The 63,478-nt window shown below is 43.2% G+C and overlaps 2 protein-coding genes and 2 pseudogenes across 2 annotated transcripts; all 4 read left to right on the top strand.

Annotated features, from left to right (window-relative positions):
• Positions 1–34: 34 nt before the first annotated feature.
• On the top strand, positions 35–160 carry LOC118576969 (annotated as a pseudogene).
• Positions 161–21,331: 21,171 nt separating this feature from the next.
• Positions 21,332–21,529, top strand: LOC118575003 (cAMP-dependent protein kinase inhibitor gamma-like). Its single transcript, XM_036175755.1, has one exon. It carries the CDS (start codon positions 21,332–21,334, stop codon positions 21,527–21,529), a length of 198 nt encoding a protein of 65 aa, XP_036031648.1.
• A 13,473-nt stretch (positions 21,530–35,002) lies between these two features.
• Positions 35,003–44,031, top strand: LOC118590527 (ribonuclease P protein subunit p29). Its single transcript, XM_036198439.1, has 7 exons — positions 35,003–35,230; positions 37,273–37,325; positions 38,962–39,185; positions 40,295–40,372; positions 40,524–40,585; positions 42,100–42,201; positions 43,515–44,031. Exons 1-7 carry the CDS (start codon positions 35,224–35,226, stop codon positions 43,649–43,651), a joined length of 663 nt encoding a protein of 220 aa, XP_036054332.1. The 5' UTR covers positions 35,003–35,223; the 3' UTR covers positions 43,652–44,031.
• A 1,440-nt stretch (positions 44,032–45,471) lies between these two features.
• Positions 45,472–47,552, top strand: LOC118591995 (annotated as a pseudogene).
• Positions 47,553–63,478: the final 15,926 nt, after the last annotated feature.

The raw sequence follows: 63,478 nt of genomic DNA, 5'->3' as shown, positions 1-63,478 counted from the left end.
AAGAGATTTTCCTGCTTTAAATCCTTTCCCCTTCATACTTAGTTTGCAGGGGAGATATCATGACCATGAAGGTGTTCTTCCCAAGGCAAAGGGTATCCATTGAACTTGGGATGTGCTAGCCTCATCAATTTACACAAATGAAGATAATTTGCAGGGAGGCAACATAAAGAAAAAACAAAAATCTTTCCCAACTCAATCATTTCAGAGTCAGATAAATACTCCCTGATTATCATGGTTTCACACACCTAGCCATTTGGTTTTTGGTGTGTATGTGTGTGTGTGTGTGTGTGTGTGTGTGTGTGTGTGTGTGTGTTTTGGTTTTTTATGGTGAAATATGGAACATCCATATCTTACTTAGGGTTTCCATTGCTGGGATGAGACACTAGGACCAAAAACACTTTAGGAGGAACATTACACTTACAATTCCATATCATGGTCCACCATTGAAGGAAATTGCGACAGAAACTCAAAGCAAGACCCAGGAAGCAGAAGCTGATTCAAAGACCATGGAGGAGAACATCTTACTGGCTGGCTCAGTAGGCTTTCTTATAAAACCCAGAGCCTGGGGCCACTGAGGCAGGCAGACAGAGCAGGCCAGGGCCCCAGAGGCAGGCAAGCCCAGTGGCAGGAGCGGTGAGCCTAGATGCAATTGTAATAAAAACTAGAAACTGAGCTACCATCTGCTGAGGAGTTAATGAAAACAAGTTCCTAATCAAGAGCTTGGAACAGGGATGCCTTTAATCCCAGCAAGCCGGGAAGGTGACATCTCCTTGGGATGAGACCAGAATGAATCTGCACACTGTCTGAGGCTAACCCAGGGCCCAGCTGCCAATCAAGCAAAACCCAACAACTTGGAGGTGTTGCTGAGACTGGCCTACTCCGCTGAAATCCATCCAGGAGAGGAATCAGAAACCTACAGTTTGCAGCCTGAGGGAACAAGAACAGCTGAGGAATTGACGAATGAGCAAAAATGTGACCTGAGAACACAAAAGAAGGCACTGCCCAGACACTGAACCAGATCACCAAAATCATAAGTATACACTTCACCAACTGAGAACAGGTAAGCTCCCATCTCCAGACGGGCAGATCAGGTCTCTAACTCCTAAGCCCTACCCATTAGATCCCAGCGACCAGACAGCTACTTTTCCCTACTCTCCACCCCGCAAAAAAAATAAAACCCAAAACACAAAAAACAAACAAAAAACTAACCCCTACAAACCTAACAACCACTGAAACCATAAGCACACCCTACACCAACCGGGAACAACTGCTCCCAAAGACAGAACACACTAACACTGATTTGACTAAGCTGATTCCAAAGAAACAGAGACCAACAGCACCAATTTAGCAAAGAAATCATAGTGAACCAAGACTAACAATTAGAACAAGAAAAGCACCTTCAGACACAGACACTGCCTGCACCCAACAGAGGAAGAGATGAGTAGACACCAGTGCAAATACACAGGCAACAACATGAAGACCTATATGACAACATCACAACCTAGTGATTCTACACCTACAAGAACTGAACATATCAAGGCAGAAGAAACAGAAAAAAATCAACCCTAAAAATGACTTTGAGGAGATGATAGAGGCCATTAAAGAGGAAACAAAAAACTCCCTTAAAGAGGAAATAAAAAATTCCTTTAAAGAGGAAATAAAAAATTGCCTTAAAGAGGAAATGAAAAGCTCCATTAAAGAAGAAATGGAAAAACTCACTTAGAGATGAAATAAAAAATTGCCTTAAAGAAATGAAAGAAAAAAAAACAAACAAAAAATTGGAAGAAATCAAAGAAAGCCAAGAAAAAGTAATTAAACAGATGAAGGAAACAATCCAAGATATGAAAAATGAAATTGAGACAATAAAGAAAACACAAACTGAGAGAATGCAGGAAATGGGAATCCTGACCAAACTAACAGGAACTACAGAAACAAGTATAACCAACCACATGCAAGAGATGGAACAGAGAATCTTAGACAATGATGACACAATAGAGAAAATAGATGTATCAGTCAAAAAAAAAAACACTAAAGACAAAAAAGTAGTAACATAAAACATCCAAGAAATCTGGGACACATGAAAAGACCAAACTTAAGAATAATAGGGATAGAAGGAGAATATCAACTCAAAGGCACAGAAAACATATTCAACAAAATCATAGAAGAAAACTTTCCTAACCTAAAGAAAGAAATACCTAGGAAGATACAAGAAGCTTACAGAACACCAAATAAGCTGGATCCTCCAAAAAAGTCCCCTCACCACATAATAATCAAAACACTAAACATACAGAATTAAGAAAAAAATATTAAGAGCCACAAAGGAAAAAGACCAAGTAACATATAAAGGCAGACCCATCAAAATGACACCAGACTTCTCAATAGAGACTATGAAAGCTAGAAGGTCCTAGACAAATGTTATGCAGACACTAAGAGACTACAGATGCCAAGCCAGACTATTATACCCAGCAAAACTCTCAATCACCATAGACAGAGTAAACAAAATATTCCATGATAAAACCAGATTTAAACAATACCTGTCCACAAATCCAGCCCCTACAGAAAGCACTAGAAGGAAAAGTCCAATCTAAAGAAGCTAAACATACCTATGAAAATTCAGACAATAGATAATCACACACCAACAAACACCAAAGAAGGACAACACAACACAACAACAAAAATAACAGGAACTAACAATCACTGGTCATTAATATCCATCAATATCAATGGTCTCAACTCACCTATAAAAAGACACAGACTAACAGAATGCATAAGAAAACAGGGTCGATCCTTCTGCTGCATACAAGAAACACACCTTAACTTCAAAGACAGACACTACCTCAGAGTAAAGGGCTGGGAAAAGGCTTTCCAAGCAAATGGACCTAAGAAACAAGCTGGTGTAGCTATCCTAATGTCTAAAAAAATAGACTTCAAACTAAAATCAATCAAAAGGGTTCAGAATGGACATTACATATTTATCACAGGGAAAATACACCAAGATGAAGTCTCAATCCTGAACAGTTATGCCCCAAATAAAAAGGCACCCACATTCATAAAGAAACATTACTAAAGCTTAAAATGTACATCAAACCCCACACATTAGTAGTGGGAGATTTCAACACACCACTCTCACCAAAAGACAGATCTACCAGACTGAAACTCAACAAAGAAATAAAGGACCTAACAGATGTTATGACTCAAATGGACTTAATAGATATCTACAAAACATTCCATCCTAACACAAAAGGATATACCTTCTTCTCAGCACCCCATGGAACCTTCTCAAAAATTGACCAGATGCTTGGTCACAAAACAAATCTCAACAGATACAAAAACATTGGAATAACCACCTGTATCTTATCAGACCACCATGCCTTAAAGTTAGACTTCAACAACAACAAAAATTATAGAAAGCCTACAATCTCATGGAAATTGAATTATGCTCACCTGAAACATCAATGGGTCAAGGAAGAAATAAAGAAAGAAATTAAAGACTTCCTAGAAATCAATTAAAATGAAAGTACAACATATCCAAACTTATGGGACACTATGAAAGCAGTACTAAGAGGAAAATTCATGGCTCTGAATGCACACATAAAGAAGATAGAGAAATCTCATACCAATGAATTAACAGCAAAACTGAAAGTGCTAGAACAAAAAGAAGCACACTCACCCAGGAAAAAAAGACACCAGGAAATAATCAAATTGAGGGCTGAAATAAATGAAATAGAAACCAAGAGAACAATACAAAAAAAAAACAATGAAACAAAGAGTTGGTTCTTTGAAAAACTCAACAAGATAGACAAAACCCCTAGCCAAATTAACCAAAAGGCAAAGTTAGAGCACCCAAATTAACAAAATCAGAAATGAAAAGGGAGACATAAAAACAGAAAACGATGACATCCAGAAAGTCATCAGGTCATCCTTCAAAAACTGATGGAATTGAATTGAAGACCCTGACATTAATCCACACACATATGAACACCTGATTTTTGACAGTGAAGCCAAAAATATACAATGGAAAAAAAGAAAATATCTTCAACAAATGATGCCGGCATAACTGGATGTCAATATGTAAAATATTACAAATAGATCCATATATGTAGAGACTACTAGTAGTAAAAAGATAAGAAAGTAATGAATGTAGGAGGAAGAACAAGAGACACGGGAAAGGAAGGAAGAAGTGGAGCTTACAGGTGAGGTCAGGGTGGAAGAGAGAAATAGAAGTAGAGAGGATGAGGAAGGGGTTGTACAGAGGAAAGATTATGAATAGGGGAATGAGCTAGAAAGGAGATGGGAGTTAGAGGAAAAGGGAAGAGGAAGTATCTGGAAGTGGAGGAGAGTGACTAGGATGAGAAAGAGTAGTAGAATAGGGAATGAGAGGAAGATTACAAGAAGACAGAAGAAGAGCAGGAGAGAAAGGAGGTATAGTGAGATATAAAATGGTATAGGGAGAGGAGAAAGCAGAAGGGGAGGAGAAACAAAACAAGTAGAAGGAAGGTGTAATGGAACACAGGGGAAGAGAAGAAAGACAGAGAAGGAAATAGAAGAAATGGAGGAAGACAAAAAGAGGAGATGAAGGAGGATACGGTGGTAGAAGAGAAAATGGAGGAAGAGATAGAAGAGGAGGATAAAGAGGAAGAGGAGTAGATGAAGATAGTGAATGACGGGAGGAAGGAAAGATGGAGGAGATAGAAGAGGAAGATAAAGGGAAGAGGAATAGATAGAGGTAGGGAAAGAGAGGAAGACAAAAGAAGGAGAAGGAGGAAGTAAAAAAGAAAATGGACAAAGAGGAGGAGGAAAAATATGAAGGAAGAAATTTGTAAGTAGGAGGGAAAGGATGAGATAGAGAAGAATGAGGAAGGTAAGGGAGATAGAAGAGGAGCTGGAGGATATAGGAAATGAGAAGGAGAAAGAGAATGAGATGGAGCAGGAGAAAAGGAAGAGAAAGAGGAGAGACAGAATAGGAAGAGGAAGAACAGGAGGAGATGGAGCCGGAGAAGGGGAAGAGGAAGAGATAGGAGAAAGGGAGGGGATGGGAGAAAGAAGAGGAGGAGGAAGTGATGGAAGAAAAAGAAGGGGAAGGAAGAGAAAACAAATGATTAGGAAATGGAGGAAAGGAAAAGAGAACATGAGAAGGGGAAGGAAGAGGAGGAGGAAAAGAAAAATATGGAAGAGAAGGGGAAGATGGAAGAAAGGATATGGAGTAAGAGGAGGAGCCAGAGAAGGAAATGGAGGAGTAGGAACATGAGGAAGAAAGAAGATGGAAGAATAAGAGGATAGGATGGAAGAAGAGAAAGGAAGGATAGATGGAAATAACAGTGGGCAAAGAAGAAGAGATGATGAAGGAGCTTAGAAGCAGAGAAGGAAGAGAGGAATATGAAGGAGGAAAGGAGAAGGAAGTAAAGGAAGAAAACAGAGCAAGAAGAGGAAGTAGAGAAACAGAAGGAGGACATAGAGATGGAGGAAGAGAAGGAAATGGAAGAGGATAAGAGATGAAGGGCACATAGAGGGAAGAGGGGAAATTGATCTAGAAGATGAGGTGGAGGAGGAGGAAGAAGGGAAGAGGATGGATATGAGAGGAGGACGAGGTGTTGGAAAAGAGGAGAAGGAAGAAAGGGAGGAGACGGAGGAGGAAGAAATGATGGAGGAAGAGGAGAAAATGGAAAATGGGTGGGAAATTGGGAAAAAGGATTAAGAGATGTAATTGGAGGGGGAGCTGGAGGATGAGAAGAAGAAGAGGAGCAGATGAAGATGAAGAGGTGAAGGAGAAGGATGAGATGAATAAGAAATTATGTAGGATAAAGAAGAAAATGAGGAGTAGCTGTAGAAAGATGAGAGGGGGAATTAAAGGAGCAGAAAGAGAATAGATGGAGGAGGAAGGGGATAGAGACTGGGAGGAGATGGAGAAGAAGCAGGAGATGAGGAGAAGAAGAGATCAAAAGAGATACAGGAGGAAGACTGGGAATAGCATGAGATGGAGAAGGAGGAGGAGATAGTGGAGGAGATGGAAGAAGAGCATATGGAAGATTAGGATGACTAGAAGTAGAAGGAAATGGAGAAGAAATCAGGGAATGAAGGAGGAGATAAAGGGAAAAGGAACAGGAGAAGGTAAAAGAGGAAGAGGCAGAGAAAGAAGAGGTGGGAAAGGAGGGGGAAGAGATGGAGGAGTTTCAGGATGACATTGAGAAGGATGAGGGGGAGAGGGAAGAGGAGGCCATGGAGAGGTGGAGGGAGAGAAAGAGGGGTGAGAAACATCAGAAGATAGAAGAGGAAGAGATGGAGAAGGAAAAGGAATAGGAGGAAAAGTGGATGAAGGAGAAGGTGCTGGAAGCAGAGGAAGAAGACATAGAAGAGGAAGAGGAGGAAAAGGAGTAGAATGAGATGGAGTAGGAGAAGCAACCGGAATAGGAAGGAAGGAAGGGATATGAGAAAATGGAGGGAGGGAATGAGAAAAAGAAGGGGAGAGATGACAAGGAGGAAGACAAGGAAGTGATGGAGGAGATGCAGGAAGAGAAGATGGAGGAGGAAAAGGAGGAGCAGAAGAATATGGAGAAAGACAGGAGGCAGAAGAGGACGAGGGGGAAGGAGGAAGAGAATTAGGGGAGGAGGAGGAAATAGGAGGAGAAAAGGCAGCAGAGGAGATGGAGGAGGAAGAGAAGGAGGAAGGAAAGGAGATGGAGGTACAGGAGGAGAAGAAAATGGAGACGAAGAAGAGAAAGAGCTGGAGAAGGAGAAGAGGAAGAAGTTGGAAGAGGGGGAGAAAGGAGAGGATGAAGAAATGGAGGAAGAGGAGGAAAAGGAAACAGAGGTGGCTGGCCTGGGAGGAGGCTGCAGAGCCTGAGTTGGGTGATGATGGGAGTGCCCGAGCATCAGGTACTTCATTGTATGTGAGGAGCTTTGTGGGGCCATATCATGTGGGCAGAGATGGGAAGATGTCAGAGAAGGATGGCATGGGACAGAGTGTGAGAGACACAGAGTGGGAATCACATAGGGCAGGGGAAAGAGGGTAGTAGGGGACCCAGGCCAGATGTAGGGGGTGCACTCTCTTCCCATCAGCCTTAGTTTATACATCTGTTCCTGGAGATGAGTGTGGGTCCATTTTTACCCTAGCTGTACTCCCAAAGGGCACCCCATCCCTCTTTCTGGAATAGTTGTAGGTAGCTTCCCCTACAGAGGAGGAGACAGAGAGCCAAGAGAGGCATAGGTGTGGATTGCTTGGTACACAGTCAGTGCTCAATTAGTGCCCCTTCCTTTTCCTGGGGTATGTGTGGGGGAGCCAGTAGGAAACAAAGGACAGAAGGGAGGAAAGGAAAGGGATGGAAGTGTTTATAAAGAGCTTAGCATACTGCTGGTGCCCAATAAATGCCCATATTCCCCAGGCAGAGAAGCAGGAAGCAGAGGCTGGCAGAGACCATGGTTAGTGGGAACTGGATTACAAGAGAGAGAAAGCATACTAGCAGTACTCAATAAAGTATTCTTTGTCTTGGAAGAGAGTACACAGAGAGAGGAGAGAAGAGGGTGTTGGTGAGGGAGGGTGTAAAGAGATAAGAGAGGGTGAGTGAAGTGCCTGGTATACAGTAGGGGGCAAAGTGTGTTCATTCTTCTCCCAGGAGGGCAGAAAGGGAGGAGACCAATAAGAGACGACAATGGGTGGGGGTGCAGGAGGAAAAGGATCCCAGAGTCTGGGATGTCATTCCTAGTGGGGAGGGGCCAGACCCACTGGGTGGGGAGAGCAGACATAGTGGAGGGACAGCAGAGCTGAACACAAAGTGCAGAGGCAGAGGGTAGAAAGGGTAGACAAACACCAGGGGGACCAGAAGAACTCTGGGGCTCAGGCAGAGACAGAGACTGGAAGTGGCAGATGCACAGGCCTGGTCCTCAGGGTCACTGCCCTGCCTAGGGCGGAGCAGAAAGCTACTGTCTTCTCTGAAGGAGCTGGAAGCAGGAGCCCCCAGCTGTCAGGACAGAAGACAAGGGTGCATTTCCTGGCTCTGGTACAGCCTGGTCCAAGGGGAAGGGGAGCCTGGTCTGCCGGGTGTGGGTGCTGCCTGGCCTCTGCATTCCATGACCCACTGTTCCCAATCTGAGCTAACCTTGTCCTGCCTCTCCTCTTGAGTCCCTGCTCTCCACAACTCTGACCCAGCTGCCAGGACTGAGCCCCTCCCCCAGGATCTGGTGGGGGCATGGGTTGGGGCAGAGAGGAGGGAAGACAGAGGCAGAGAAGAGGGATCCAGGACAGAACCACCTTTATTCAGGAAAGAACACAGGGCTTGGGCCCCAGCAAAGAGAGACCAAAAATAGGAGATGGTAAGGAAGGGTAGGGAACAATCAGGCAGAGATAGAGAGGGAGAATCAGAGAGAGGCAGAGGGATGGAGAGAGAAAGAGAGAGGCAAAGATGAGAGAGACAAAGACAGACATGGAAAGAGAAATACAGAGAGAAGGAAAATCAGGTCAAGAGAGACACACATAAGTGAACATCAGAGATAGAGGGAGTATTGGGTTGGGAGACACAGAGAGATGGAGAGAGGCAGAGATGAGGGGAGATAGAAAATCAGAGAGAGATGGAGAGACACAGAAGCAGAGAGAGAGGAAGAGGGGAAGATGGAGAAAATCAGGCACAGAGATGGAGAAAGAGAGAGAGGAGAGGAGAGAGGCAGAGAGAGACACAGGCAGAGAAGGGTACAGAAGGATGAGGCTGGAGGCTGTGGAAGGGAGAAGAAGCCCAGTCAGGAGAGGCAAGTGGACAGGTGGAGAGACACCGGGCCCCTTGTGGGTCACCACAGCAACAGGACCCTCTTACCTTGCCTCGGTGTCTGCGGTCCCCAATGCCAGCTCAAGCCCTGCTATTTAAGGGGCACCATGGGGGCGGGTCCTGTTCCTATCCACCCCTTATCTGGCCAGACCCTGGACTTGCAGCTAAATTGAGCCTCAGCTGTCAGCACAGCCAGCAACAGCTGCACAGGCAGCCATGCCACCAACCCTCCCCACCCATGGCCTGTGCCTCGTGCCCCTGGAGGTCAGCCTGGAGCCCCACACCCATGGGCATCAAGGAACCCCCAGGAAGCCACCAGCTTCAGGACAGGCCTGGTCAGGCATGTGAGGGCCAAGGTGCTCTCCTCAGAAATTAGGTGTCAGCAGGACACCAAGTGGGCACTAAGGGCAAAAAGAAGAACTGAATCTGTGCAGGCCTGCACCGTTCCCTCCACAGGCTCCTCATTAGAACCTTATTTGGTCACAGCTGAGGGTGCACCTGGGATGTCACAGGCCAAGAAAAGAAACACTCAGGGAGTCCTGGCAGCTGTCCCCTAGCCGGGACTGGACAGGCGGCAGTTAGGGCAGGGGTGGGGGTGGGCAAGAAGGTGGGAGATGGAGGCATAGAGAAGGTAAGCAGCCCAGAGTCCCAGAGGGACTTCAGAGCCATGGGAAGTGATGGGGTGGTAGGGAGTGGTGGCTTACACCTTAGGTACCTAATTCCAGCACTTGTGTACCTGAGGCAGGAGGATCATGACAAGTTTGAGACCAATCTGGGCTATACAGCGAGACTTTGTCTCAAAAAGGGGGAAAGGGCACACACACACACACACACACACACACACACACACACACACACACACACATAAAGATGTAGGGGCATGGAGGAGTTAACTTGGATGAATATGGAGGACAGGTAGACAAAGGAAACCCAGGGAGGGGCTAGGAGGCTCGAAAAGACAGAGGGCAGGGGGCAGCAAAGGTCCCAGGCTCTAGGGCTGAGTGCTCTGGCAATCCAGTATGTGTCCTCCACAGGCTGCCTTGGTTTTTACTTTACAACTTGCCCTTTGACCTCAGAAGTCTTGAGAACCAGATGGCAGAAGCTTGAGCCCCTGCCGTATAGTAGCATGGTGCCAGGATGTGGCCTTCAACTCCAGATGAATTCACTACCAGTGTAGATCCTGGCCTAGGTGGGTTGTGATTCCTCAATCTGGGCCCCTCCTCACCCACAGTCTCTCCTGGGTCCCCATTGCCCAGTCCTGTCACTTCAGATGAGGACAATCTCTCCCCTTGTTACCTTCAGGCCCTGGATCTCAGGGCCAGAGCCTGGCCCCCTCCTTCCTCTCTTGGGGCTCATGCCATCACCTCCACTGTTTCTTCAGGGCCTCCTCCTGGCTCAGGTCCTCCTCCTGGCTCCAGTCCTCCTCCTTCCACTATGTCCCAGATGGCCTGTCTGTCAACAACTCCCCAAATAACTGTGGTGGGGAAACATGGCCGCAGCACTCTGTGTACATCAGCAACTTCCAGTTCTGGGCCCCTCAAGTTTCACAGCCTCTTGAGGATGTCTGGCTGGTGACTGGGATGGAGGCACTCCTCTTTTGCTCCAGTCTGCATCCTAGGAAACTATTCCTTCAACAGCCCTTCAGTCTGTTCCTCACCTCCTTCAGGGCTGAGCCCAAGTGGTCCTTCTCAGGCGGCCCAGCACATGCTGAGAAAATGGCAGCAGCTGTGCAGGTTTCCTGAGGTGGCTGTGAAGATACCCTCATCACAGCTTCAGATATCGCACACTGGCTGTCCCTTTGCGGTCAGAAAGTCTAAATGGGCTCCACTGAGCTGGCCTCTGGCTTTAAAGGACTCTGTGACTTCATCCAGCCACCCACCAAGTCCAGTTGTTCCTGAGGGAAACTGGTTATAACAGGTCAGAACTGCTGCCCAGCTCCCCTGCACTTGGGAAGTCAAGGTCTTTGGTCACAGGCTGCTGGACCCATGGCCAACTTTGGGGACTACTGTCCAGCCTGCTTCCTCACTGATGGTCTAAACTTTAGAGAGGAATGATCCCTGCTTCATCTTATGTTACCCTACAATTTTTGGGAGACATGTTGGTCTCTGGCTTCTGTCTCTCTCTGGGCACCGGTCTATGACCAAGAGCAGTCCCCAGGAGCTCAGGCACAGATAGCAAAAGAGCAGATTTATTGAGGCAGCAGGGGTTGGGGGGAGTGGGGACCCTAGGGCAGGGCACAGGCCTCCTGGACACTGTAACCTACAAACCCCACTCCACCCCACAAACCTACCCATCCTCCAAGACTACAGGTGCTGCCTGAGACACAGTCTCCAAGAGCCCCAAGTGGACCCCGAGCTCCCATTGGAATAACAGCTCCAACTGGACCAAGAGCGCCAACTGGACCAAGAGTGCCAACTGGACCAAGAGTGGCCCCCTGAGACACATACACCATCTGCACTGACTGAAGGAAAAGACGGGTGGACGCCAGTGAAAGAATACATTCAAAAACATAAAGAGCAGTATGGTGCCACCAGAAACTAGTGATTCTACATCAGCAAGACCTCAACATCCCAACATAGAAGAAGAAGAAGAAAATGACCTTTAAAATGAATTTAAGAAGGTGATAGAGGCCTTTAAAGGGGAAATGAAAAATTCCCGAAAAGAAATCAAGTAAAAGACAAAACATTGGAAGAAGTCAATATCTCTTTAAAAAAAAAAAAAGGCCAATTTAAAAAGGATCAAACAGGTGAAGAAAACAGTTCAAGATTTAAAAACTGAAATAGAGGCAATAAAGGAGACACAAAGGAAAACTGGAAAATCTGAGTAAACAAACATGAACTACAAATGCAATCATAACCAACAGAACGCAAGAGATGGAAAAGAGAATCTCTGGCATTGAAGATACATAGAGGAAGTAGATTCATCAGTCAAAGAAAACATTAAAGCCAACAAAGTCATAACACAAAATAATTAGAAAATCAGGGGCTCCATGAAAATACCAATCTAAGAATAATAGCACCCCATGGAAATTTCTCTAAAATTGACCACATGCTCAGTCATGAAGAAAATCTCAAAACTTAGAAAAATTTGGAATAACTTCCTGTATCTTATCAGATCACCATTCTTTAAAGTTAGATTGCAACAACAACACAAACTGCAGAGAGCCTACAAACTCATGGAAACTGAATAATGCTGAACTGAATCACTACTGGGTCAAGGAGGAAATAAAGAAAAAAATAAAGACTTCCTAGAATTCAATGAAAATGAGTTACAACATCCCCAAATGTATAGGACACTATGAAAGCAGTACTAAGAGGAAAGTTCACAGCACTAAATGCCTACATAAAGAAGTCGGAGAAATCCCACACCACTGACTTAATGGCATACCAGAAAGCTCTAGAACAAAAGAAGCAAACTCACCCAGGAGAAATAGATGTCAAGAAATAATCAAATTTAGGGCTGAAATCAATAAAATAGAAACAAAGAGAACAATAGAAAGAATCAATGAAACAAAGTGTTGGTTCTTTGAGAAATTCAAAAAATAGACAATCCGTTATCCAAACTAACTAAGTCAGAGAGAGAATATTCAAATTAACAAAATCATAACTGAAAAGGGAGACATAAGAACAGATAATGAGGAAATCCAGAGAATCACCAGGTCATACTTTAAAAACCTGAACTCTACAAAATAGGAAAATCTAAAAGAAATGGACAATTCCATATATTAAAATTAAGTCAAGACCACATAAATAATTTAAATAGACCTATAACACATAAGAAAACAGAAGCAGCTATTAAAAGTCCCCCCCCCAAAAAAAGGCCAAGAACCAGATGGTTTCAGCAAAGAATTCTACCAGAATTTCAAAAAAGAGTTAATTCCAATATTCTTCAAATTTTTCCACACAACAGAAACAGAAGGAACATTGCCAAACTCTTTTAATAAGGCTCCAGTCACCCTGATAACACAAACCACACAAAGATGCAACAAAGAAAGAGAATTATACACCAATCTCCCTCATGAACTTTGATGCAAAAATACTCAATAAAATACACGCAAACTGAATCCAAGAACACATCAAAAAATCATCCATCATGATCAAGTAGACTTCATCCAAGAGATGCAGGGATGGTTCAAATTACAAAAATCTGTCAATGTATTCCATCATATATACAAACTGAAAGGAAAAAAACACATGATCATCTCATTAGGTCCTGGGCTTTTTTTTGGTTGGGAGACTTTTGATGACTGTTTCTATTCCTTTAGGGGTTATTGGTCTATTTAAATAATTTATCTGCTCTTGATTTAACTTTGGTATGTGGTATCTATCCAGAATAACAGGAGGTTATTCCAATGTTTTTTTATCTGTTGAGATTTGTTTTGTGACCAAGCATCTGGTCAATTTTTGAGAAGGTTCTATGGGGTGCTGAGAAGAAGGTATATTCTTTTGTGTTAGGATGGAATGTCCTGTAGATATCTATTAAGTCCATTTGAGTCATAACATCTGTTAAGTCTTTTATTTCTTTGTTAAGTTTCAGTCTGGTAGATCTGTCTTTTGGTGAGAGTGGTGTGCTGAAATTTCCCACTACTAATGTGTAGGGTTTGATGTTCAATTTAACCTTAGTAATCTTTCTTTGATGAATGTGAGTGCCTTTGTATTTGGTGCATAAATGTTCAGAACTGAGACTTCATATTGGTGGATTTTTCCTGTGATAAAAATGTGATGTCCATTCTGATTTCTTTCGATCAATTTTAGTTTGAAGTCTATTTTAGTAGATATTAGGATAGCTACACCAGCTTGCTTCTTAGGTCCATTTGCTTGGAAAGCCTTTTCCCAGCCCTTTTCTCTGAGGTAGTGTCTGTCTTTGAAGTTGAGGTGTGTTTCTTGTATGCAGCATTAGAATGGATCCTGTTTTCTTATCCATTCTGTTAGTCTGTGTATTTTTATAGGTGAGTTGAGACCACTGATACTGATGGATATTAATGACCAGTGATTGTTAATTCCTGTTATTTATATATATATTTTTGTGGTAGTGTTGCATTTTCCTTCTTTGGTATTTGTTGGTGTGGGATTATCTATTGCCTGAAAAAATTGCCTGAGTTTTCATGGGTGTGTTTAACTTCTTTAGGTTGGATTTTCCTTCTAGTGCTTTCTGTAGGGATGGATTTGTGGATAGGTATTGTCTAAATCTGTTTTTATCTTGGAATATTTTGTTTACTCTGTCTATGGTGATTGAGAGTTTTGCTGGTTATAATAGTCAGGGTTGGCATCTGTGGTCTCTTAGTGTCTGCAAAACATTTGTCCAGGATCTTCAAGCATTTGTAGTCTATCTTGAGAATTCTGGTGTCATTCTGATAGGTCTGCCTTTATGTTACTTGGTCTTTTGCCTTTGCAGCTCTTAATATTGTTTTCTTTGTTCTGTATGTTTAGTGTTTTGATTATTATGTGGCAAGGGGACTTTTTTGGAGGATCCAGCCTATTTGGTGTTCTGTAAGCTTCTTGTATCTTCCTAGGTATTTCTTTCTTTAGGTTAGGAAAGTTTTCTTCTATGATTTTGTTGAATATATTTTCTGTGCCTTTAAGTTGGTATTCTTCTCCTTCTTCTATCCCTATTATTCTTAGGTTTGATATTTTCATGGTGTCCCAAATTTCTTGGACGTTTTGTATTACGACTTTTTTGTCTTTGTTTTCTTTGACTGAGGAATCTGTTTTCTCTATTGTGTCTTCAGTGTCAGGGATTTTCTGTCCCATCTCTTACATTCAGTTGGTTATGCTTGCTTCTGTAGTTCCTGTTTGTTTAGTCAGGATTCCCATTTCCCGCATTCCCTCAGATTGTGTTTTCTTTATTGTCTCAATTTCAATTTTCAAATCTTGAGTTGTTTGCTTCATCTGTTTAATTACTTTTTCTTGGCTTTCTTTGATTTCTTCCAATTTTTCATTTGTTTTTTTCTGCAATTTCTTTATGGGAGTTTCTCATTTCCTCTTTAAGGGCCTCTATCTTCCTCTTAAAGTCATTTTTAGGGTTGATTTCTTCTGCTTCTTCTGCCTTGGTGTGTTCAGGTCTTGCAGGTGTAGAATCGGTAGGTTATGAAGTTGTCATATAGGTCTTCACTTGTTGCCTGTATTTTTGCACTGGCGTCTACTCATCTCTTTCTCTGCTTGGTTAAATTGGTGCTGTCAAGCTCTGTTTCTTCGAGAGCAGCTTAGTCCAATCTGTGTTATTGGGTTCTGTCTCAGGAAGCAGTTGTTCCTAGTTGGTGCAGGGTGTGCTTATGGTTTCAGTGGTTATTAGGTTCACAGGAGTTGATTTATTTTGTTTGTTTGTTTGTTTGTTTGTTTTTTGTGGGGGAGCAGGGAAAGGTAGCTGGTTGGGCCCTGGGACTCTGATGGGTATGGCCTAGGGGCAAGAGACCTGATCTGCCAGTCAGAAGACGGGAGCTTACCTGTTCCAGGTCAGTGTAGTGTAGGCTTATGATTCTGGAGATCTGGTTCGGGGGTTGGGCAGCGCATTCTTTTGTGTTCTCAGGTCAGGTTTTGCTCATTCGTCAACTCCTCAGCTGATCTTGTTTCCTCAGACTGCAGACTGTAGGATTCTGAATCCTCTCCCGAATGGATCTCAGCTGAGCAGGTTGTTTAGTAGGGTAATCTCACCAACACCTCCAAGTTGTTGGGGTTCCTAGGATCGGCAGCTGAACCCTGGGTTGGCCTCAGACAGAGTGTTCAGATCTGTTCTGGTTGCGTCCCACAGAGGTGGCTCCTTCCCCGGGTGCTGGGATTAATGGCGTCCCTGTTCCAAGCTCTTAATATCCTTGTTTTCACTAACTCCTGAGTGGGTAAAGGCTCAATTTCTGGTCTTTATTACAACCAAGTCTCAGCTGCCGCTCTGCCTGCCTCTGCTGCTGCCGCCTCTCTAGGGGAACAGCTTTTAAACATTTTTCTTCAGGACTCAGCGACCAGGGATGATTTCCCACTTCTGTTAACTAGTGGGTAAAAGAAAATCTCCTGGGCACCCTTTGAGTGTCTGTCTGTCCTAGATCTCATACTGTGATCCATCACACAGCTTTATCCCTTCTAATTAATGTCTAGTCCAGAACTCAAGTACTGATAATTAACATCATTGATTACCATCCAGGAACATGGTCAACAGGAATAATTTTTTATCAATGTTACTGATCAATTTCCTAATTAAAGAAAAGGAAGGACTTCTCTGGCCTTCAGAGTGAATTTATGTGCAGATCTCATATCCCTTGTTGATGGCTCCTGCTGAGGATTCAGCATTAACTGGGATTACTTTGCAAGAACAGTGGGAAATGCCTGTGTGCTATGTGACTCCAGAAGAAAGGGCATCTCCAGAGAAAGGGGGAACACTTTAACAAGTACAGTGCTTGGGAGAGACAGAACTCAGCAGGCCTGCCACAGCCAGGCAAAACAAAGAGGTCAGTACAGGGAAATGACAAACAGAGGTGAGCTGCTCACACTGTGTCCCCTCACATACTGACTTCCTGCAACCCTTTATGGGGATCCTTGGTGGGTGGGGTCCAGTGGATAATGAAAGGAAACAAGCTACTTGTCCCTAGTTACATCCACCAGATATAAGTCAAGATCCCAGAGCTCTGTCCTAGTGAGATGGAATCTTATTGTCGTTAGGAGGGAAAGTGGAATCAGTGTATGAAGTCTGATTTTGATCTCCAGTTTTGACCTCTACCTGCTCCCTTGCTCCCCTTCACATCAGGACTCTTTCAGAGACACAGGCTACAGATGTTCCTTGGGAGATGGCAGGGTTTACTTAGTACCCTCTCCAGGAGCAGGTGCATTCCAGAATATGACCCTGAAGAAAGCTGCTAATCTCTGCTGATGGACTCTCCTCTGTTGTTGGGATCTGGGGCCCTGCAGTGCCCTGGGACAAGAGCTTGCTTGTTACTCCACTAACAGTGACAGGGGATGGGGCATGTTATGGAATCACACACTTAGGAAGCATGGACCATCTTCACAGTCATTGCTGCACTTCTTGACAAATGCTGTCTGCACCCCACATACACACCTCAGCCCTGTGAGGCCCTGCCATCCCACCAGCCTTAAGCCCCTCTCACAAGAACTTGTCTCCCATGCTGATGAAGAGGGAAAACTGAAATACCAATGAGATAGGACCAATAAATGTCATCAGACACACACTAAGTGCCAAATAGAACAATAATAACAATTAGTAACAATTTCCCTAAGTGACTTCTGCTCCCTGTCTGATTTCTAACTGTTACAGGAAAATGACACTGGCACCTTAAATTCATGAGGTTGTGATCATATATAATGCACAAGAGTGGACACATAAATGCTGTTCAGTGCACAGACACTCTGGAGGTATGAACATCCCTCCAAAGCCATAACAAGGTCACTAGGCAGAAAATCCTTTCATGAAAAAAGAGGAAAGAATTCCTTCAAAAATAAATAAATAATAGACATAAGATAAAGTCCGAGTGACAAGTCAACCCCCTTGTGTTCATCAGAGTATCCCTGTATTGGACTCACTAAAACTTACCTGTGCATCCTGTCCTCTGGGATGGCCGGCCTCCTGTCCTTCCACCCTCTTCAGCAGCCACCAATTCAGGAATGCCATCTGCAACCACACCTCTTCTTTCTCTCTCCCTTTAACCTCTGACTCACTGACGCCCCCTGGCTCTGTTGAGATATTAAAATCCAGCTACAGTGTTTACAGAGAAATAACTCTGATCCTGAAGGTCCACAGCTCCTTCTTACAAGAACCAGCTGTGATCCCCAGAAGCCGTGGGTAATCCTGACTTTTAACAGGCATGGAGGGAAATCACTCCCTGACTCAGGAAGAAGGTGCCAGCCCTGTTTCATTCCTGATCCTACACTGACATCTAGTCTGAAACTAAAGTATCATTCTGAAGACCCCCTGCAGCTTTGATGATCAGTTGAACCTGGCTACTTCCATGTCTAAGATCTTCAGGGAAAGATCTCAGAGCTGGCAGAAGATGAGTGTTGCTAGGCCTGGTGGTGCAAACTTGTTATCCCATGTACTAGAGGCTGAGGCAGGGACATCACAACTTCAAGACTAGCCTGGGCACCCTACCCTGGCCTCAAAATAAAATGCAAAAAGGAGGGTAGGGATTGGGCTCAGTGGCAGAACACTTGCCTAGCACACATCAGCTGCTAAGGTCATCTCACATGTAATTGTTTACCTGACAACTAAGCAGGAAGTGTGTCTGTGACCTTGGGGTGGATTGATGTTCAGTAATTATTCATGTGCTTACCTTATACATGAGGCTGCCAGTGAGAACAATGAGCATGGTCTTTATAGCTCTTATTGTGATCATTGTTCACCTGTTGAGTTTATCCTTTCCTCTAAACTGTTTGATGTGTCTGTCATAGCATCTTATGGGTCTTTTTTTCCAGTTCAGACAGCTAGGACGTCAACAGCTCTGTCCTCTCCTGGTCTAGCCTGAAGTTTCCTGATACTGATAGCATCATCCTCTCGTGTTCTAACCTACAGTTTCCTGCTTCTAATAGCAGTAATCACTCTTGGTCCTAACCTGCAGTTTGCTGTATCTGCGTATTTTTCTTATACATTGCTTTTGCATATATTCTATACTGCCTTTTATAGTTTAAGCTACATGTTCACATTAAAGAACAGAAGAGATATTAGAAGCTAAAAGTATTTCCACATCTCAGAAAGCATGTGCCTTTTAAATTGTTGCAAGCAGCTGTGCTGAGGGGCTCTCTTCTTCACAGAACTAGGCTAACCTCCGCTCCAGGTCTGCTGTGGCCTGCAGGGGAGGTGGGGCTCTTCCCTCCAGCTAGGTGTTAGGACACAAGCAACACAGACAAACTTCAGTTTTTGCTTGTACTCCTTTCTCTCTCCCACTTCCCAGTATTAGGAACCACCATGGATCCATGCATAGGGGAAAATTACGCCTGCAACCCGTGTCTACTTCTCTGAGACTGACTATGTCAGAAAGGAGAGTACAAGTATGAACTGAGTGCATGCCCTTGCAGTCTACAGTGAGGGCCCTTGGAAACTCCTCCAGGGTCTCAGGATTAACTCCCAAATCCAAAGAGCCTCAAATTCATGTGAGCCCCTCATAGAAACTCATCGAGTTGTACTCGATAGAATCATCTCACAGCAACTTGATCTACTGAAAACCTGGTATAGTGGTTCACACCTTTAATCCCAGCACTCAGGAGGGAGAGGCAGGTGAATCTCTTGAGTTCAAGACCAGCCTGGTCTACACATAGTGAGTTCCAGGACAGCCAGAGCTACATAGTAAGACACTGCCTTGGAAAAGAAAATCGATGAAGTCCTATAGTACACAACATGGAGTCAAGATAGCCTAAAAGGTGACTTTCACAGGTAGAAACACTAGGGAATTGCATTTGAAAACCTGATATTGGGCTATACATGGTATATGTCACAGTCTCTACTGTTGATTTAAATTTAAACCAAATTTTAAAATATGGTGCCATCTGTTGACTAGAGGAGAATGCATGTGATCAGGCCTGTGATTTCTATTGCCAATATGTCAATTTATTCAATGCAGGAAATGATTTGCCCAGCAGAAATGCCTAATGCTGAGATGGGGTAGAGATCAACAAGTAGATCTGCTGCCTAGCAAGTGGGAAACCTGGGTTCCATCCACAACATTTCGGAGCATCACAAAATAAAGTGAGGGAAGAAAAAGTCTCTTTATTCTCCAGTGGCCTCTGATGATATTATTAAACTAAGAGAACAGAGCCAGCAAAATAAGGCAGAGGGTAATGGAGCTGGCTGCCAAGCCTGACAACCAGAGTTCAGTATCCTAAACTTACATGATAGAAGGAAAGAAGCAACTACTGTAAGTTGTCTTCTGAGCTCCACCTACATGCCATGGTGAACATACACACACATACACCCAAACACAATAAATAACCAACCAACCTGAAGAATGCTGGTGCCACTGGGTCCATGTTCTCCTCTATTCAACACCTGTAGTTCTGCTTGTCAGTCCTCTGTACTGATGCCAGAGTTTGGATCAAGTGCAAAACAGAGTCAGGAAGTTCATAATCTGTGCCTTGTATTTTTGAGGGCATGGATAAAGCTGGGTATCTAATGTCAAGCAGTGCTGTCTTGCAGAGTAGTCCAAGCCAGCCTATGAAGCAAGCACAGGAGAATCCACATTTCAAGACATGAAATGACCCAGAATCCAAAGTGTCTTGAAAAACCTTCAGATTTCAGATCAATTTATAGCTTTAAGTTTCAGATTAGAATTGGTCAGTCCACAAATCCATGCCGATATTCCCCCAGTCCATGAAACTCCAAAGTGTGAGACACTGCTGGTCCCAAACCTTTTGGATAAGATGAGAAGTACTCACCCTCTTCTGTTCTCATAGTATTTCACACAGGGCTTTCTTGTGTGAAAGCCCAAAAAGGGCTGTCTCTCTCATATACATATAACCATTGAAAAGAACCAGAACTGGACCTGATAGTGATCTCTAATAGTCCTGTCACTGGGCAGGCTGAGTCACATGTGTGCATGTGTGTATACATATTTCATACAATAAATGAAATAAAACGGTAATAAAACAATTTCTGGCTCTCATGATTAATAAGGCCTCTGGTTCCAATTGTATGCTTGAAGGTAATTTCGTTCTAATCACTAATTTTTTAAGCACTAACTAGAAAGTCCAGTAGAAATGTTTTTCCTTAAGCCAAAAGTGGAGGGGCTACAGAAAGTAATTCCCACTCTCCAGAAGTCACTATATAAATGGACCTCATTCACTAATGGAACACATGGTTTGAATCTTCAGTGTGCCCCAGAGGCTCATGTTTTGACCACTTGTTCCCCAGCGATGGAACCTTCCTGGTTCCATAATTAGCAGTGGCCTTTAAGGTTATAGCCCAGACATAGTTCTGGTCACTCTGCTTGTCCTGGTCAGCCATAACATGAGCAGCACGGCCACACATTCCACAGCCACGGACTGAGCCACTGCACCATCACCACCCTGCTGTGATAGACTGCAAATCACTGACCATGAGCCAAAGTTAACCTTTAAAGCCTTGTTTCTGTATGTATAGTGTCAACGGCAGCAAGTAGTAAACTAAGGGGCTGGCAAGATGGTTCTGTGGGTGTGCTGTCTAGTTTTATGTCAACCTGACACAAGTTAAAGTCACCTGAGAGCAGGCGAAATTGAGGTTTCAATTGGGAAAATGCGTCCACAAAGTCAGGCTGTAGGCAAAAGTGCAAGGAATTTTCTTACCTAGTGATTGATGTGGGCAGGGCTAGGCCACTGTGGCTGGTGCCACCTGGGATGGTGGTCCCAGGTTCTGTAAGAAAACAGGTTGACCCCCACATCCCTTCCCATAGCGCGAGTGACGCGGAGTTTGGCAGCCGTGTCGCCTAGGCAAAGGCTCAGTGGTAGGGCAGCCGGAGCCAGGCGGCCCTGGGGAGGCGCTGGAGCCAGCGGCCCGGGCTCCATGAGGGCAACGAGGCGGAAGACTTCCACACTGATTAATCAAGAGTGAAAAATCTGAAGAGATGCAAGCAGGAAAAGGAAATTAAATGAGGCCTGAGGAGCGATGCGACAGGCATGATGGAGGTCGGGTCCTCCTACTGGGACTTCATCTCCTGTGACCGCACGGGCCCTCGGAATGCAGTCCCTGACATCCAGGGTGACTCGGAGGCTGTGAGTGTGCGGAAGCTAGCTGGAGACACGGGCGAGCTGGCACTTGAGGGGGCACAAGGACAGGCAGAGGGAAGTACCTCAGACAAGGAGGCCAGCAGCTAGCCCGAGATCAGTGATGCAAGCACCTCATCTTTAAGAGAGACCTGCTGTCCCCTCCTGGAACTGGAGCCCTGGCACTACCCAGCAGCCTCTTCTCGGAGCCCATATCCCAGGCCAGCCAGGCCAACTGAGAGTCTTGTAGAGGCCTCTGTGGCCCATACTCCAGCAAAGTCGTCTGCCCATGCCCACAGGCTCCACTCTCCCTCCACCTCCCTGTGGTACCCAGGTACACCATCACCACTGGATGTTATTTATTCAGCTAGGTGGGGGCGGGGCTGAGGCCAGGCCCTGCCCCCCAGGTGAGCAGCCCCCACCTGGACAGGGACTGTCCCACACCATTCATCCCTCCAGCCAGCCGCCTAGATTGGAAAAATCGTCCTAGCCCTTTTAAAAAGCCTCTTTTACCTTTTTTTTTAAAACATAGCTTTTTTCAGGGAGAAGGGGGAGCTGACAATCACTTTTTCCTGTTTGGGTTTTGGTTTGAAAGCGGTTTTAAGCTTTGCTCTGATGATCCATGCAGCTCTAAGTTCCCCCATGCAGCCTCACAGATCCAGTTGTAGGGAAGGATTTGGACTCGAAACTAACTGACCAATTATTTGCCCTTTGGACCAAGAGAGTGTTACTTAGGTGCCAGGAAATAAATGCTGATAATTTGAAGAAAAAAAAAAGAAAAAAAAGAAAAAGAAAACAAGTTAAACAATGAGGTGTAAGTCAGTGGGCATCACTCCTCCATGGCCTGTGCATCAGCTCCAATCTCCAGATTCCTCCCCAGTTTGAGTTCCTGCCTTGACTTCCCTCAATGGACTGTGACTGGGGATATATAAGAGAAATAGACCCTTTCCTCCCCAAGTTGCTTTTGGTCATAGTGTTTCATCACAGCAGTAGAAACCCTAACTAAGACAGTGGGTAAATGTGCTGGCTGCCAAGCCTGATGACAGGACTCCAATTTCAGGGACACACAGAGTGCAGGGTGAGAATTGACTCCTTCAGCTCTCCTTAGACCACTATGTGTGCTGTGGTACACATATGCCAACACACACAGACACACATAATAACTGTAATAGAAAAAAGGAGGCTGGAGAGATGGCATAGTGGTTAAGAGCACTGGCTGTTCTTCCAGAGGTTCAATTCCCTGTACCCAGATGGCAGCTCACGATTGTCTGTAACTCCAGTTCCAGGTACCCAACACACTCATAGATATACAATCAGGAAAAGCACCAATGCACAGAGATTTTTAAAAATGAAATAAAAAGAAGAAAAAGAAAGTAATCCAAGTTATGGCCTAATTTTCAAATATTCATGTGTTTAATAACTGAAGTTATTCTTGAGTCTCTATATGAAAATGTGCTTCTCTCTTTGATACAACAGCCTGAAGGTCTTAAGACAGCAAGCCAACATAATCTGCACAAATGTAGCAAGAGGTCAACTATAGAAGCATACTGGTACTAAATGGAGTAGGTGTGTGTGAGTGTGGTACACACGTGCCACAACATGTGTGGGGAAGTCAGAGGTCAACTCTCTAGAGTCAGTCCATTTCTGTCCTGGTGGAATTTAGTGATGGAATTCAGGTGGTCTTATTTAGATGGAAAACACCTTTACCTGCTAAGCCATCTCACCAATCCTACTTCAAGTTTTCCATCGTAAGTTGTTGGAAGTTGGGTGGAGTCACCACCATGTCATTAAAGCTCAAATTCTCACAGAATTTTCATAGATTCACACGTGGGAAACTGCATGTTGCAAAGTTTACCATTCATTGCTACGAAGAGAAAAAAATTAAGATGTCACTTTCATAAAATGAATTTTTTAAATAAGCAAAGGTGTTTCCGCCAGGCAGTGGTGGCACACACCTTTATTCCCAGCACTCAGAGGCAGAGGCAGGCAGATCTCTGTGAGTTTGAGGACAGCCTGTTCTACAAAGCGAGTTCCAGAAAAAGTGCAAAGCTACACAGAGAAACCCTGTGTCAAAAACCAAAAAAAAAAAAAAAAAAGAGGTGTTTCCTCATCCACTTATAAAACCTTTAAATGTATTTGCATAATTTTTCTGTACAGATTTGGTTTTATTTACTCATATTTCTATAACCATCCTAAAAATTGTGATTATCTAACCTGTAACAGGACCTATTATATACCTGAATATAAGAACACCTCACCTGAGAACATACTTTTAAAATACAGATTCTAGGGGCTGAGGAGATGGCTCCGGGGGTGAGAACAATTACTCCTTTCCAGAGGTCCCAGAACCCACATTGGGTGGCTCCAAACCACATGTAACTTGAGATCCAGTGGAGTTTTCTTCTGGCCTCTGTGGCTACAGGCACACATGCACCCACACACTTGTATACACACACAAACACATAAACCCTTATAAAAACTTTTTTCAAAACATATATTCTGGGTACTCATTTGCTAGGTAACTCTAAGAGATGCCTAGGAATCAGAAATTTTGAACCTTTAATTTCTTTGCTTTCTCAGACAGGGTCTCACTGTGTATCCTAAGAGAACCTCAAACTCTCTATCCTCCTGGTCCAGATTTCTGAGGGCTGCAGTTATAGGTGTGCACTCCACCACCCATGTGATAAACTTTATTTACTAAATAAATCAGCACATTTATTTACTTCATTTCCTCAGTTCATCCCTGTCATATTGTTCTGAGTACTTTGCTATCATAAACAATAATCACAAAAACTCTAATAGGTAGATACCTCTTTATACACTGTTTTCTGAAGATGATAAAGTGGGGGGGGGGTTGTGTGCAGATCTCCTTAAAAAGTAAATATTTTAGTAAGCAGGCAACTGTGGTCACTGTTGCTCTGGGGAACCCACCACCCTACTATAATCTGAGAATCACAGGGAACACTGTCAGATATCCAAAGCTATGCTTGATGTTTGAAAAGGATTCATTAAGAGATTCCTAATAACTGGGCTAGAAAGAGGGCTCAGCAGCTAAGAGCACCTGCTATTCTTGCCAAGGATGAGTGTTCAATACACATTGAACACATGAAGGCTTACAACCATCTCTGTAAGTCCAGTTCCAGAGAATCTGGCACCCTCTTCTGGCCTCTGCAGGCACCAGCTACACACACAATGCACATACCACATATGTACATGTAGTCAAAACACTGTAACATATAGCCGGGCATGGTAGCACATGCCTTTAATGCCAGTACTCGGGAGGTAGGCAGGATAATCTCTGTGTGTTTGAGACCAGCCTGGTCTATAGAGGGAGTTCCAGGACAGCTAGGGCTATTGCACAGAGAAACACTTTCTTGGAAAACCAAAAGGAAAAAACACTCATAAAATAAAAGTAATTCTTTTCAAAAAGAGAAACTCCTTTGCCTCTGTCACTATAACCACAGAATCCATGCTACTTTTGAATCTGCCACCCACAAAATGACTCCTATATTTTCAGTTGTCTAACCCCACCCCCACCACCTGCTACTCTGGGAATTAAACTCAAGGCCTCAATGTACAAAGTAAGTGTTCTACCACTGAGCTAAACCCCTTGTCCACTATTGTCTTATGCTTATCTAAGTTCATAATTGTACAGGAGGAATAGCTCAGTGATACAAAGCAAAATTTAGGTCCTGAGTTGATCCTAACCACCAAAAATAAATAAATTCATTAATTAAATAACTTTTTGAAGAAAAGAAGACCAAAAGCTCATACATAATAATCTAATGTATGTCACAGCTACTATAGTAGCAGCATATGCTTGAAAAAAATCACTAAAATTGTAAATGTTAAGGTGGAGCGGGCTGGGGCTGCAGAGGCATGCTGGCCCAGCCGCAGGGGCAGCAGCCTAGAGGCAATTGTAATAAAAACCAGAAATTGAGTTGCCATCCACTGAGGAGCTAGTGAAAACAAGCTCTTAATCAAGAGCTTGGAACAAGGACGCCTTTAATCCCAACAACCGTGGAAGGGGCCGTCTCCATGGGAGGAGACCAGAACACATCTGAACACTGAGGCCAACCCAGGGCCCAGTTGCCAATCCTGCGGAAACCCAACAACTTGGAGGTGTTGCTGAGACTACCCTACTCAGCTGAAATCCATCTGGGAGAGAAATCAGAAACCTACAGTTTGCAGCCAGAGAAAACAAGAACAGCTGGGGAGTTGACAAAAGAGCAAAACGTGACCTGAGAACACAAAAGAAGGCACTGCCCAGACACTGAACCAGATCACCAAAATCATAAGTATATACTTCACCAACTGAGAACAGGTAAGCTCCCATCTCCAGACGGGCAGATCAGGTCTCTAACTCCTAAGCCCTACCCATTAGATCCCAGCGACCAGACAGCTACTTTTCCCTACTCTCCACCCCGCAAAAAAAATAAAACCCAAAACACAAAAAACAAACAAAAAACTAACCCCTACAAACCTAACAACCACTGAAACCATAAGCACACCCTACACCAACCGGGAACAACTGCTCCCAAAGACAGAACACACTAACACTGATTTGACTAAGCTGATTCCAAAGAAACAGAGACCAACAGCACCAATTTAGCAAAGAAATCATAGTGAACCAAGACTAACAATTAGAACAAGAAAAGCACCTTCAGACACAGACACTGCCTGCACCCAACAGAGGAAGAGATGAGTAGACACCAGTGCAAATACACAGGCAACAACATGAAGACCTATATGACAACATCACAACCTAGTGATTCTACACCTACAAGAACTGAACATATCAAGGCAGAAGAAACAGAAAAAAATCAACCCTAAAAATGACTTTGAGGAGATGATAGAGGCCATTAAAGAGGAAACAAAAAACTCCCTTAAAGAGGAAATAAAAAAATTCCTTTAAAGAGGAAATAAAAAATTGCCTTAAAGAGGAAATGAAAAACTCCATTAAAGAGGAAGTGGAAAACTCCCTTAGAGAGGAAATAAAAAATTCCCTTAAAGAAATGGATGAAAAAACAAACAAAAAGTTCGAAGAAATCGAAGAAAGCCAAGAAAAAGTAATTAAAGAGAGAAAGGAAACAATCCAAGATCTGAAAAATGAAATTGAGACAATGAAAAAAACACAAACTGAGGGAAGGCTGGAAATAGAGATCCTGACCAAACAAACAGGAACTACAGAAACAAGCATAACCAACCAAATGCAAGAGATGGGACAGAGAATCTTGGACAATAAAGACACAATAGAGAAAATAGATGTATCAGTCAAAGAAAACACTAAAGACAAAAAAGTAGTAACCTAAAACATCCTAGAAATTTGGGACACTATGAAAAGACCAAATCTAAGAATAATAGGGATAGAAGAAGGAGAAGAATACCAAATTAAAAGCACAGAAAACATATTCAACAATATCATAGAAGAAAACTTTCCTAACCTAGAGAAAGAAATACCTATGAAGATACAAGAAGCTTATAGAACACCAAATAGGCTAGATCTAAAAAACAAAAAAAAATCCCCTCCCCACATAATAATCAAAACACTAAACATACAGAACAAAGAAAAAATATTAAGAGCCGCAAAGAAAAAAGACCAAGTAACATATAAAGGCAGACTCATCAGAATAACACCAGACTTCTCAAAAGAGACTAAGAAAGCTAGAAGGTCCTAGACAAATGTTATGCAGACACTAAGAGACTACAGATGCCAAGCCAGACTATTATACCCAGCAAAACTCTCAATCACCATAGACAGAGTAAACAAAATATTCCATGATAAAACCAGATTTAAACAATACTATCCAAAAATCCAGCCCTACAGAAAGCACTAGAAGGAAAAACCCAACCTAAAGAAGTTAAACACACCCATGAAAACTCAGGCAATAGATAATCCCACACCAACAAACACAAAAGAAGTACAACACAACACGACCACAAAAATAACAGGAACTAACAATCACTGATCATTAATATCCATCAATATCAATGGTCTCAACTCAACTATAGAAAGACACAGACTAACAGAATGCATAAGAAAACAGGATCCATCCTTCTGGTGCATACAAGAAATACTCCTTAACTTCAAAGACAGACACTATCTCACAGTACAGGGCTGGGGAAAAGCTTTCCAATCAAATGGGCCAAAGAAACAAGGTGGAATAGCTATCCTTATATCTAATAAAATATACTTCAAACTAAAATCAATTGAAAGAGATCAGGATGGACATTACATATTTATCACACGAAAAATCCACCAATATGAAGTCTCGATCCTGACCATTTATGCCCCAAATAAAAAGGCACCCACATTCATAAAAGACACACTACTAAACCTTAAAAAATTATTAGTGGGAGAGTTCCACATACCACTCTCACCAAAAGATAGATCTACCAGACTGAAACTCAACAAAGAAATAAAGGACCTAACAGATGTTATGACTCAAATGGACTTAATAGATATCTACAGAACATTCCATCCTAACACAAAAGGATATACCTTCTTCTCAGCACCCCATGGAACCTTCTCAAAAATTGACCAGATGCTTGGTCACAAAACAAATCTCAACAGATACAAAAACATTGGAATAACCACCTGTATCTTATCTGACCACCATGCCTTAAAGTTAGACTTCAATAACAACAAAAAATTATAGAAAGCCTACAATCTCATGTTAACTGAATAATGCCTACCTGAAACATCAATGGGTCAAGGAAGAAATAAAGAAAGAAATTAAAGATTTCCTAGAATTCAATGAAAATGAAAGTACAAAATACCCAAACTTATGGGACACTATGAAAGCAGTACTAAGAGGAAAATTCATGGCTCTGAATGCACACATAAAGAAGTTGGAGAAATCTCACAATAGTGACTTAACAGCACAACTGAAAACTCTAGAACAATAAGAAACAAATTCACCCAGGAGAAAAAGACACCAGGAAATAATCAAATTGAGGGCTGAAATCAACAAAATAGAAACCAAGAGAACAATTCAAAAAAATCAATGAAACAAAGAGTTGGTTCTTTGAAAAAATCAACAAGATAGACAAACCCCTAGCCAAATTAACCAAAAGGCAAAGGTAGAGCACCCAAATTAACAAAATCAGAAATGAAAAGGGAAACATAACAAGAGACAATGAGGAAATCCAGAAAGTCATCAGGTCATTCTTCAAAAACCTGTACTCCACAAAATTGGAAAATCTGGAAGAAATGGACAATTTCCTGGATATATACCACATACCAAAGTTAAATCAAGACCAGAGAAACCATTTAAATAGACCAATAACCCATAAAGAAATAGAAACAGTCATCAAAAGTCTCCCAAACAAAAAAAGCCCAGGACCAGATGGCTCCAGTGCAGAATTCTACCAAACTTTCAAAGAAGAACTAATGCCAATACTCTTCAAATTGTTCCACACAATAGAAACAGAAGGAACACTACCAAACTCTTTCAATGAAGCTACAATTGCCCTGATACCCAAACCAAACAAAGATGCAACAAAGAAAGAGAATTGCATACCGATCTCCCTCATGAACATTGATGCAAAAATACTCACCAAAATATTGGCAAACCAAATCCAAGAATACATAAAAAAAAATTATCCATCATGACCAAGTAGGTTTCATCCCAGGGATGCAAGGATGGTTCAACATATGAAAGTCTGTCAATGTAATACACCATATAAAGAAACTGAAAGAAAAAAAACCACATGATCATCTCATTAGATGCTGAAAAAGCCTTTGACAAAATCCAACAACCCTTCATGATAAAGGTCATAGAGAGATCAGGAATACAAGGAACATTCCTAAACATAATAAAGGCAATTTACAGCAAGCCAACAGTCACCATCAAATTAAAAGGAGAGAAAGTCAAACTCATACCACTAAAATCAGAAACAAGACAAGGCTGTCCACTCTCCCCATATTTATTAAATATAGTACTAGAAGTTCTAGCTAGAGCAATAAGACAACAAAAGAGATCAAATGGATAAAAATTGTAAAGGAAGAAGTCAAACTTTTACTATTTGCAGATGATATGATAGTATACATAAGTGACCCCCAAAACTCTACCAGGGAACTCCTACAGCTGATAAACACCTTCAGTAAGGTGGCAGGATACAAGATCAACTCAAAAAAATCAGAAGCCCTCCTATACACAAATGATAAAAGGGCTGAGAAACAAGTCAGAGAAATATCACCCTTTACAATAGCCACAAATAATATAAAATACCTTGGGGTAACACTAACTCAACAAGTGAAGGACCTTTTTGATAAGAACTTTAAATCTCTAAAGAAAGAAATTGAAGGAGATGTCAGAAAATTGAAGGATCTCCAATGCTCATGGATAGGTAGGATTAACATAGTAAAAATGGCAATCTTACCAAAAGCAATCTACAGATTCAATGCAATCCCATCAAAATCCCAACACAATTCTTCACAGACTTGGAAAGAACAATACTCAACTTCATATGGAAAAACAAAAGACCCAGGATAGCTAAAAGAATCCTGTGTAATAAAGCAACCTCTGGAGGCATCACCATCCCTGACCTCAAGCTCTATTATAGAGCTATAGTAATAAAAACAGCTTGGTACTGGTATAAAAACTGACATACGGACCAATGGAATCAAATTGAAGACCCTGACATTAATCCACACACCTATGAACACCTGATTTTTTACAAAGAAGCCAAAACTATACAATGGAAAAAAGAAAGTATCTTCAACAAATGGTGCTGGCATAACTGGATGTCAGTACGTAAAGATTACAAATACATCCATATCTGTTGCCATGCACAAAACTCAAGTCCAAGTGGATCAAAGACCTCAACATAAATACAGTTACACTAAACTTAATAGAAGAGAATGTAGGAAGTACTCTTGAATGCATTGGCACAGGAGATTACTTCCTAAATATAACACCAGCAGCACAGACACTGAGCACAACAATTAATAAATGGGACCTCTTGAAACTGAGAAGCTTTTGCAGTGCAAAAGATACAGTCAATAAGACAAAAAGACAGCCTACAGAATGGGAAAAGATCTTCACCAACCCCACATCTGACAGATGATTGATCTCCACAGTATATAAAGAACTCAAGAAATTAGACATCAAAATATTGAACAATCCAATTACAAAATGGGCTAAAGAGCTAAACAGAGAATTCACAAAATAAGAATCACAAATGGCTGAAAGATATTTAAAGAAATGCTCAACATCCTTAATCATCAGAGAAATGTAAATCAAAACGACTCTGAGATACCATCTTACACCTATCAGAATGGCTATGATCAAAAACACTAACGACAGTCAATGTTGGAGAGGATGCGGAGCAAAGGGAACACTCCTCCACTGTTGGTGGGAATGTAAACTTGTACAACCACTGTGGAAGTCAGTATGGCAGTTTCTCAGAAAATTGGGAATTGAACTACCTCAAGACCCAGCCATACCACTCTTGACCCAAGCAATGCTCAACCATACCACAAAGATACATGCTCAACTATGTTCATAGTAGCATTATTTGTAATAGCCAGAACCTGGAAACAACCTAGATGCCCATCAACTGAAGAATGGATTAAGAAGATGTGGTACATATACACAATGGAGTACTACTCAGCAGAGAAAAACAATGACAGCAGACAAATGGATGGAACTAGAAAAAATCATCCTGAGTGAGGTAACCCAAACCCAGAAGAATGAACATGGTATGTACTCACTCATAAGTGGATTCTAGATGGAAAGCAAAGAACAAAGAGACTGCAACCCACAGAACCATAAAGCTATATATATGACATGGAGGACCCTAGGATGACTGTTGCTTATAATAAGATCTGGTATTACTCAATTACTGAGCAACCCTCAATGAAACATTACACTATTAAGAACAATGAAATTCCTCATAGGGTTTCTGAGCACTGAGTGTGCCCTGTGGCTGCAGCAGAAGCCCAACATGGCAGAAACCTCTTGGGCCTTCGTGAAAAAATCTCCCCATCCGATGCCAATGGGGATTGAAGTGCTTTGGCAAGCATTAATGTAAGCCTAGGAACTGCAGCCACACAGTTGAATTCTCCAGAAGGTAATGTATGGTAACTGCTTTTCCAAGTATGTTAGAGAACGTGTCACCCAGACACCTAGGAGATTAAGGATAACACTGAAGATCACTGACCTCCATTTAGTAACAGTAGCATGCCAGCTAAGCATTTTCATTCTCACAATCCTATTCAAGCTGGAGTAGTACCTACTTCTCAGGAGTGGCTCTGTGCAACACTTTTTGGCCTCCTGAAATTCATTTAGCCACCTTTGAAGATACCTTAAATTTTGTGAGTCTGAATGTAGCCATTATGAGACCATTAGTTCTGCTCCTTGTGAGCTGCCTGTTTTTCCTTTATGGTTCTTAGTTGTTCTTTTGCAGAGCTTCCAGCTTAAGTCATGCTGGTATCAAGAATAATGGGCCTTGGCAGTTTGTGTTCCTGGAGTTGTGTCCATGCCAATGGATACCCACATGCTCCAGAAGATAATTTGACATCACTGCTGCCGTTGTTGCTGTTATAACAGTGATGACCACTGCTACTACTGTTTCTGGGATTGCCATTTCATAATTGGTTGCTACAGCTAGCACAGTGGAGACCCTGGCAGCAAAAGTAGATACCACAGCTAATTAATCTTTCATTCTATTGGGCATGACAAATTTAGGTCAATAGTTATATACATTTCAATTGGCTTTGAAAGCTATAAATATACAACCTCAAGTTCCATTTGCTCTCAGGATACCATCTTACAAGGACTCCAATTTGCAGTAAGGCTCGTTAAGGAAGGGAATGGCTCAATTGCCTTTAGCCTACCGGATATGGGTGGCTTAATACTTCTGTTGGTCTTTTCTGTATTGAACACACAGATCACAAGCCCAGCTCCATCTTTGGCAACAGTTAACTCTGCAGCTCTCACACAATTGAGCCTGTATGATAATGAGTATTCAGAGATGAGTAATGCCTGGGGGGCACTCATCAACCTAAGACAGAATGCCTGTGTGGCCTGGACATGTGTCTCCATGACAGTAAGGTGTGCTGACATCCCATGCTACCAAAGTCAGAAGCTCATTTTTTAGTAATAGGAGGGGACCTGTAGGGCCCTGGCTCCCGTTTTGGGTAACTGTTGCATTGCTTGTTGACCTTGACCATGATATCATCCCTATGCTAATTCCCTGCGAGATTTCACCCTCCTAAATGCTTAAGGGAAAGCTCCTTGTCTGTGTATCCAGCATGTTGGGTGTTAACAGCTTAGATGCAATATTGTAAAACATCAGAAATGGGTTGGGGATTTAGCTCAGTGGTAGAGCGCTGGCCTAGCAAGCACAAGGCTCGGAGTTCGATCCTCAGCTCAAAAAAAAAAAAAAATTAAGAAGAGAACTTCTGCCCTCCAGGGTTCTCCAATTGTGCTATAAGCCTGTATTTAAGACCTCCCTCCTTCAATAAATGGCATTCGGCATTCGGCATTCGGCATTCAAGAGAGAGAGAGAGAGAGAGAGAGAGAGAGAGAGAGAGAGAGAAGGAGGAGGAGGAGGAGGAGGAGGAGGAGGAGGAGGAGGAGGAGGAGGAGGAAGTCAAGATCATGATGGGGAAACCCGCAGAGATAGCGGACTGGTACTAATTGGAGTTTACTGACTCTGGACTGACAGTCCGGGGAACCTACATGGGACCGAACTAGATCCGTTGAATGTGGGTGACAGTTGTGTGGCTTGATCTGTTTGTGGTGTCCCTGGCAGCAGGACCAGGACTTATCCCAGGTGCATGAACTGACTTTTTGGAGCCCATTCCCTGTGGTGGGATAACTTGCTCAGCCTTGATACAATGGGGAGGGGCAGGCTCTCCTTCATCCTGGTATGCCAGACATTGTTAACTACCATGGGAGGCCTTACTGAGGAGTGGATGCGGGTAGAGTAGGAGGGAGGTGAGGAGGCAGGAGAAGGGGAGGGAGGGGGAACTGGGGTTGGTATGAAAAATAAAAAAAATTAACAAATAAATATACATAAAAATTGTAAATGTTTCACCAAAAACAATTATATGAGGTTATTTAGACTAATTTAGCCATTTCACAATATATAAATTTCAAAGTATTATTTTAAATGTCATAATTATATACAATTTTAGTCAAGTAATCTTTTACCATGTTTTAATCCCAGCACTCTCAAGAGGCAGGTGGGTCTCTGTGAGTTTGTGGCTAATTTGATCTACATAGCCAGTTCCAGAACAGCCAGGCCTACAACGGGAGACCTATTTCAAAACAGAAATCAAGTGTTCATTATTGAGTTCACATTTATGAGTCCCCAAAGGCACTTTTCACACACAGTCTTATACATGCTACACTAGTTTTAGGCCTTTGCAAATGCAACACATTTGGTGTCCATCCTGTTGTCAGGCTGGCCTCAAAGTCTAAAGCATATGTGTGTTACCATGCCCTGTACTGCTTAAGATCAAGTGGCACACAATTATCACACAAAGACATATAAAGCCTTTGTTTCTTAAACAAGGATGTGGTGCTCTTTGCCCAAGTTTCTCTGAGAATTCTTTTCCCACTTTAAAGGAGGTAGCACAATACTCAGTATTAAAAATCACCAACTAAAGAGAGCACAGAGCTGCTTTCTCTCACCCATCATCCAAGTTACATCCAGCACTCATCATAAATTAAGGGCAGTATCTCTGCAGAACCCAGGCAGGCTGAGAAGGCTGGGCTGGGCCTTTGTGTCGCAGATCTGCAGCCACGAGAAGCACTTTTTTGTCTTTTATCATACTGAGAGAAGCTAATGCTCCCAGTCTCCAGAATGCTTTCTGGGTTGGATGCAGTAAGAAAGGCCTATAAATTCCAAAGCTCCAGAATCTAAGGCAGGAATATTGATTATACTTTGGAGCTCAGCCTCGGCTACATAGAAAGTGTCTGGGCTACACAGGGGGAGACTTTGACTTCAGAAGAAAAAAAAATGTACAAAAGCAAGCATTCTGAGACTAAAGCCAGCTAAAGCTACTCTGTTTTACTCATAGGAAAGAGACCCTTAAATGAGGTCATAAAATTACATAGTCGCTTAAATAGAAGAAAATACCTGGCCACCATTACAAAAGGTAACTAGTAATCATGTGAGTGAATTCTAGGCCACCCAGGGACACATGAGTGGGAAAAAAATCTGGACGATGGTGGCTCATGCCTTTAATCCCAGCACACAGGGGCAGAGGCAGGCAAGTCTCTGAGTTTGAGGCCACCAGGTTTACAAGAGTGAGTTCCAGGACAGCCAGGGCTCTTACAAAGAGAAACCTTGTCTCGAAAAACTAAAAAAAAAAAAAAAAAAAAAATCCTTCCCTCCGTAGTCCCAAGCTCCCTCGCATCCACTCCATGACAGCTTGCCTCGCTATACTTCATTAACCCTGACCTGCAACTGGACTGTTCCGGCCAGGAGAGCCATAAACTGAAGAGGACACAAATAACAGACTTCACCCGCCACAGAACCGGCGCTTAGCTAGCCCCTCCCTCGGCAGCGGAGCTAAACCCAAGGCGCATGCACCGCCAGAGCCCGTCGCGCTTGGAAGGCGTCGCCCAAGGCGTCATATCCGAAATCCGGTCGCATCCATTGATGCCGCCTGGAGCAAGTCTGTGTACTGTGTGCATGTTGTTTCTTGGGCACAACGGATTTTTCCAGCGGAAAGGTAAACAAGAAAGAGTCCTGGTAGCTGAAAGCTGCTGAACAAAGCGAAGAAAGGGAAAGAGTGAGTGAGACCTGAAGGAGACGTCTCCAAAGCGCGCCGGAAGCGTCCGACAATGAAGGGTAAGCGGGATGGGAGACACGAAATTGGACCGGGATGACAGTACAGAGGGGCTGGAACAGGAAGCTGAATCAGGGATACCTGTCGCAACAGAGTCCCAAGACAATTTCCAGTACACAAAAGAAATCGAGGCCCACAGTGTGAACGGCCAGCACACTCTCTAAGCTAGGAATAGATGCCTGGATCGAGTGTGTGTTCTCCCCAGGGGAGCTAGGGCTGCTCAGGGGAACTGGAAGAGCTGGATCCAAGGCCTTGGCCAGACCTAGTCACTACCTGCCTAGATAACTGCTGCCAGGACCTGCTCCCCTCTACCACCTGGCTTTTCATCCTTTGTCATGTAAAAACCTTCTTAGGTGCAGTATCCCAAACCTAGGGAATTGGTATTTGAGCAGAAAAGAGATGTTCCAGGAAAGCAAGCACTGGAGCAGTATAAGAGAGGAGAGAGGATACTGTAAAGATTAAGACTCTGATCTGTTGATTTACACTCCTGCCCTGTCTTTTTATCAGAGATCAAGTGCCTTGGCATATCTCAACTTAAATATTATTTTGCACATAACTAGGAATAACTATGTTTAAAATTGCTTACAAAGGTTAATGAAATTAAAATAAATGTATACACACACCTATGAGTGTATATATGTGTTGTTTTAAATCAACTACTTGACAAGCAATGAGTGTACCAGAGTACATGTGTACTGCTGCAGAAAGATTTCCAACTCTGATTCTAGGCATCTGGGGTAGGTAAAACAAAGTTATTCCTATGCTCCCAGGCCTGCACATTAATCTCAATAAACACACTGAGTCTCAATCTGCAGTTGAAGGAAGAACTAGATTCTGTATGTAAAACTGGTTTGTTTACTTGGCCAAACATGTACTCAGGGAAGCACAAGAGAACAGAGGTGGGTTTTTGTTTCTTTGTTAATTATTGTTGCTGTTGGGATAAAGTCCACTATGTAGTCCTGACTGAGCTGGAAAGAGACTGTAAACAAGGCTGGCCTCTCCCTCTGAAGTGATGGGATCAACTGTGTGTGCTACCACACTCTGCTCAGAGACTAAATGTAGAGAGTGTAGTGTGAGGTACGTTTTCTGGTCATTTGCCCTTTCTTACCACATTTACAACTGTACTCTGTCCCCCAGTGCCACCGTGATGGTTTCCTCCAAACAAATAAGAAACAGAGGCATGGAGGTTTAGAGAGATTTTGGCATCATGCTGGTCGTATTTAGAATTTGCAGAAAGCCTGTTGTATTTTGTCTGTCAGGATACATTCCAATTTTATAGATTCTAAACAGTGAAAAATCTGTTTTAAACTTCTTATACTCAGCAAAATACAGTGTTTCAACCAACCACCCCCTAACCATTAACATCACTTTAGTTTTAGTGTCTTCGTTCCTTAGTGAGTAACTAAGCTCACTGCCCCAGCATAATTATAACTTGTATTTTCAATCACAACTACTCTAAATGTGATCCAGTGTGGAGGTTTTTTGCACTTCAGAGTTTGGAGTAGGAACTAAACCCCCATGTTTTAATAAGATCCCAGAGATTCTTAAACACATTAAGCTTTGAGAGGTGCTCTTTTAAACCTCATCCTAAGTATTTCTAGGACAAATCTGGCCAGAGGGAAGAGTTAAAAAGTATCTAAGATAGTTGTTTTGGTACATGTATGTAATCCTAGCAACTAGCACTTAGAAGCCTGAGACAGGAATATTGGGTGCTTAAGGCCATTGTAGCTACATAGCAAATTCTAAGTCAGCCTAGGATGCAAAGTGAGACTGTGTCTTTAAATACATATGTAAATAAGCAGCATTCAGTAGGGACCAGGGACATGGATCCATGGTGAAACACTTGCCTGGCATGCATTAAACCCCACTGAGTTTAATCCCCCAGCACTGCAGAGTAAAAGGATCATCCAAGAAAGCTTTGCCTTTTCATACTGACCAAGTATTCCATCTCTAAGTAAGTGTAGTTTCATACTTAGAAAAGCCTTGGATATTACACTCATTCCTAACAGGAAGTAATCTTCTATTTTTGTCCTTCATCCCCCAGCTGTGATTTACCATGCCTTTTCTCATAAAGAAGCCAAGGAGCACGATGTACAGGTACAGTCTTTCAAAGGTGGGCTGGGAGCCGTAGACTTGACAGCAAAGATAGTTCACTGTCTTCTAAGACTGGTCTAGCTGCCCTTTCCCATGGATTACTCTTCATCTTTACAGTCAGCATATTAAGCCCCATCGAGGTCTTTTGTGCTGATGTCTTCTTGTGCCAGGCCCCTGTCTTAGGGTACCAGAGTCAGCTCTGAGGGACTTGGACTCCTAGATTTCATGTCCACTCCATGGGGAATGACAGCCTGTGCCTACCTGAAACCTGACTAGCTCTTGCTTCCTGTGTACAGTGCTCAGGCCATTTCATAAGTGAATGTTACAGATTCTATCTGGATGCTTTAGCATGCTTTGTGAGTTGGGTAGAAGTGTCACCTGTCTCATAAAAAGCACATGTCCTACCAGGCTGTATGGCGCATGCCTTTAACCACAGTTCTTGGGAGGCAGAGGCAGGCAGTTCTCTGAGTTCAAAGACAGCTAGGAATAAACAGAGAAACCCTGTCTCAAAAAGCAAAAGAGAGAAGAAGAGGGGTTGGGGATTTAGATAAGTGGTAGAGCACTTGCCTGGCAAGCGCAAGGCCCTGGGTTCGATCCTCAGCTCCAAAAACAAAATAAAAAAACAGAGAGAGAGAATATCCTTGAAATCAAGATTTTAAAAGGCCTTGATTTTATTTCCCCATGAAAGAGAGACCACATATGTGTTTAAAAGAACCAAATTGTTCTGATATTGATGATGGATTGTTTAGCCATCCCTACTTTGAACTGCCTCAAAAATTGTGTGTTCTGTCTTTTTACCCCCTGCTTTAGCAGAGAGAGGGTATCGGCCACTGTTGATATGTTAACTTAAATAAAGCTGGCAGTTAGCCTCAGACTTGTTCTACTGTCTGGTTACTGCAAAAAGAGCCCAGCAAATGACCCAGCCAAGAGGTAGGTCCTCAGGAAAGATCACCACCCAGGTTGCAGCAGATGGAGGCCAAGTGAGGTGCCTGCTGCCCAGTGAAGAATAGACAGTTGATGCCCCAACTTGAGAGGTGCTGAAACTAGAGTGTCTCAAGACTGGGTACAACAGTGAAGTGGTTTCACCCGCTCTTCCCTAGGGTATTACAGTCCTGTGGATGAGAGTGAGTTGTGCCTGAGATACACTTCACGCTTTCTGCCTCTCCAACAGCAGCCCAATGGAGTCACAAGGCTGAAAAGCAAGAAAGGGGACTGTGATGCTCAGTGTCAGATTTCCTCCTGTGACCTACCTCAAACCCCAAGGCAATTTCCCCTAGTTCTGGAATGGCTCATTTCCCTAACAGCCCCAGCTCCCTTCCACTTCAAGCTAGTCTTGAGGTCATGACTTCTTAAATAACCTGTATCATCCATTTCTCAAGCTTCCTTCCCAACAAGGATTAGAGTGAATGCTCAGAGAAACAGGACAGGAAGTCAGTGTTTGACCTGGCTATAGTGTAGGACAGTGTCAGTTAGCATGTGAGTGTTACTTTTACATCTTGGCAGTTGTCTGTAGCAAACACTTGGAAGACAAGGAATTTGTAGCCTAGATCAGCATAGATGGTGGCTCTCAGGAACGGGATATGAGGGCCCTGGAGTATGAGACCAGAACAGTGAACCACACCACCATGTCTCTGAGCAGGACCTGGGAAGCCAGAGGGCTGAGGCCTTTGTGAGGGCCTTCCTGAAGCAGAGCATACCTCGCTGGAGCCAGCAAGACTGTGAGAGCCATCTGCAACGCAAGGCTGTGGTCTTGGAATACTTCACTCGCCAGAAGCCAAAGCAGCAGCAGAAGAAATCCAAAGGCCTCACTGCCAAACAGAGGAGAGACATGAGGCTTTTTGACATTAACCCAGAGCAACAGAGGTACACCCATCTTCCCTAAAGGCCTTGCCACTCATCATTGCCTAGTCTCTCTGTTCATGTGTGGACAGGGATTCCAGGGGCTCACTGGGCAGCCATGCCCCCTTAGTCTCAGGGTCTGCTCCTCCTTCTGCCACAAGGGGGCAGCCTCCCCCTACCAATGCTCTTATGTCCCAGCTTGGCCTCTAAAAGTCAGGCATTGGTGAGCCTGAGAACTTTGATCATTTAGTGTCTCTCCTAGGCTCACTAATAAGTGAGTCTGTTACACATAGCCACGGACTGTCTTGGCTTTCTAGAAAAGATGAACTGATATTTCTTAATATGGACTTTCCTGTAGCTTTTAATATCACTAGACAGAATCACCCACTCAAAGGTTACTGCCAAGGAGAGGTCCTGCCTACACATGTCTGAAGTTTCAGAAAGGAATGTATCACTGTCTTGTGGGAGGATGTCTCCCTTATGACAGTTCTGAGTGTGTGTGTACAGCCACTCTCTATAGGCTTTGTATAACACTCTATAGCCACATAGCCTCTATGTCCCAGAAGGCGTGAAAGAGTCACTTGCCCTGGGGATGCCCCCCTGGGGTCCTTGCAGGAAGTGCTTGTTGCAGGTTTGAGCCTGGTGTTCTTGACTCTGTGACTCTGGCTTTGTGTGAACGGGCAGGAAGACAAATGGTAATAGTCCCAGAGAAAATCTTTTGGTCCTCTACCTTCACCTTCCAGACAATCCCGCTACCTTACACAAACACCTACCTGGCCACCTGCACCTCCTGTAACAGTGGGTTAAACAAGGCTGATATTCATGTGTTCATTTCTCTTGGGAAAAGGAGTTTGAGTAAACAGCTCCTGGGTTGTTATGGCTGGTGCTACATTGCACCTTCAGATGTTCTTCCTGCTCTGAGCTCCCTCCTCAAGAGCATAAATTCAGCCTTGAGAAGGTTCTACCAAGGAAGAAATTGAGGTCCGAGGAGGGGAATGTACTTGGCCTTGGCCACATTGTTACTGAAACTTACACACAGTATCAAGTGCTCCCTCATGCTCATTCTCAGCCCTGAGCCCAGCTGTTTTGCTGAACACTGGAAATCCCAAGCTCATGTTTCTGACTTTATACAGATACAGTCTCTTCCTCCCTCTGCATGAACTCTGGAAGCAGTACATCCGTGACCTGTGCAACGGGCTCAGGCCAGACACGTGAGTCTTCTTTCTGAAGCCTGCCGTGGGATTAGACCCCAATTCTTGAGAGCACTAGAGATGCAGACTGAGAAACCATCTGGCTGTGGGTGTTTGAGATCCTGTTTGCTTTGTTACCAACATGTCTTTGTGGGCTCTCTTCACCACCTAGGCAGCCACAGATGATTCAGGCCAAGCTCCTAAAGGCAGATCTTCACGGTGCTATTATTTCAGGTAATTTCTATGAGAGCATATGGGGATCATCTGGGGACTGTTACTCAGGGGCAGTATTCAGCCTCTCGTCTGTCACTTGGCATTTCTGAGGTATCTCTATGTTACAAACAGTGAGGATCTAAGATGGATGTGATCTGACCTATCCTGGACCCTTATTAAATACACACTAAGTGCTCTCTGCATGTCATCAGCTCACACTGTTGGCACCTAGCCTCTAGCTGAGACTCTTGGGGACAGATTCTCACTCGTCATGGTTTCCAGGATTCTATCACCAGCGAATACCTTTCCCGTGACTGCCAGATTCATTCACCCCGTGGCACCCAACAGCTATCTGGACATCCAGGAGGCACCTCAAGCTACCTCTCTAACACAGAGCCCTTGGTCTCCCCTGAGGTCAGCTCTCTCTGACCTGGATTCCTCATCTCCGATACTGTTACATCTCTGTATCCAGTTTGTTTAGGCTAGAAACCAAGGAAGTACATTCACATTACCTCTTTCCTAATCCTCCACCTCAAGTCGATTAACACACCTAGTTCCTGAATATAACCTACCTCCAGCTTCCTCAAGTTGCTGTGGAAGCTTTTTCTCACCCTGCCCCAGCTCACATACTGTTTTATTCCCACATGCACCCCAGACTAAATACCCAGAATAAAGGCTGTCATCAGACTACCAACTGCCGCTTGCCTTTCTAAGCCTCTAGCAGCTTCAGATCCACTCAGAGTAAAAATCCTTGATGTCCTTGGGTGGCCTCTGTGTGACTTGCACACCTGGTACCTTTGCTTGGGTCCTTATCTCAACGAGGGGACTCTGCAGGTTCATTGAATGACTCTTGCTGTAACTCAGGTACCTTTCCTGATGTCACTTCCTGGGAGTCTACCACCACTAAAGTTTCCCCTTCACTCTCATTATTCTGTTGTTATTTTCCTCATAGCCATTATTAGTATCAAGAAATAGAATTTCCCATGTTTTGCTATACACTGTCCTCCACGAGAGCTTCAGCTCCACAGGAGCAGGATACAGGCCATTTCATTCAGTGTCCTGCTCCAGCACCTACATAGGCACATAGTTTGCTCTGAATGCTGAGTTCCTTGAGGCAGATAGGGGACTGCTTGTGAGGTGGCTCACCCCTCATCGCTGGGCAGCCCTCTAAAAGGACTACATTCCAAGAAAAGTTCAGGAAGCCCAGAAGTGAATAATGGATGTCCTGCCCATGGCACTTGCTCCATCAAAGCAACAAGTCTGGTCTTTGTTGGTTCTGTATAAGACCTCTTGGCTCCAGAACCCTGGCCAAAACCCTAAGGACATCTAAGAACAGCCTAGTGATTGCAAAGTCCAGGACAAGGAGTTGGGAAGCCTGGGCTCTTGCTGGCTTGGTCATTGTCCAGCTACAGAGCCACTATCCTCTAGGTACTCTCTTCCTCAGCTTAGAAGGGCCAGGTTCCCAGTCCCTAAGGCCAGGCTGTGACTGCCAGCACTACCCAGGCCTTACCCTCAACTGCTTTTCTCCTTTGCAGTCACGAAATCCAAGTGCCCCTCCTGTGTGGGGGTCACAGGAATCCTTCTGCAGGAGACCAAGCATGTCTTCAAGATCATCACCAAAGAAGACCACCTGAAAGGTGTGTATTGTGCCCCTCGGGTGTCAGATATATATCCCCTTCCTGAGGCTCCCACGTTCCACTTGGCTGTGGAGTCAAACAGGCTGCAGGTGCTTGCTATGTTAGGAACTCCAAAGAGAGAGGCTCCTTGTAGTTAGAGTTTTCCTGCCTGGCCCACAGTCAGGACAAATCTCTCTTACCCGCCAGTCCCACAGTCGCTCAGACCCAACCAAGAAAGCACACAGAAACTTATATTGCTTATAAACTATATGGCCATGGCAGGCTGCTTATTATCTACTTCTTTTATCTTAAATTAACCCATTTCTGTTAATCTACACTTTGGCACATGGCGTGTGGCTTACCAGTGTCTTTACATGTTGCTTCTCATGGCGGCATCTGGCGGTGTCTCCCTCCAACCTTCTACTTCCCAGCCTTCTCCTCTTCCTTGTCCCGCCTATACTTCCTGCCTGGCCACTGGCCAATCAGAACTTTATTTACACAGAGCGATATCCACAGCACTTCCCCTTTTCTTTTTTTTTTAAGGAAGGTTTTAACTTTTACATAGTACAATTACATATAACAAAACAATTATCAAGCAAGAATTACAGTTATAATATTAAAGAAGATATCCTATCTATCTTATATTTGTGAGTCTAAGGTACTTTTGAATCTTCCAAGATCCTGGTAACTGACCTTGTCCACAAATCCAAGATTCAAACAACAGTTGGAGGGTTTTGTTCTCATTTATCTGTTGATGCTGGAGATCAAGCCCAGGACCTCTCTGCTGATCCTGTGCTCTGGGCCTGAGCTACCCCCCACAGCCCTGCTTCATTGTTTTTCTGTTTCCCTGTATGTTCTTCTGCTCGCATTATAACGCTAAGGAAGTAGTGTAGAAGTTTCCCCACTGAGCACAAACCCAAGAACCAGTGCAAAACTGTATGGGAAACAGTCTAGAAACAGGTCTGGGAGCCTTCCCTTCTGGGAGTTGAGTTAATCACCTCAGAACCTGGGAAGTAGGCATTGAGTTATAGCTAGACTGTAAGTCAAATAACCCAGGGCTTCTTGGGTGCTTCTGGCTTGGGTCTCCTCATTCCCACACACTTCTTTTTTTTTTTTTAAGACAGTCTCATTATGTATTCCTGGCTAGCTTGGGACTTGCTGTGTCTACCAGACTGGCCTTGAACTCAGAGATCTGTCTGCTGCCTGCCTTTGTCTCCTAAGTGCTGACAATATAAAGTGGCCATCTCACTTACCTTGTACAAACGTGTATGAATAGTGTTCTACCTGAAAATGAATGCACTGTCTGTGTTGTTCCTCATCCTTTTTCTTTTCAGTTATCCCCAAGCTAAATTGTGTGTTCACCATAGAAGTGGATGGCTTCATTTCCTACATTTATGGAAGCAAATTCCAGCTTCGTTCAAGTGAGAGGTCTGCCAAGAAGTTCAAAGTAAAGGGAACAATTGACCTGTGAACTCTCTGCCACTGGAGACAGAAGTCGCTGGCAGCTGAGAACTGGAAATACTTTAAATACCCACTTTTTCATGAAAGCTTTCTGGCTGTGGCCCACCTGTAGTCCAGGGAAAGCAGAGTAGCTGAAGAACATTGAGCAACACAAGAAGAAGTCGGGGTAGAGATTTGCCTCTCCAGGGAGAAAAGACTAGCAGAAAATGCACCAGGACTAACCCTGGGTGATTTGAAGAAGGGGGCCGTTTAGGTTCTGTCTTTCATACTTTCCTGTGTTTCCCAAACATTCTGTGCTGAACTAGTTATTCTGTTAATAACAAAATACACTACAGGCATAAATGGGCTCAAATAAAGGAATCATTCTTGACTTTCTGGGTTAAAAGGGAAGGGAGTTGTGGCTCCTTCATCCCATGACCATCTACCACCTCCCATTGCTTTCACAGCATGGAACATCATGGATCTGACTGGAAGTCAGTCCTGCTCCAAACTCTGCACTGCCTACAGTTTGTTGCTCTCACACGGAGGCATTCGCTGCAGCAGTCAGAATGGAGCAGAGAGGCAGGTCTGCCAGTACCTGTTGGCTACTATTTGGATAGATTGGCCAATGTATCCAGCAATGATACCTTTGGACATCTTGGTTCCATTTTTGCTGCTGAAATTATAACTTTTCTACTGTGTAAGGCCAGATGAGGTCTTTCTGCACAAGGCCATTGGAACTGCAGGTCGGGGCCAGCTTGAGAAATGGGGGCTGGGGGAAGTCTAGCCACTCAGTGCCAATATTGGGGGGGCCTTGTCCATGAAACCTGGTTCAGAGGCATTAGTTGCCCCTTGCTTATAAGAAGTGTCTGCTGGCCAGCTCAGAAACTCACCCCGGTAAGTGGTGTGCTGGTGGTCAATTCCTTGGTGCCTTCTACTCAGACTAATACTGGATAGAAGAGGAATGAGTGAGCCTGATGTCCTTTATATGACAGGAAAACAGAAAGCCTACTCCCTCCCAGAAATCAAAGTGCACCCCCAAGTCCTAGAGACTATCCAGGCCCTGGTTTTATCTACATCATCTGGACATTCCTCATGGCACTGACCCTCATGTAATCATACAATCCTTGCCACCCAGGTTCAGGGCACACATGAGCCCTTAGTCTGAAAGTGATCATTGTCCAAGGTCTCATGGACTGGGAGATCTGAACCAGAAAGCCTGAGTCCAGAGTCATGTTTTTCCCAGCAGGACAGCTACAGGGATGTAAAGGAGACTGCTAAATATGTATATGTTCCTTATTTACCCAGCTCTCTACCAAGGAACTCTGTCTTCTGTGTAGAGACTGCTGTTCTACCCAGCCAAAAGTGCATGGGTATTACAAATTTGGAGCAGACCTGTTCATCCCTGCCTCTCTGTGATGTAAAGGGCACACTATGTTGCATAAACACAGTTGCTTCCCAGAAAAACTGCTGGTGCCACTTGCCAACTGAAACGTTTTTCTGCTGGCCCCAACTCAAGTTTCCATTGACTAAGGACATTCTCTCTCAGGGGAGACAATGTGATGCTCACCTGCCACAGAGTCTCTGCTCTTTGCCTTCGCTGGGATGTGCTGCTATTGTCTCCCTGATCTTCCCAGGGCAACAAGGTCCACAGCGTCCTCCCAGGCACTGGCCCTAAGGAAACTGCACTTGGTACTACATGTAACTGCATGGAGTATGGCTAGCCAAGTCCCCACACCTTCATGGTACTTGGCACTCATGACTCTGTCTCCAAGGAGCAGGACTGTGGTAGAAATGAGATTTGTGGTGTAGAGAGCCACATGTAACAACCAGCTCTGTTGAATGTAAACCATGCACTACAGAAACATTGGCCCCAGGGAGAACATCATAGAAGGCAATGGGAAAAGCAGTTGGCACCTCAAGAAAGGACTCAGACTGCTGTCGAGATTAGGTTGTGCTAACGTTTCTTCCTGATGGCTCAACAGCCACCTCTCACTGTTCATATGGTCCTCAGGAGAAGGGAGCTCTAGTGTGTCTTATAATGATACTGGACCACTGAATTAACATCTCATCCTGTGGCCCATTCATCCTTAGTTACTTCCTTAAAGATCCCATCTCCAAATAGTCATGTTGGAGGTTAGAGCTTCAACATAGGAATTTGAGGGGGGGTTAGTGTACACCTCAGTAACAACTGTGAAATGTTCCTAATTAGAAAAGGTTGGCTATACTTCCCAGGAAGATGGGAATATCTGATCTGCACCCCATACATAGAATGGCTTGGGATTCTCTGGTGTTTCTTTAGTTTATGGTATGTGTGGGCCACCAGCCAGCTCAGCCTAACTGCTGGACTCCAAGCTCCTTTGACTTTAACAGCACACACAGTATCCAGACTCCTGGAGTTATCAGCAGCCAAACTCCTCCCTCCTTGTTCCACTAGGGACAGCACAGTCTGATTGTAGATGTGTAGAGTGATGGGGTGGTTAATGTCAACATGACTGGATTGAAATGCTTTAAAAAGTACACTTCTTCCCTGGCCCAAGCCTGTGTGGTGGGCATGCCGAGGTCATGCCGAGGGGTGGGCATGCCGAGGTCTCTATGTGCCTGAGGCCGAGAGGCTGCCCTGGCCGACATGAGTGTCAATCAATCCAAGCTGCCAGGCGTGAAAGAAGTGTGTCAAGATTTTGCTGTCCTGGAGGACCACACCCTGGCTCATGGCCTTCAGGAAAAAGAGATTGATCATCATTTGGGATCAAACACTCAGCAGAACTGTCTGGTCCAGCATGATCTTTAGGTGGCTAAGCAGCTCCAAGAGGAAGACCTGAAAGCCCAGGCTCAGCTCCAGAAGCACACTACAAAGACCTTGAACAGCCTGGTTGTGAAATTGCTCAGGAAATTCAGAAGCTGACTATTGAGGCTGAGAGACAACACCTTCAGGAAAAGAAGGATGAGGACAAGAAGAGAAAAAGAGGAAGAAGCACATTCCAAAGCCTTCTGGGGGCAGCGCTTTTGGAGATGGCTACTATTATGAAGATGGAGGAATGAAACCAAGGGGAATAAAAGAAGCTTTCTGGGGGCTGGAGAGATGGCTCAGAGGTTAAGAGCACCAACTGCTCTTCCAGAGGTCCTGAGTTCAATTCCCAGCAACCACATGGTGGCTCACAACCATCTGTAATGAGATCTGGCGCCCTCTTCTGTGTACATAATAAATAAATAAATCTTTAAAAAAAAAGAAGAAGAAGAAGAAGAAGCAGCTGTCTGTACTCCTGCACTAGTGACCCACAGGGATCAGGAATGGTATGATATACTTAAATTGCCCGGAAATTGCAAGAGGGAAAACTTCTGGCTACACATGTGGACATAAGAGCAGCTCAGAGTTGCCCAGGATGAAGAAATTGCTTGACTTTTGATAGCTGAAGAAAAGAAAGCTTCTAAGAAAGCCAAAGATGGAGAAAAGTCATCTTCGGACAAAAGGAAACATGACCCTGAGTGCAAGTCTAAAACAAATTCAATGCATGCAAGTCCAAAGAGAATGAAGAAGCACACCATCCCAAGACTGACAGGCCATCACTACCACCACCACCACCTACAGTGATGGGCCTTGAGGATCTGGACCATACCCATTTTACAAACCAGCACAGTGCCGCTCGTCATTTCTCATAGTCCTCACATAAAGGTTTTCATAATTAGCAGTATATCAAAACAAAAAAAAAATGGAATCTGCCTTGAAAATGGACTTGCTGTAGCAGATATTAACTGAATGATACAAAATACATTCCATGCTGGCTGTTCTCCTATGTGCCATTCCTGGGAGGTACTCTCAAAAACAAACAAACAAAAAAACTACACTTCTTGCTGTGGCTTTGAGGACTTTGCATAGAGGATTAATAGAAGAGAAAGTAGGGAGTACTCTTGAATGCATTGGCACAGGAGATTACTTCCTAAATATAACACCAGCAGCACAGACACTGAGCACAACAATTAATAAATGGGACCGACCTCTTGAAACTGAGATGCTTTTGTAGTGCAAAAGACATGGTCAATAAGACAAAAAAACAGCCTACATAATGGGAAAAGACCTTCACCCACCCCACATCTGACAGAGGGCTGATCTCCCCAGTATATAAAGAACTCAAGAAACTAGACATCAAAATACTAAACAATCTAATTAAAAAATGGGCTGAAGAGCTTAACAGAGAATTCTCAAAAGAAGAATCACAAATGGCTGAAAGACATTTAAAGAAATGCTCAACATCCTTAATCATCGGAGAAATGCAAATCAAAACGACTCTGAGATACCACTTTACACCTGTCAGAATGGCTATGAGCAAAAACACTGATGACAGTCAATGTTGGAGAGGATGCGGAGCAAAGGGAACACTCCTCCACTGTTGGTGGGAATGTAAACTTGTACAACCACTGTGGAAATCAGTATGGTGGTTTCTCAGAAAATTGGGAATCCATCTCTTCCAAGACCCAGCCATACCACTCTTGGGCATATACCCAAGCAAGCTCAATCATACCACAAAGATACATGCTCAACTATGTTCATAGCAGCACTATTTAAATAGCCAGAACCTGGAAACAACCTAGATGCCCGTCAACTGAAGAGTGGATTAACAAAATGTACATATGCACAATGGAGTACTACTTAGCAAAGAAAAACAATAACAGCATGAAATTTGCAGGCAAATGCATGGAACTAGAAAATATCATCCTGAGTGAGGTAATACAGTCTTAGAAGGACAAACATAGTGTGTACTCACTCATAAGTGGATTCTAGATATAAAGCAAAGAACAATCAGACTGCAACCCACAGAACCAGGGAGGCTATATAGCAGGGGGGCCCTTGGATGACTGTGGCTTATAATAAGTTTTGGTTTTATTCAAAAAAAAGAAGAGAGAGAAAGTGGTGACTCAAATAGTGGAATGGCCTAAAATGATTGTAGTAGGACTACCTTGTCGCATATATAGAAGTGACTTTTTAAGGCATGTGATTGAGATTTTTTTCTTTTTTTGTGTGTTTTGTTTTGTTTTGTTTTGTTTTTTGTTTTTCCAGACAGGGTTTCTCTGTGTAGCTTTGGAGCCTTTCCTGGAACTCACTTGGTAGCCCAGGCTGGCCTCGAACTCACAGAGATCCTCCTGCCTCTGCCTTCCGAGTGCTGGGATTAAAGGCGTGTGCCACCACCGCCCGGCAAGATTTTTTTCTAGCTTTATATTTTTAGCTTTCCTAATATGTGCTACTATCTAGGCCTCTAACTATGTCTATATCAGATACCACACAGGATTTAAATAAAATGTCCATCTTTATCATAAATAAAAAAAATAAAAATGGGGAAAAAAGCTGTTTCCCAATGTCACATGTATGACCATTTATGTTCTCTGGGTTCCAGTGACAAGAAAATGACAGTGCAGAGCTTGCAGGAGACTCCGTCCCTTCTGATCCAGATGGGAGCCACCCCCTCTTTCCACCCAGTGTAACCTTTCTTTCCCATTCCATATATTTTGTCATCATTGAGAGGAAACTTTAAGATGAAAGTGGCAATTGAGGTGTCAAGTCTAGAAAGTCAGAAATAGCAGAAATAGTTCAACAGCAAAGGCAGCATCAGGGTTTTAGTCTGAGTGCTGACCAACCATGGGTGCGTGTGTGTGTGTGTGTGTGTGTGTGTGTGTGTGTGTGTGTGTGTGTGTGTGTGTGTGGTCTGAGAGGGTTTCATAATTGTCACCTTCATCATTAACACTTATGGGCTAAAGGCAGATGTGAGATGTTTTGACAGCTGGTCAGGAAGTAGATGGGGAAGGCCCATTGCTCAGGTGCAATGGTCTGGATCTTGAATGTCCCTCGAAGGTCCATGTCTTAAAGGCTTGGTCCTTGTGGGGGCGCTCTAAGCAATGGAACCATTGGGATGTGGGGATGTGGGAGAAGTTAGGTTATAAAGAGGAGTGTGAGACCCTGGCTCTTCCTGACTTGCCTTGCTTTGCGGCTTATGAGATGAGCAGTGCTTTCTGTCTCTGCCACTGAGCACAGCTGCCATAAACCCAAAGCAGTGGGGCCATGAGCCCTGGAATGAGAGCCTTCAGAACCATGAGCTTCAGTGTCCTCTGCTTTGGACTTTGTGTCCCAGGGCTGGCAGGGCTCTGGCTATGTGTAGTCTTTGGGCTCCCTCCTCCTGATTGGCAAGTGTTTTTTTCTTTTTTCCTCTTCTGGGACTCATTAGCTTACCAACTCTTGTGGCTCTTGCTTGTGTCCTGTAGCCTTCCTATGGCTGTCATTCTGAATATAGCAAAAAGTTGTCACTGATACCAACCATTGCTTGGAGAATAATGCTGTACTATTCACACACAGCCTTGGATTTGTCTGGATCTCTGTGAGTTCAAAGCCACACTGGAAAAAACCGAGCCAGGTATGGTGGCACACACCTTAAATTCCAACACTAGTTAACCATATAAGTGTGCAGGTCTGTACAGACAGACAGGAAGAGGAAGTGATGTAGCTGGACAAAGCAAATCAGATGGCAGAACAGCAAGGCATATAGGCATGGGTAGACAGGAAGTAGCTTGCTCTTTGGAAACTGCAGAGTTGCTGAGGTAAGATTAGCTGTGGCTTTCCCTATTTCCCTGATCTCTCAGGTTTTCACCCCCTATATCTGGCTCCCTGTTTGTTTGTTTGTTTGTTTGTTTTAAATAAAACCATTTCGAAATTCATCTACAGAAGCATGTTTTCTCAACTGAGGTTCCTCTTCCCAGATAATTATAGCTTGTGTTGAGTTGAAAAAAAAAAAAAAAAAAAAAAAAACCCAGGACAGCCTTTCCCCATTCCTTTCTTATTTAAAGGATATGTCCAAGAGGACATGTGTCCCTTAGCTCTTTTCAGAGACCCAGAGGCCACATGAAGTAGGGCAGAATTGCATACAACTACTAAAGAAGATGTGGATAGTCAGATGAGGATCCCATGACTCCCTTACCCCCTCCTTCCAAGCCCCCCATCACCAGCTGTGATGATCTTTAGAGAGCAAACCCAGCTAAACTCGAAGATGGATGTGCTTTGGCTGAGACTAATCCTGTGAAATAAGATTATAGCTTTATAGTCTACAGATAGAGCACTTGCCTAGGTTCCGAGATACTGGGAGCAAGGGGAATCATCTGTAGAAGAACCATGAAGAGTTCTACTAAGTGCAGGCTTAGCAGATATCTGAAAAAATTTAACCATTGCCCTGGTAATCTTATCCCACATGGTAGGGCCCAGGCTACTAAGGGCCTTTGCCTAAGAACTGCAATTTAAAGCAAGAAAATACCAAGTCCAAAGGAATGCAGTATGTCACCAAATACATGATCTTCCACCTCTCAGAATATTAGCTCTTTCTCTACCCTGGACCTCTAGAGACCAGGAGTTCAACAATGTCTCATTCATTAGGGTGTGATTGCTTTGAATCTACTGGTCCCCACCCCATAGGTCATCCCCAGTTTAGTGAGTAAGGCAGTGACTAGTAGAGATGGGGCCATGAGACTGGAGTGGAACAGGAGACATGCCTATGTCCTGTGGGAACCGACCTTACGATGAGGCCAGACATCTACACTAGAGTAAGGCAGGCAGGAAAACTGGCATGGGGTAGAACCTAGGGGGTACACAGATAAGGTGCAATTGGAAGCTTCAGGCTATGAGTGGGCTGGGAAGAAGCCAGGGAAAAGTGAACAAGAATGGAGGGGTGAACCAGAGAGACCAGGACAAGGACCATAAAAGACCAGTGAGGAGGTGGCTACACCTCTGAGGGATGGATATCTGTAGCCTAGACTAGGGTTAGCATTGGAGGCTCTCTTAGTTAGGGTTTCTTTTCTGAAACAAAACACTATGACCAAAAGGCAAGTTGGGGAAGAAAGGGTTAATTTGGCTTACACTTCCACTTTGCTGTTCAACACTGAAGGAAGTTCGAACAGGGCAGGAGTCCTGGAGGCATCAGCTGATGTAGAGGTAATGGAGGGGTGCTGCTTACTGGCTTGCTTCCTATGGCTTATTCAGCCTGTTTTCTTATGGAACCTTGGACAACCAGCCCAGGGATGGCACCACCCACAATGGGCTGGGTCATCCCACATTAATTGAGAAAATTCCTTACATCAGTTTTCATGGAGGCGTTTCCTCAGCCAAAGCCTCTTCCTCTCCAATGACTCTAACTTGTGTCAAGTTGACACACAAACCAACCAGAACAGAGGCACACAGAAGCGTGGTTTTCTTTGTTGTTTGTTTGCAGTGCTGGAGACTAAACCCACGGCCTTGACCCTGAAGGTGAACACTGTATCCATGACCTATACTCCCAGCCTTCTTTTGATTTTTGCTTATTTGGTTGGTTAATTGGCTTTGATTTTTTTCTTTAAGTAGGATCTCTCCCTTGGTAACCCAGGCTGGCCTGAAAATTACTTATCTAGATCAGGCTGGCTGCGGAATGCCAGATCTTCCTGCCTTAGCCTCACAAATGCTAGGATTATAGGCATATTATAGGTGTATCCATCACAGCCATCTCAGAAATAGTTGTGAGGCATGAAATTAATACCCATGAGCAAGGTTTCAGAAGCAATCTCTGCCTCTTTGAACCTCCGTGTACCCACAATGAGGTGGCCCAAAGGAGGACGGGCTTACTAGGGCAGACATGCATTATAGGCTGGTGGATGGAGAGGCCCTATTGCCATCAGACCTGAAGGGGTGGGGACAGGCCTGCCACTAAGAGTTCAGAGAAAATGGGTGTGGGAAGGGAGGCAGGAGAAGCCTGTTAGGTCCCAAAGATCAGAATCAAGGTGGGCCCAGCTGAGTGGTACCAGAAAAGTGGGTCCTTGCCTGTCTTGGTTTTGTGACCTTAGGCATGCCACCATGGTCCTCCTGGTATCTCAGCATCATTTTTAAAATAAAAACTGTGAGAGAAGTGTGTAAGGGATAAAGTTCTTGTGGATTTACCCAAGAATTGTGGATCTATAGCACTGTCTTCCAAACCAGGGACCAGGCACTTTCCAAAGCTGTCCCTGTCACAGCAAACTCCAGCTGGTCCTAAGAAGTCCACACTGGTGGCCCATTTGCTAGCTGAGGACACAGATGCATCTACCTAGAACCAATGTAACAGTGGGTGGGTCACATGGCTAGACCTCTCTCTCCCAGATCATCTGTGTCTCCAGAACTTAAACTCTCCCTGAGTTTAAACCCCATTAACAAGATAGAACCAACACTATTTTCTGCAAGGCAGGAACCCCTGCCAGCTCCAGGCTCCTACCTGTGTTTGCTACAGGATTTACAGACTGCAATAAAAACCATTGAAAACTCTATTATCCTACAGCCTAATTAATGTAACAGACAGTTACAGTCCACTCACTGATGCTTATGTTACTCTATGGAGGCCCTGACAGCTAGCTGCCTGGGCCCAATTCCAGGAGCTTTTTATGGTGGCAGACCCTCCTTGGCTGTGTTGAGTAAGACATAGCATAGCTTTGAATAGTGAAGACAGGGGGACTTGGGCTCATGGAGTAGGGCAGCTCAAGCTGAGTCTGGAATCTTGTCACAGCTCAGTCCTATGCTGGCTCTTTTCTTTCTGAAGAGGTCTGAACTGCCCCTCAAAACACATGTGGCCATGTTCCCCTTTGGGGCAAACAACGAAAGTGCTTCTCCCCCAAGTCCCACAGGTCTGCACATCTGGCTCAGTGCCTCCTCTCCCTTCCTCATACCAGGCTTCCTTTTGTCCTTTAGCTCAGATGAAGCTGCCAAAGTGATTAGGGTTGCCAGAGTCCTGAACCAACCAGGGTGACTGGTTCAGCAACACCAGCTTCAGCTTGGTTCCAAACATGAGCCTGGGATTTCTTCCTGCCAAGGGCCTATGTCTTCATCTCTTCAGGATGCTGTCACAAAAGGATCACAGCTCAGGTAGCTTATAAAAGACTTTTGCATGGCTCTGGATGCTGGCAAATCCAAGGTCAAAGTTTTGAGAGATTTGATATTGAGTAGGGCCCCATTAAGGCAGCTGTCTGGCTGAGATCTCACATGGCCAAGGACCAATGTGGTCTCTGAGTACTCTTTCATGACACAGTGCTCACCAATCATGACCCAATCTCCCCTAAAGGCACTACCCCCTCCTTTGTTGTTTGTTTCTGAGACAGGGTTTTGCAATGGAACTCTGACTGGACTTGTAATTTGCTGTGCAATCCAAAATGGCCCCAAACTCCTGTCAATACTCCTGCCTCAGCTGAGTATCCAGACTTGAAGCACCACAAACAACCAAATCTCCTAACACCATCCATCAGTTTGAGTCTTGAAAGTCCCCTATGGGCTCATGTGTTTGATTACCAGTTCCCAGGTGGAGGTGCTATTTTGGGAGTTCTGAGCTTTATAGCCTGGCTTTGCTTCCATCTTGTGCTGTCTGCATACAGGTCTGCACCATGTTAAGTAACAGCCACAAGCTCCCACCACACACACCAAGCTGCCCCTTCTCCTCACTACATTGCTGTGAAATAAATGTGAATCATGCACTGAAACAAACTATCCTTCCCTTCAAGTGTTTCTGTCAGGTATCCTGGTCACAATCACATAAAGGTCAATTGTCACATTTGGGGATGTGACATGTGAGTTTTGAGGGAACTCAAGTATTCAGAGTTCAGCAGTCTGTCTAGCTTCTGTCAGTGCCTCAGAGGAATGGATGCTGGGTGTCACATTTTAGGGAGCCCTTGCCATCCCCTCTAACTCAGCCTATCCCCTTCTCTTAGAAACTGACATTTGATGGCCAACCTGTTCTCATCCGTGGGTGAAGGATTGGCCTTGAAGCAACTGTTCCGCTCCACCTGCTCTGTTCTCATATGGTGCTCACAGGAAAGTGTGAGGCTGGCCTCTCTCAAGAAGAGCCTGTGTCCAGCTCAAACCTGTAGTTAGAACCACTGGGGAGTACCCAGAACAATGCCAAATTCCAGGCATCACTGCATCTCCAAAATTAAACCAAAACTGCTGGGGCATGGACCCTAACATCTATATTCTTTCAATTAACACAGCCTTCATAAACCATTCACTTCTATGAGCCTGTGGTATGGGTCATGCTTGTAATCCCAAAGCCTGACAGCCTGAGACAGGGAGAGCATGCATTCAAGGCCAGCCTGGGCTACATAGTGAGATGCTGTTTCTGAAAACCAAAGGCAGGAATGTGGCAAGATTATGGGTTCCACCCCCAGCCCAGAAGAAGGAGAGGAAGACTGACAAAGAGGAAGGAACAGGTCAAGCCCAAGTAAATACTCATTAAATTTTCTGATTTTATTCTTTTTTTTTTTCTGAGAACAGTTGTGCCTTGCCATCCTAAGAATGTCCCCCCAACACACACACTTTCACAAGTACCAATGAGTCTTACCTGCCCAGGGGTTCAAGGGTATTAGGACATAAAAACTATTAGCTAATAGATTTTTCTAGGTCAGCAACATCTATATCTATTGCTATTCTTAAGGCCCTGTAGTTCTGATCTTTGAGTACAACCAGATTATAATCTTGAAAAATAATTTTAAAGGCCTCTTTGGTTCTGCACAAAGAAGGTCAAGCATCTTGTCTTATTGTAGAACCATTTTAGTTAATAAATTTATCAATTGACAACTCTGAACCTATTTTCCTGGTATGTCAATGAGCATTATAGTTAGCCATTCTGTCCCTTATGCCAGAGAGTTTCCTTTTGACCCAGCATTTCAACTTATTTTGAGCAGGGAACATTCATTGGATGACATTCCCTTCTGGAACTGCTTCAAGCTGACATTTGGGGCATTATTGTTAGGGCCCCAGAATGGCTGAAAGTCTAGTGAAAGGCTGAGAAATGGGGCATCTGTCAGAAGCATGTGGCTATTTCACCTAGCTGTAGAGACAGGAAACAATAATATTGGCTGGGCTGGTCCACATCAGCTTTTAGCAAGTCCAGAGCTTGTAGTCATCCAGAGCAGTGTAGTTAGCAACTAAACTTTGGAGGTGTCTGTCAGCCAAGAGGAAACCTGGTGAGACAATTTTAAACTAGGAACAGAAGTTAAAATTTATGACCATAATTGGAACTTTTAGGTCCATAGTCCTAGTAATTGGGAAGGGCAGGAGTCCCAAGACCAGGAAAGAGAAAAATACCATCCTTAGGAATAGACAAGTGGGGAAAATTTAAGCTGTACTTATCTGGAGTCCTTCCGACCTCTGTAAAGTGGATCCAAGTTTTATGACTCTTTTAATCCTCTGAGGCCTATATGAATTATTTTTCAAAATGACATAAAAGTTTCAGATACATTAATATTGCCATTCTGTACTGAAATCCATATCATAGATGAAGCAGGTGATGAGTATCTGTAAAACAGCAGAAATGGCAAGAACTACAGATTTAGGTTAAAAGTGTGTGCATTTTCCTTCTGTCCAGACAGCCAGGTATAAATTGGACAGACATTTTTTTGGCATGATGAGAAGCATTTTTAAGTTTACATTTAGATGACAACCAAAATAAATTAAAATCTTGAGTTTGTGACTGGACAGTAGTCACTGCTCTACCAGCTTATCAGAACTCTATTAACTGTTAAGCTCAGAACTTTTATATTGTAGAAGGGGAAAGCAAACCAGAACATTTTTCATAATATAAATCATTCATTGATATCTTCACAACTTGCATTTATATCTTAAATCATTTTCTGAGATCCTCAAAGGTTATAAGCTTTCATATCCTCAGATCTTTGTTCAAACCTATATTTAAACCTTTATGACTTATTCAAACCTTTATATCTTAGAACATTTTATTTAAAATGAGCTAACAAATTGGCTATATTCTTGCGGCAGGATCTGGTTGTCTGATGCTGCCAAGCTGACAAAGTTATAGCTAGCCTAGCTGTCAATACTTTCATATATCTAAAAAGCATAAATTATACCTGAGTGCAAGCCAACAGTTTCCAATTCTATAGAGACCAGCCCATACCCAGGTCTCCATACCATTGGAGGCACAAGTATCAGAACAGCATCATCTTCTTCAGCCACCAGGCCCATAAGGGGAGTATTTTTCCTGTGGAAGAGGGACATGGGGAAGACTGATGTTACTTTGTCTAGGCAAAAGGGGTGCAATCAATTCTCCAGTGTTCTGTTGCTTGTCCACAGTCTAGGCAAGGTTCTGGTGGCAGATGTTGCATTGGGGCATATCATTTTGTGGTCATCATTGCTATAATCCAACTGCGTGGTACCCTGTAATCTTCTTTGGAGATCTTGGGTCACTGCTAGGATCTGGGAGTCTGTCTGATATAATAAGCTTTTAGATCAACATTTTAAATGTCATATTCTGAAGATCTCTGAAGTATGAAGGCTGTCCAGGTATATCTGAATTGATAAACTTTGTGTTATTTGTTTTAAGTTCAACCCTGAAAACATATACAGGGACTAAGTAAAGCTTATACATACAATTAATTACATCAGTAATTAGCATGACTACAATTAAAGAACTTGATTATTTATAAGATGACAAACTATTTACTTGTGTTCTCTAACAGTCTACAATAAATAGCCTTAAAAACAATGATTTTGAATTAAAGCTCTTCTAGTATCAAATATGGGTTCAGTCGAGAAACCAAAACAGAATAGCCATATGTTAATGGAAGGGCCCTGAGTTCCTTTTACCAGAGATAAGGAGGGTGACTCCCTTTTTAGAAAGCAAGAACTTTCTCCAAGCCCCTGAGGGAATGGGAGCTTTATTTAATGTCTGACTGTGGGAACTTTGTAGTTTTATCTTTCTTAAGTATAAGCCTTAAAAAAAAAACCAATTTCTCAATTGAAGCTCCTTTTAGTATCAATATAAAACATTTATATGACTCAGTTTATCCAATAGCTTAAGCTTAACAAAGTTAGCAAAGACAAAGAGGCTAGACATACATTCTTAAGCCTGAATAGACCTTGAGTAAAGAGAAACATTCTCCAAGCCACTGGTTTTCAACTTTCCCAATGTTATTTAATAACCGCAGTTTTGCCATTGTTATAAATCTCAATACAAACATCTGACATACAGGTGTGCTGTGGATGATTCATTGGTAAATAAAACACTGATTGGTCAGTAGCCAGGCAGGAAGTATAGGCGGGACTAAGAGAGAAAAGAATAGAAAGAACAGGAAGGCAGGAGGGAACTCTGCAGCAGCCGCCAGGACAAGGAAGATGTAAGGTTCCAGTAAGCCATGAGCCACATGGCAAAGTATAGATTAATAGAAATGGGCTGAATATAAGAGTAAGAGCTAGACAATGGTAGGTCTGAGCTAATGGCAAAGCAGTTTAAATAATGTATTTTTTTAAAAAAGAGGTTTCTGGGCTACACACTGCTTTGATAAAAGCATAGAACCACTGTTTCTAAGAGTTGATGGTGGCTCCCAGAGCTGGCAGTAAATGTGCAACTGCCATATTGGGAAGCTGAGGTGGGCGGAGCCACCAGCCAAAGCTGCTATTTTAGCCCTAGTAATGCTGCAGTTTAAAACAATAGATTCACAATAAACAGACTCAGATGAAACAAGACTTTAAATGCTTTACAATGTGTGTAAAAATGTACAAAAAAGGAATATATACAGTTATATAAACAAATTGATAGGTTTTAAAAATAAACTCTTTAAAGAGACAGTAAAGGTAGTATAAAAAAATAAGCCACATAAAGATGGATATTACACAGAGAATCTGGATTGTTTTGTCTTTGGGATTTTTAACTGAAGAGAGATATTTGATTATAAACCAATATGTATATTTTAAAGATACCTTAACTTCAAAATTTGGATCTAAGGATATGTTGCTTTGGAAAGGAGGCTCTGCTTTTGTTTCCACAGAAAGCAAGAGGCTATGGATTTGTTCTAGATTAAGATACATCAGGTTTGACCAGCCAAGACCCCCAGAAAGGTCTCCGATGACACCATGGCCCAGATGATCCAACATCCAGAATGGTTTCAAGGCAACTGGCTCAGAGGTTTACCCTCACGGACTACTCCATAATCCTAAAATTTTGTGTCCCCATAAGATACAGCACCCCCCTCCAGCAGGAAGTAGTAAGAGAAACTACACCCAAATTCCCAAATATATCAAGCTGGCTTTGGAGATGGAATTGGCTCACTCCTTCTCTAAAGCCAGGCATATTGATTTAAAAAAAAAAAAAAGGTTCAAAGATTCTTGTGTCCCAAATCAGAAGAGCCTCTGTTGTGGGACAGAGAAAAACAAACAATATTTTTATTTAAATTATATTTTTATTAAATTATTAAAGAGATTATAGCAATCTCTTTCTAAAGGAAAAAAGGGGATATGATATAGATATAATAGGATGAAAGGGTAGATTAATGAACTTACTTTTAAAGAGCAACAACTTGTTTAAAATGTTTTACATTGGTATAGATTTGAGTTTACTGATACAAACTTAAAGTTAATTTTGTTATACTGAATGTATATTTCTGCTCTGTTTAAGGTATTATGTTTGTACAGCTCATTTAAAATTGTAATGGATAATTTAAAAATAGATTAATAATTAGTCATCTATGATAATCATACTTGTAGCTATGTTAGTTAAGTCTTCTGGGTATACATAGATATATTTCAGATAGACAGGTAATCTTCAAACACTTCAAAATCTACAGAATACAGCATTTAAAATATTTTTTATAATGTAGACTTCCTGGACAGTGAGACATGTCTGCTCTTGGCAGCACTGATTTACTTCAGAGAGGAAGATGGGCATCAAAGACACTCTATCTAGAGTTTACCTTCACCTTGGCAAAAATAGCCATTTGGGCAAGAAACTGTTTTTGCCTGGACTGCTTGATCAACTGGACATGCAGGACCCATAGGAAGGTAACCACTGAACTTTGCTTGACAAAATGGTCCTTCAGGTACCTGCTTAGCAGAGGAAACTGCCAGACATTCTATAGGACACTAAAAGAAGTGGCTGAGAGACTCTAGCTGTGTGGGCTGAAGACAGATGCCCCAACTTTACAAAGGAACATTAGGTGACTGTCCAGGCTGCTAGCTGTCTCTGTCTACCCTGCAAGACTCCCAAAGGTTGCTTGCATCCTTCTTCTTGTTCTCAGGTAATATTATATCCTTCTGAGGTCTTTGATGTAGTTGAAGCTAGATAATTACAGTTTTCCTTAGTTATGATAAAAGATAAGTTAGATATAAAACCTTAGACTCACAAATATAAGATAGATAGGATATCTTCCTTAATATTGTAACTGTAATTCTTGCTTGATAATTGTTTTGTTATATGTAGTTTTACTATGTTAAAGTTAAAATCTTCCTTTTGGAAAAAGAAAAAAGAAAAAGAAAAAGAAAAAGGGGAAGTGCTGTGGATGATTCATTGGTAAATAAAACACTGATTGGTCAGCAGCCAGGTAGGAAGTATAGGCGGGACTAAGAGAGAGGAGAATAGGAACTAAGAATAGGGACTAAGAGAGAACAGGAAGACAGGAGGGAACTCTGCAGCAGCTGTCAGGACAAGGAAGATGGGAGGTACCAGTAAGCCACAAGCTATGTGGCAAAGTATAGATTAATAGAAATGGGTTGAATATAAGAGTAAGAGCTAGACAATGGTAGGCCTGAGCTAATGGCCAAGCAGTTTAAATAACATAAACGTCTTTGTGTTTATTTTATAAGTGGGCTGTCAGAATAACAGGGCTTGGCGGGGGCTGGAGAGAATGTCTCCAGCTACACAGGTAGTCCTAGGCTGCCCCTGTAAAAAGTTTTTCAATCCCCAAAGTGTTGAGACTCATGGAGTCAGAATCTGTTCCAAGCCCTTTGCTTAGGTCATTGTCTTGCTGCATCACAAGAAATGAACATCTGTTTCTGGTGGCTATTACCTGGATGACTTGAAATTACAAAGTTTAGCTGTCAGAGTAAGGTACATTCTTGTGTATAAAAGCATTGAGGTACAGCTTTAATATTTATCAAATAACTTATTTATTAAACATATGTAGCCAGCTATTTAAATTTTCTAGAGGCTTGCTGTTGAACACTTGGCAAAGACATGAGTACTTAGGTGTAAATCTCTAAGTTAGCTTTTGTTAATCTGAATAGATCTTTATAACTTTAGTAAAATATGGCTGTCAAAAGCCATGTGGTTTCATTTAAAACATGTTTTTCTAAACAATAATTACATGCACACATACACATAGTTGGATCCAAGTGTCATACACATAAAGAGTTAAAAGCTAGTAGTTACATTCACACATAAAGAGTTAAATCTACATCACATACATGTCCACATACATACACATGTATATATCTCCATTTTTAACATAAATATTTTGCAGTGAAAAATCATCAGCTATTTGTAAAATGAAAACCAGCCAGAATTAACCTAATGTAGTCAAATTTTAAATTCAGTATTTGCAGATATGAGAAACCACAACATAGTTCACATCCCCCTCTGGCCTTCTACAACATTCTATGTACCTTTGATTCCTCAGACATTTACTTCAGACAAATTCCTCTTTTTCTTTCCTTCTCTTTATTAATCCAGTCTCCTGCTTTCTTTGTTATTTTTTAAACACAGAAACTTTGTCTTTTTTCTGGTTCAGCTCAGTAGTCTAGAATATATTGTTTGGCTACAATATTTTAAACAATAACAGAAAGACATGCATGTACTATAACAAGAATAACTAAATTTGCATCAATCCTGTATGAACATGAAGCATCTAAAACTAGCAGTAAGTGGTTTTTTTCCTCTTTTTTAACCAATAATAATGTGTAATCAACTCCTCTAAATGATGACAAGTATTTATAATCTATTGGATCTCAATGATCAAAGCAGCCTACAGCATTATAACATAGCCACCACAGCTTAGTAACCTCAGAGCCAAGCCTCAGTCAGATTTGGTGAGCAGCTCCCAGGGTAGTTCTTAGGAGTCCCACCCATCAGCATGGGAGAGAACAGCACACAGCATGCGGACAAAAGATTGTTGTTAACTGTAGCACAAATCTTAAAAGATATTATTAATAGAAAAAAGTGAGAGCTAGATATTGGGATAAATTCTAAAAGAGCAGAGAGACAGAACAAGCCATATTCAACCTCACCTTGCCAACTTCTTAGCCGATTTTGTCTTTTCAGACTGAGAGCCTCTGAGTCTTCACCCAAAAGGGTCTTAGCTGAACTGCCACAAAAAGCCTCTAGTTCCCGTCCTCACTCCTTATATACCTTTCTGCTTCCTGCCATCACTTCCTTGGATTAAAGGCATGTGTGTTTCTCAAGCAAAGGCATGAGATCTCAAGTGTTAGGATTAAAGGTGTGTGCCACCACTGCTTGGCTTCTATGTCTAATTTAGTGGCTAACTCTGTTCTCTGACCCCTAGAAAAGTTTACTAGGGTGTACAATATATTGGGGGACACAATATTTCACCACAGTTAACCCCAGGTTCTCAAGTGCTTGAGAGCGGCAGACTGGAAGTGACTCCCTGCCCCAGCTGGGCCCTCTAGGGGAAGGGCCGCTCCTCCATTGTGACCCAAAAGCTCTCCCACCCACTGCTGCGAGTGTTCTGGGTCAGAGAGCAAGGAAGCAATGGGGGACAGGAGTACTCTTAGTCTGTCCCAGTTCATCCAAAGGGACCCTCAGTCCCTTCTGCTGGCTTTCCCGTCTCAAAGGCTGTCCGTGTACAGTTTCTTATCTGGAGTCACAACACATACATAAGCCTAGGCATAAAACATACATACTTGTGGCCACATTGCTCATATATTCACACATTCATATAGGCAGGACATTCCAACAAAAGGGCAAACAATTTTCCCAGGGAAACAGTGTCAGCTGACCAGCTCAAAAATTTAAAATAAGAGTCTACAATTTTTGTAAGTCAGGATGAGAACAAAATTACAACACAAGACAGCAAAACAGCTCTCCTAGCACCTGGAGACAAAAACCAAAAGGAAGACACTGGCCTCATGCCTTGCCCATCTATACAAATCAAATTCAAATACAAATCAACCAAAGGGATCCAAACCCATCCAAAGAACCTTCTGCAGGTACTGAACAAATTTTGGGCTTGCTTACAAAAGGGTATCCAAAAACCCATTTACAAAAGTATATCCAAGTAAAAGTAAACATAAAAAACACAAACATAAACACAGACATATAGAAAACATACCGGCCAGCTTCAGGCTCTATGGGTGATGGTCCTGCTGGGCTTGGGGGATCATGGGATGAGGCCCCAAATGTTATGCCCAGACCGCAGGGACCCCCAAAAGACCACCACAGAAACCAAATCCCTTATGTAAAAGCAAAGAGCCTTTATTTCAAGCTCAGACTTCCTGTCCAATGCAGCAGTGAGAGCAGAGGGCCCCGAGCCCAGGCAGGGTGAGGTTTTTATCATAGCAGAGGTTGGGGTAAGGGGGTTTCCAGAGTTCAGGACCCTGATTGACTGACATTTGTCTGGAAGCATAGGGAATATTTGGAATGTCAGGTATTTCCCCTTAGATGCAGGCCCTCCCTGGGTGGGGTCAGCTCATGGCTTTTTCTGGATCCTGGTGTTACCTGCCAGTAAGCCTGTTACAGAAGCTGTGTCTAAGGGACTAAGCCTGTCATGGAAGTTATAGGGTCAAGCTGTTTTGCCCCCCAACCCCACAGTGGTCAAGACTGTGGCTGTGGCTGAGGCCTTGGGGCTTGTAGAGGTAAAGCCAAAGACAAGGAGTGGATCCCCATCACCAAGCTGGGCTGCCTAGTTAAGGACATGAAGATCAAGTCCCTGGAGATCTACCTGTTCTCTTTCCCCATTAAGGAATCTGAGATTATTGATTTTTTCCCTGGGTGCATCCCTAAAGGATGAGGTTCAAAATTCATGCCAGTGCAGAAGCAGACTTGGGCTTCCCAGCAGACCAGCTTCAAGGCTTGTCACTATTGAGGACCATAAATGG

This window comes from Onychomys torridus, chromosome 1 (genome assembly GCF_903995425.1).
Source record: "Onychomys torridus chromosome 1, mOncTor1.1, whole genome shotgun sequence".
NCBI lineage: Eukaryota > Metazoa > Chordata > Mammalia > Rodentia > Cricetidae > Onychomys > Onychomys torridus.
This window is presented reverse-complemented; position numbering and strand designations above follow the sequence as displayed.

Bases quoted from the DNA above. Each gene is read 5' to 3' on its own strand.
- LOC118590527 (XM_036198439.1), top strand. The intron at 40,373-40,523 runs GTGAGTCTTCTT...TTCACCACCTAG, and splicing joins AACGGGCTCAGGCCAGACAC to GCAGCCACAGATGATTCAGG. The intron at 40,586-42,099 runs GTAATTTCTATG...TCTCCTTTGCAG, and splicing joins TCACGGTGCTATTATTTCAG to TCACGAAATCCAAGTGCCCC.
- LOC118575003 (XM_036175755.1), top strand. From the start codon at position 21,332: ATGATGGAGGTCGGGTCCTCCTACTGGGACTTCATCTCCTGTGACCGC.